This window comes from Leptodactylus fuscus, chromosome 7 (assembly GCF_031893055.1).
Source record: "Leptodactylus fuscus isolate aLepFus1 chromosome 7, aLepFus1.hap2, whole genome shotgun sequence".
Classification (NCBI taxonomy): Eukaryota; Metazoa; Chordata; class Amphibia; order Anura; family Leptodactylidae; genus Leptodactylus; species Leptodactylus fuscus.
The window spans coordinates 24,657,423-24,729,511 of NC_134271.1; the positions used below are offsets into that span (position 1 = coordinate 24,657,423).

Here is a 72,089-nt window from a genome sequence, read left to right on the forward strand (position 1 = left end):
AACGCCCCTCTGACAGTACAGGGCTATGGACAAGTACTGTCAAGGGGGACGGTCTTCATAGCCCAGCTAGACTGTCAGGAACGCCCTTCTGACAATGGGCAGAGATCAATAACGACACCAATATCTCCATCCCGCGGCACATCACGGGAAAGACGATAGTGCGCTGAATTCAGCGGCTTTCTAGCGGTATAAAAGACCGCAAGTGCCCAAGGACATGAAAGTACCTCTTTAAAAGGGGCTCAATAATTGAATCCCCCCTTCACCGTTCCCCCTTATAGCAGTATTAGCTCATTACTTACCTGTCTGCTACCCAGTCCTGCTCTGTTTCTCTACTTCACTGTTGTGACGTCACGTGCGCCCGAACCAGAAGGGAGCGGCAGGAGCCAGAGAGCAGACAGGTAACCAATACTTACCCCAGTGTCTTGTTTTGGCGCAAGTCCTCCCTACACGTGACTGTATGGACGTACGGTGGGTTGCATGCTGTGAATTTTCCAGTGTTACTGTATGCCCTGAATCTGTAAAAGTTCTAGTGATTTCCTGAAATCACTTCTCAGATACATCTCTAGAAATTCCTGAAATGTATGCATGCATCTCATTAATTGCCTCAGTTATGACGTCAGCGCCCCACATCCAATCACAGACTTCAGCGGTGACCCCATAGCCCAGAAATGGCCAGGAGAGGTGAATATTAATGTTTATTATTTATACTCACCTTCCCTAGGCAGGCCTCTATTGGAAAGGGGCCCGATGGCACATGACACATGACAATGGGCCTCTTTCTGTTAGCGATGTGCGGTCTTCCGCTCCGGTGGGCCAGCCTGACAATGGGCCCTGTTTACTGTATAGTGATGGGTCCAGGTAAGTGCAGCACCCCTTTTATTACTTGAATAGGAGATTGCATGTGCTCCCTGTCCACCGCTATAGCTTCTGGTGCAGACACTGCCGGACATAAAATGAATGACAAAACTTATATATTGGTGGATTATACTGCATGAGCAGAAGTGGAGACTGACAGGGAAACTATTGAAGTATATGACACATTAGTGACACCTAGTGGCTAAACTGTGCAATTGCTGCCGATATCCTGAATCTTAGGCTGGTCTTACACGACCGTAGTGGTTTTTGCGGTCTGCAATACAAATTTCACTCAAAAAACTCATTCCGCAGACGTCTGGTGTCCAACCACAAAGTGCATCCGCAAGGCTCCGTGTGCACCCGTTTTTTTGCACATCCGCAAAAAAACAACACACACCCCCAATTGTAATGCTGACATCCGCAAATGTGGATATAAACTGATGTATGTTCAGTGTATATCCGAAAAACTGCATGCGCCCGTAGACTTGTATGGGAAAGTCCGTGCCGTAAAAACACGGCCATTACGGACATGCGGTGGTCCAGCAGGTTTTTGCCACATTTCCATCGGAAAAATTGCAGACTTTTCTCTCTTTTTTCAAGTGGAGTGGGGAACGGAACCCCCAAATGCCAATGTGAACCCAGCCTTAGTTCACTACCCTGTTTTTTCTATGGACTTCCAGAACAATGTAACTCAGTGAGCCCATTTTTTGGGGGGGACTGTCAGAAGGGAGGGGGAAGGTGTCAGGATGGTGTTTGGGGGATCAGGTTTAGAGATAGGCGAAGGTCTCAGTGGTATGTCACAAAGTATATTTATCCTTATCCTCTCTCCCCTATGCTGAATTTCCCCATAGGGGGGACTATTAAAGAATTATCTTATCTTATAGTTGATGGATGGGCGTCTGACCACTGAGAACCCACCAATTTTGAGAACCAAGGTGTTTTACACAAGTTGTGAATTCATCCTGATAGTAGTCGGATGGGACAATCCTACTGGATGGGCCTGGAAATCAGAGCAAGTGGAGAGTATCCATGTGCTGTACTATGGATAAAGGATACATGTGCTTTGTGGCTTATCCCCATTAAGTTCCCTTTTATGGACCAAATTTACATTTAGTTTTTTCTTAAAAATCAGGTGTCAGCAGGGGCGTAGCTACCGGGGAAGCGGCTGCCATAGGGCCCAAGGCATTAGTGAGAGTAGCTCCAGCAGGTAACATCCCCTACTTACTTACCGATTCTAGCTACTGCTCATGGCCGCCGGCACTTCCACGTCAGTGGAGGCAGCTGTGAGCAGGACCGGAGGATCGGTAAATAAGACCAAGGGCCCGCGAACCCCACAAACACTGCTATCATTAAGTCCAGGGGTCTTTTCAGACCCCCAAGTATAATGATCAGAGGGCTAGGAGAGGTGAGGAATAGAGATGAGCGAACACTGTTCAGATCAGCCATTCCGAACAGCACGCTCCCATAGAAATGAATGGAAGCACCTGGCACGTACAATTTGCCGGCAGCCGGTCGCCGTGCCAGGTGCTTCCATTCATTTCTATGGGAGCGTGCTGTTCGGAACGGCTGATCTGAACAGTGTTCGCTCATCTCTAGTGAGGAACATAAAAAACAGTATTACTTACCTCTCCTGGGCTCCCGAAGTTTCTGGGCCTCTTTGGTCCCAAACATCACGTTGGCCAGGCATGGGTCCTTATAAGGCCCGGCTCACATGACGTCTGGTCCATCATTGAAGATCGCCAGGGCCCAGGAGAGGTAAGTAACATTGTTTTTCATGCTTGTATCTTCCGCTGGGTCTCCGACCGTTATACTCTGGGGTCTGAAAAGTCAAATGTTTATCTTGAGACCTCGCCATGCCTATAAAGAGCCGTGGCTATAAATTGTGATGCGATGATCTAAAAAAAAACACTCTAAGTTTGCTAAAAAGAAATCATTTATTGTAATTCATAGATCAATACGCATGTGTACTATATCACTTCGAGTTGCATAATACTGGTATATGAGTAATACACCCATAAGGGTGGTCTGCAGCATAACATTACCCTTCTCAGCCCCCTCCCCTTTGTCACTTCATATAAAGGTTGTGTGTACAGATACAAAACACTCATGTCGCAGTATAATGGAGAGTTTACACCCCATAACAATGTGAATATACGTAACATCAAAATAAGGAGCTTGTGCTTTGTCACCGGTCACATTAACACCTTGTGGATTTGGGGGGGGCTACGATTTGTGCCAGCAAATAGCCCTTGTATGGAACGTCAGATGGCTAGAATCTGCAAACACTACAAGTACAAGGATACACAAAGACATGCACGATCCCATAACATAGAAGCGGGCGCCCTATAGCATTACAGCTGATGTGGTGCTCAAAGCCTGGACTAGGCATGCTGAGATCTGTAGTCCGACCACCGCTGAAGGCCATTAAAATAGCTGAGCTCCTAGTAACGTCTGTAAGCTGTCGCTGGCCTAGAAGCACCATGGATGAGTGAGGCCCTAACACCCTACAACTGGCTAAAGGAGCCCCAGGAAAGGGATGTCAAATTTTTAGGACAAGACACTTACTAAATGGCTTTTCTGAGTGCTAAAATACAGTATGTAGTGTATGGCATAGCCTAGGAGAATATATCACACGTATTACTAGTTATAGCCTTGGGCCTAAGGGGGCTGTTCTAGCTACAAGAAGACCCCAGTATTATAAATAGTCCATGGTATGTAAGGGGCCTTGTTACGGATTTGTACTTGAGCCCAAGCCACGGTTAAAGGGGTTCTCCCAAAATGTCCACAGGGTAAGTAACACATATTTGCTCACTGATCATGTGTCTACCATTTAATATGGTCATATACTGTTGATCCATTGAATTTCTATAGGATTGACAAGGGAAAAATTGTATTCGGCTATCTCCGTCATTCCTATAGGGCAGAGGTCAGCAACCTTCGGCCCTCCAGCTGCTGTCAAACTACAACTCCCATCATTCTCCATTCACTTCCATGGGAGTTCCAAGAACAGCAAAGCAAGTATGCATGCTGGGAGTTGTAGTCTTACAACAGTTGGAGCGCCGAAGGTTACCGACCCCTGTGATAGAGCTTTAATGTACCACCGTCACCCTATTCAAATAGGGGACATGGGATCCCCTTAAGGGAAGAAAACAGAGCTTGACGTACATGATCCAAATTCATCTTAATGGACATAATGTAATCCTACCCTGGAAATAACAGCAGACGACTAAGGGGTGTTCACGTGTTGGCCAGAGGTTTGCTGGTGGCAGCTTTATTTAGGGGAGACATTTTAATGGCTCTAGAATGGTCAAGCGATGGTACCAAACCACAGTCCTCTTTCTTGGAAGCAGAGGACTCCTTTAGAATAGGAGGTTTTGTTTTCAGTTTTTTGTCTGCTGTCCCATTCAAGTACCCAAATACTCGTCTATTAGTTGTGAGCGGCCACTACAGGAAATTGGAGGTATTACATGGTCGAGTATCCATGATCAAGTAGAGTCTTTTTGTATTTGCTCTCTTTCGGGGGCCCAGAGATGCACTAAAGTGATATTGGTAGTTTAATTGGGACAACCCCTTTAATTGCTAGGAATCTCAGTTATATCCTTTATGTATTACTAGATTTTGGTAAATCTTTGGATACTAAGAATCTTCCCTGCGTAGTCGGTGACTTTTTGACCTGCTATTATAGTTTAGTGTCGTCTTTAGGAACCTCACGTGTGAATTCTTCAGGACTTTGTCACCACAATAACATGTACTTGAGACATTTCATTCAATCCGACAATCTTAGTCCATTATGTACAATACCGAGTCCTAAATACACATTGTAAAAAAATAAAATAATACATTTAAAACCAACAAGATGGAGACTATGCTACGGCCCTGTGCTGGTTGAATGTCAGGAGAGGGGTGTTGGAGACTAGTACAAAAATAGTTTCCTTTAAGAAAGTCACAGTGAATAGCAGGAAGCTGGTGTATATAGATAGCGGGCTGTACAGAGGGCGAAATTGGGCTGTAGAGAGGACGACGGACTTGTGTGCGGAGGATCAATGTTATACGCCCATAGAAAGGGCATTATCAGAAAGTCTGGCAGCCATTGGCCAACTGTCTCAAAAACCTATTGCTCTCCCCCCTCCCCGTAGAAGAGGTCCTATGTAGTCCTATGAGAACAACCAAAATAAGTTGGAGGAACCGTCCTCCTAAAATGTTCACATGCTCATTCACGGGCCAAAAACGGAAGGACCAGAGTCGTAGGTAGGCCTTCTTTCAGGGGCAAAGGTTCGATTTACCCAGTTCCCAGGACGCATGCCCCTTCCAAAAACCATCATAGATGAATAATAAAGATATCCAACCAAGTTGGTCCATATTGTGCCAAGTATCTATCCAAGGAGCAATACTTCATGCAAAAAGTTCACCCGAAAATTGACTTGTCAGTTATTTAAGCAAATGTAATCTAACCTCTGACCTTAACATTGGGTATTGGACATGAAAAGAATCAAACGATGACAGTAAAGAGAGGTTTTATATGACTTACGCTAGGTTCACACCTGCATTCGAGTTTCCGTTCATGGGGTCAGCTTGGGGACGGATTTGGAAACCCTAAATGGAGACAGGGCGCAGGTGGGAACCAAGCCATAGCTGTTAAGGGAGTAGAATAAGCAAAATTTGCACCAATTTTGATGGCTTTCTATGGAGGCCTCCCAACTACCCCCACTAGCAGATGTCAGCGGACATAAAGATGGGGCAGATGAGACTGCCGAACCTTCTGTTCTCGAGGAGATGCACTACCAATGGAGGTTAAATCTACGGACGAGGCGGCTGTCTTAAGTCTATAGTCAGCTTTAGTCCTAGTGATGGTCTTCAGAGGGTGGTGCATGGCTCAGTGATTCACGGAAAGATTCCTGTCTTGTCCACCATCCCCACTAGCCCCTCACTAGACATAACATGGTCAATTTTTCCATGGAGTGCTCCCTTAAAGATTTTAGTACAGCTGTATATCATATAAGAGTCTATACGGTTTTTAGGTTGGAGAGCGGTGGGTTGTGGCTATATAACGACCTGGGAATGGCGCGGTTAATACACTAGTGCTATTTTCACAAAGCCAGAAGAAACAGCCCTAATGTCTAGCTTATAGCAAAGCACTGTGCGAAGTATACAGGGTCACCCACTGAGGACAACCCAAAGCAACCAGTCAGAACGTGCTCCGTCGTGTGCAAATTCCAATTTTAGAAGCGAATACGTGATTTGTTACAGCAGATCACGATTATCTGTAAATATCCTGTAAAGCGTCTGGAATTGTATACGCATTCCATGTATTATCGCCACAGTCGTTGTGTTCTGTACCATGTTGGAGGGGATAAGACACAGTCCACACGGATCCAGTTGGGTTTTCACAAGTCCTCTCATTTGGCTTGACCCGCAGCAGCAGTTCGGTGGTTTCGTTTGTGTTGTTCTGGTGGTCCAGGTTCTTATGGCTCATTGGGATAGAACCCAAGTTTGGCAGAAGACATCTCACGCCGGAGTCTCATGATCTCCCAGAATATCAGCTCCGCTGCACAAGAAGGAGAAGAGACTTAGAATCTGGTATTAAAACAGTAAAAAGTAACGCAACCAACAGGAATAAGAAAGCGCCATCTTATTATGGAGTGGGACTTTAGGATCAATGGGCGATTATTGGGCGATTATTGTACCATGTAAAAAGGTCTTAAAGAAGAACACCACCCCCTCATCAAAACTAACCCATTCAGAGAGGTGAAAGCTCCTTTTATTATCATCCAATTCACAAGTAGGGATCATTCTAGTAATAGGGTAGAGCAGGTGGGGGCAAACCAAATTCCACATGGTACTGCGCCCTATAAAATAGGGGTGCCCAGTTTTTGCTGAATTTAGAGGGACTGTCTGGTTGGATTCTGCTCATGTAGGATGTCAGCAGGGAATTCAATTTGTACAGACTGCGGTTTGGGCTTTTTTGGACAATATTAGGGTCTTATCAATAATGGGGTTTCCAATATGTAAGTAAAGAGGACAAGAGAATGACATGGCGGCTGCACAGCTGGCAACGGTCATTTTCTAGATTGGAATTTCATTACATTCTATGGACAAAGCCTCCATATTTACTACTAGCATCTGCCCGCGACTTCGTCTGCGGGTTGGTGTTGGCGCTGAGCCGCTTATATTTAGCCAACTGCTGTTGTGGATGATCAGCCTGCTCCCGCGCCTCGGCTCTGCTATGGGCAGCATACTCAGTTGTATGTACATCTCTGCATATGGAGAGCATACTCAACTGTGCTACAGCGCTGCCTAAACTCTGCTACATCTGGCCATTTGGATTAGAGGGGTGTTCTTATGTCAGTGTCTGAGCAGCTTGTGTGTTACAAAGGGCTGAATGGATGTTGCTGAAATGTGCCACAGTTCGAACAGCCTGCTCCCGCGTCTCGGCTCTGCTACATCGCTGCATATGCATAGGATATCCAGCTGTATGTACATGTTTGCATATGGAGAGCCTACTGAGCTGTGCTACAGCGCTGCCTAAACTCTGCTACATCGGGCAATTGTGATTACATGGGTTTGGTTATGTGGCTGTCTGAGCAGCTTCTGTGTTACAAAGGGCTGAACGGATGTTGCTGAAATGTGCCAAAGTTCTCCCCCCTCCCCCATCAGAGGCACAACAACACATTCCCTGTAGTACTTACTGAAACTCTACACCCGATATAGTCCTCTTGCCCACACACAGCCTGCATGTTCTGTAGTCTCCTGATCTTCTATGAGACTCCAATTTCTTCAGCTTTCACACTGTCCAGCTTCATCCTATATAGCTGCGCCCACAAAATAGTGTGTAGCTCCGCCCCTGCCTAGCATGATCCTATCTGAGAATGGCTCAAGGACCTGTGATGATGTCATCAAAGGTCCTTTAGTGTTGTGTGAACCTAAATTCCTTCACTGCGGTCATGTAGTGACGTCATTTACCGGGATAAAAAGTAGCCTATGTTTTAATCGGGGTTCCTGCCTATGTATGTGGCAAATTTCATGCAAATCCGTTCTGCCATTTTTGCGTGATTGAGGAAAAAACATCCAAACTCACAAACTTTGACATCCTATTAATATTATAAATGTGAAAGTTTGTGGGTTTGTGAGTTTGTGTGTGTTTGGATGTTCGGATGTTTGTTCCTCAATCACGCAAAAACCGCTCCACCGATTTGGCTGAAATTTTCCACAAACATAGTTAATACACCCGATTGCGCAATAGGCTACTTTTCGTCACAATAGCGCACATACGTTTGTGCCAGGAACCCCACAAACCCCAAACTCACACCACCATCTCTGCAATCTCACACACTTTGGACCATAGCAAGCCACAAAATTCATATTGCCCTCTACAGCAGAGGTCAGCAACCCCACACAATCACATATACATATACTTTACCACTCTGCCCCTCACCTTAATGATACTCCAGGAGGCGCTCTATAACGCTCCGGAGCAGCCATGTTTGCCGACCCCCACCGCTCTGACAATCCGCGACACCGCCCACCCATGTCAATACCCCTAGGTGGTCTAATAAATGCAAAAAAAAAAGTTTAAAAAAAAGTAAAAAAAAAATTAAAACAAATAAAAAGGATTAAAAATTCAAATCACCCCCCTTTCCCTAGAACACATATAAAAGTAGTTAAAAACTGTGAAACACATACATGTTAGGTATCCCCACGTCCGAAATCGTCCGCTCTACAAAGCTATACAAATATTTTTCCTGTTCGGTAAACGCCGTAGCGGGAAAAATGGTCAAAAGTGCCAAACCGCCGTTTTTTCACTGTTTTGATTCTGATAAAAATTTGAATAAAAAGTGATCAAAGCAATAACATTTCCCGAAAATGGTAGAACTACAAAGTACACCCGGTCCTGCAAAAAAAGACGCCCTATGCATCCCCGTACACAGACGTATAAAAATGTTACGCCTGTCAGAATATGGCGACTTTTCAAAAAAAGAATTTTTAACATAGTTTTGGATTTTTTAAAGGGGTCAAAATATAAATAAAACCATATAAATTTGGTATCTCCGGAATCGTAATGAAACACAGAATACAGGGGACATGTCAATTTGGTTGCACAGTGAACGCCGTAAAACCAAAGCCCGTAAGAAAGTCGCAGAAATGCATTTTTTCTTCAAATCCACCCCATTCTGAATTTTTTCCCTGCTTCCCAGTAAATTATATAGAATAAATAATGGTGTCATCATGAAGAAAAATTTGTCCCAGAAAAATTAAGACCTCGTATGGCTCTGGGAGCGGAGAAATAAAAAAGTTATGGGGTTTAGAAGGAGGGGAGTCAAAAACGAAAAATCAAAATCAAAAAATGCCATTGGCGGGAAAGGGTTAACTTCAAATACCTCTGTCCCAAAGTCACTATGTAAAGTTTCTCACAACACCGTATAGCAGCTCAAATACAAATTACATCCACACATTACATTACAACTCAAAAGTCTCACGTATTCTCTGAATTACAGCAAAAACAAGATACAAAGTTACATTTCATATCCCATACCTTATACACAGTACGAAAACCTTACCCGCGCCTGTATATACCCACTGCTACAATCACCGCAGACGAAGTCGCAGGTACCAGCTAGTTTATAATATTAGTAGGATGTACTAATACAAGTCCTATTATGTATATTTTCATATTTCTATTCATTTGCAGATAAAACAATCTGTATTAGGCTGAGGCCTCACGTTGTGGAAATGCAGCTTTTTTTGGTACAGATTTTGCTGCGTTTTTCTGAGCCAAAGCCAGGATTGGATTGAGCAGAAGGGAGAAGTATAAGAACTTCCTAGATATTTCCCATTCCTTTTGTAGACATTCTTGGCTTTGGCTCAACTCAGAAGAATCTGCAACAAAAAAGCTGTGTTTCTGTAACATGGGGTCTCAGCCTTAAAGGCTACTTACTGTCTTGGCGTACCAGACCTTGCTGTATGTAACGGATGTAAGTGAAGAAATTGCAGACTGCTGTTATCTGTAGGAGAAAGAGGGCAATGTGAGAAGTCGTACCGGGAGAAGACCCCATAGCGAAGATTAACATGGAACATACGAGTAGTGGTTAAAACCACTCCAAGCCTACCCACATTGGACAGGAGGTAATGGTACTTCTTTGCACTTGCCTATATTAACCCTTGAGTTGGATTTCCTTTCTTGTTTTCTTAAGTGGCTAACATAGGCTGGACCCTTATGTCTAGGGGCCCCCATAGCAGTTGCATGGGCTGCTTCTCATGTATACAGGGAATATGGCATACATAGGGAATATAGCTGTAAAGAACTGGGGAAGGTGCATAGAAGGTAAGCGTCAAATACGGAGGTAGAAGGGAAACAACAGGTAAAACTGCAAAACTGGAAAAGCAATCTCCTGTGTTAGAGTGACACATAACACGCTAGACTAAGGGCCCGTGCACACTGAGTTAACACGAGTGCATTTTAGCATAATACACGTGTATAGAATACACGTGTAAAAATAACGCTCCCATTGACTTCAATTCAATTTTTTACACATGTATTTTGACGCGTTTTTTACACGTGTAAAAAATTTCATTGAAGTCAATGTGAGTGTTATTTTTACACGTGTATTATGCTAAAATGCGCTCGCGTTAACTCCGTGTGCACGGGTCCTAAGGGTACAAATATTGGGGGGAGAGATTTACTAAATTACTAAACTAATAGGTGGTATAAATTTACTCTAGACAATGCACCAATTTGATAAATGGGCCATGTGTTAAAGGGGTTGCCCAACCCAGGGCTGTAACTTGAGGAGGGTGCAGAGGTTGCAGTCACTCCGGGGCCCAGGAGCCTTAGGGGGCCCATAAGCACTGGCATCAGTATTGAGATTGCAGCTTCCATCTGGCCCATAAACCAAGGAGACCCACAGATTACCCGAACCACACTAAGGGGGATTAAACTCCTTAGCACCCGTAACCATCACTATCAAGAATTTGCAGTAGGGATGAGGTAGAGGGCCCTGGACATAAGATTACACCGGGGCCAACAAGACTTTAGTTACGTCTCATTTTATTGATGACCTATCCAGTAATAAGAGATCAGTGGCATCTCACCCCCAGGACCCCCACCCAGTGATCACCTGTTTCGAGGAGCCATAGCACTAATGCAAGCAACGTGACCTCTTCACTGTTTACATTGCTCACTAATCCATCACATGCCATTTGTTTTATAGCGGTCATGTGATGTAACCACAGCCTTGTCCCATAGATGTGCTAGACTGTAAGTTCATTGCACAGCCGCTATGAAACAAATGGAATGCGATGTAAAGGGGTGAAGAGGTCACGGCACCCATGCTGATCGGTATGGTACCAAGGTGTGGGACCACCACTGTACTCCTATTGATGACCTATCCTGAACTAGGTGAGCTGGAAAACCCCTTTAAGACAGTCTAGTCTAAGTATTAGACAGGATAAGTAATTCTGCTTAGCTCTAGGTCCAGGAGGTATTTGTGTTACAGCAGCCATTTTCAATGGCTATGGAGCTATTATGTCACAGAGTCTTCCAAGCTTTACATGAGGGCACCTTACTCTCCTCTATCTAGGACCCATCATTCTCCACCGTCATTTTACTAATTAAACCAAATAGTGGAACATTTCCTTTTTTCTAATCTCTTTTTCTTTCCTGTTTGCAAATGTAACTCTATTTTCTGTATGTGGTCATGGGGACGGCCATCTTGCCTGAGATATACTTTACATCAGCCACATGAACCATAGATACAATAGTCTGCAAATGTCCATTGAGGTCTATGGGGGAGATTTCTATAGCTGTTCTGTGACCCATTTAGAGGTCATTGTGCAGGGACCATCACCAATTCTGAATAGTGACCTCCTACCTGCCTGTGCTGAAAGTGAGGTGACTTCTGAAAAGAAAAGAAAATTGCAGCCCAGTTTTAGGATTAGTGGTCAGAGTGAAACCTACAGGATTACAGAATTTTATTCTATTTTTTTATTTTATTTACATAGATGAACAGAATCCCATCTATGGCAGCCCCACTTACCCTGTACCGGCAGGATGGTGAGATGAAGTAATAGTTCCCAGAGTCTCCCAGCTTAATGCGGTGGCGACATGAACGTGACAGACCACTGAGTGCACATTTCCTAAAAGGAAATAGGTTATTAGAAAGGGAAGATTGAAGATATGATCCATCAACCAATCAGAACGCAGCGGACATAGGAGGATTTTATGCCGGCGTGTATGATCGGAGGCGATGATCGGAGACAAGTGATCATATAAAGTTGCCGTAACCAAGTGACAAACAGCAGCTTTGCAGAAGAAGATACAAGAACATGACTGTGAGACAAATATTGTGTAGCAATGTCTGGTGTCAGGTCACTGGATGATATGGTACTATGCATTGTCTGCTCTATAGACAGTATCGGTCAGAGTAGGCAAAGTGGCCATTCCAAGGGCCATGATGTAAGCGTGCAGCCTGGCAGCCATAAAGATAACATTAGCATAGGAAAGTACATTCAGCGGGTTATAAATAATCCTTAATATGGTTAGTCAAAGTTTCGGGAAAGTCATGAAGGTGGTGAGACTCCTCAGGCTGTCCGTGGTCCGTCCACACAGTGACTTGATAATACATGTGCATAAGATGGATTTATATATGGGCCATAGGTAGAAATATACATTTTATGGTGTATATAGTCAACTTTAACTTAAAGTTTACGGTTAACCTGAAGGTCCACCGTGTCATTTTTAGGGCTACAATTCTGTGGATTCTACATACTCAAAACATAAAGGGTACCCCTTTACATTAAAAGGTTAAAACATAACTTTTAATCTTAAATATTAAAATAGCACCCTATATCCCCACTCTATAAAAACATGTGCAATAGGTCACTATTGGATTCACTATTGGATATTGGATAACCTATTCGGATATTTGTTATTTAATGCCAAGGTGGAGGCCCCCCGATACAGATTGTACTATTGCCCAAAGATTATGTCACACGTCTCAAAATGTAGGCGCAACAAGTTCCATATCCCCCGTTTTAAACTCCTACATGACAGAGCAGTGTAGCTAACTAGCCCAATAGCCACTATAGGTGTTACCAGTGTAATAGGGCGTATTAGTTTCAGCTATTGAGAGTCGCAGCAATAATAGCCCCTATAAAAAAATTGTGGAAAAGGCAAGGTATAGAAACATGAAAAATGCAGCATTATAATGTTACGCGTAAAACACGTTTTCCCCGTACACTTATATGAGGAGAGGAAAAAATGCATCACATAGCAGAAACACCTAATATTAGTAAATCTGCCCTATTCTGACTGCCAGAAGCCACTTCTTGGCTTAACTCTTGTTTGGAACCAAAGGAGATATGAGGACGTTCTGGAATTTCTTGGACTTGTTTTCCCAGCAGATTACCATTATGGCGCCTGCACACATTGCTTGTAATGCCGGTAATGGAAGACGACATGGGGAATTTCATCGGCAATGACTATTGGTATCCAAACAATAACAATAATACAGATACAAATTCGCCAAACCAATTATTTGGATTTTAGGGCCCTTATATATGGCCTGATAACCGAGTGTCCATAAGAACGCTCATTCCAGTAAATTAACCTATGTAAGGCCGGGTTCACACAATGTCTTTTGGCACGCAGACTCCCACGGTGTCTACGTGCCACATTACGTGCCAAAAGACATCGTGTGAACCCGGCCTAAGGCCTACTTTTGATGGACCGTGAGTATGCTTGATGACCAGTTTAGCGATCGCCCCAGGTCTTAGCAGTCGGACTCTTACCAATCTAGCCATTGCGCCTACCCAATGGACAGGTCTTATTACTTATGACTGGAATACCCCTTTAACCATCAGTCAAAAAACTTTAGAGTTTGTTCTATGCAAGTCAGTATTAAAGGGACGGTAATAGGGGTAACTGCCTTGGGGACGCCATAATTTTGGTCTCCATCACCCAATTCCCGCAAACGCTTCTTAGCAGTAAAGCTTATTAGTTAAATAACCAAGGCATCCATTGTAAGAGAAGATTGCTTGAATGCCGGGCACATGCATGTTATCTGTGAGAGTGTATATAGAGGCGGAAAGATTAGTCTCAGCCAAAACTCCCACAACGTAACCATATTAGTTCTTCAGTAACTGGATTAGAAACAATCAGAAAAGCCATTTCCTTTCTGAACTTACATTAAAACCTCCACCCGACTCCCACTGAAAGGAAAAACAGAGAGAAAAAACATGGCAGTGGTCAGCGACAGACTACATGGTTCTCATATAATGGACCCCAACATGATATAGAGCCACGGGTGTAGCTATAGGGGGTGTCAAGGTGGCCATCACATCTGGGCCCTGGTGTAAAGATCCCAATGCCAGTTTACAAGCATTTACCTGGGTCCTCCACGTTCTACAGCTGATGCCTTCACAACGGGCAGCGTTGGCTGCGTCACAGGTTCTACCGATAAGGTGTTATCTTCTACCGCAATGAGAACTTGCTCTGACAACTGTAAAAATGTAAAACATATCTTCAGGACATAGTCACACTAATATGCTGCATTGGGCATCAAGTCAGAGGCAAAGGACCTAATAAAAATAACATCTGGTCCTTAGAAGGTCTTAAAATGTAGATACAACCTCAGATGAACAACGCACAAGAGATTCCACCCGGTCATTATTTACTTTACAAAAAGTAGGGCAAAATGGAAGTCAAGTTGGAAACACCAAGTGTTCCATGTGAATAAATACCTTGTAAAGTCACCTTTAGCATCGATCACTTGGCTTAATGGTTTTCTTATGACTCTCCTGGTAACCCTACCAACAGGGGCGTAACTTGAGGGGGTGCAGAGGGTGCAGTCACACCGGGGCCAAGGAGTCTTATGGGGCCCATATGCACTGGCATCAGTATTGAGATTGCAGCTTTCATCTGGCCCATAAGCCAAGGAGACCCACAGATTACCCGAACCACACTAAGGTGGACTAAACTCCTTAGCACCCATAACCATCACTATCAAGAATTCGCTGTAGGGATGAAGTAGGGGACCCGGACAAAAGATTGGCCCGGGGCCAACAAGACTTTGCTTACGCCACTGCCTACCAAACAGGTCCTACTTATTCAGTCTCTTTTTAATTGTACTGTCGTGAATTTGAAGTGTAACATGCTAACTGTAGAGTCTTCGAAGTAGCTCTTGGGCTGATTATAATTCCTATGAGCATTGCTTGACCTGACCTTAGGGTGAATTTGCTGAGATATTGTGATAATATTTCACATTGAAGAATGATGGACTTCATATTGGTTGGAAATTGACTTATAGCTCATCCCAGATTGATAAGCAGCAACAATTGCTTCTCTAAGATCATTGCTGATGTCTTTCCTCCATGGCATTGTGTTAGCACATGCCTGATTTTCCTGATAATCAATTGATGAAGAGTATCTGAGTAGCACCTATAAACTAGGTGTAATGTTTTAGTATTGGTGAGATACCCCTGGTCTCTTTGGATCACAATAATCAACAGTTACATGCAGGGACCCTTGCATGCTCTGGCCACCCGCACCTCAAAAACATCTCTAAAATTTGCCAGGGGACAGACTCATACAGCTATTGAAAGATGGCTGGACCATTGTGGCAAACAAAGCCTCTGACGTTGTTTTCCCCACCTATTATTGTTAGGAACCCAGATAGCTACATGACTCCAGAAGCAACTGGCCAAAGTAGCGCCACCTATAAATAGAGCTTTAGACCTATCTCGGGTTCGATGCAAGTATTACAAATTGTGTAGTATGATATTGGATTCAGAATTTCTACTCACCTCTTTTTTTGCAAAGTCCAAGCATGGTTTAATATCCTCTTGGTAGATACGGGACAGAAAGGGACAGGATTTGTTAAGCGTTGGGTTCTCCTTCCATTCTATAAATTCGGAGTACAGGATGGTATCCACCTAAAGCAGCAGGAGGGCCAAGATTTAGTCAGTTCTTCAATAAAATATAGTTGGGTGAGCTAGAGAACCACTGTCAATCCATCAGACACCTGAGTCTTTCTATCTCATCTGGACTTTCTATAAAGGTAAATTGTATAACAATGTCTGAAGTTGGCCATACACTTAAGATAACTATTGGAAGATCACTTGTTTGACCAACAGATATTCACTCTTGACTGCTCATACTGATACATATACATGCTCAGCCAACCAAGCATGTGTTCTTAGAAGGAAAAGCTGCCATCAGAAACCTCTAGTGATGACTTATCTATCTTAAAGGCAAGTGATCAGCCATATTGAAAGTGAAGATACCCAACCCTACATTCCCCGGATATCTCCAATAAGGGAGGCCACCATCACATTAGATGATCATCTGCCAAAATCAAGGGGTTCAACCAATTTTCATCTAATGTATAAGGGCGCCTTAAGCTTTTACTATCAGTCCCCACAGACAGTGAAAGTACCTGGCGGGAAGAAGTAGAAGAGGTGTCATCAGAGAGAGGCCATCCCGGCTCGTAGGTTATATGGACAACCTTCCCCGGGACAATACAAAGAAGCAATGAAAGAAGAGATGGTACTGCAGAAAACTGAGAGGTAGAGGAAGGAAAAGAAGAACATAGAAGATGGGTAAGACACACAACACCACAGCGACAGAGACACAAGTGAAGAAATACTGAAAGATGAAGATGGGAAAAGCATCCCACATTTCTATGTCCGTCTTATGCAGCCACGTACACCAAAATGTAAAAAGTTACGGATGACTCTACAAAAAAAAAAAAATTGTTTTCATTTTAAGGTATAAAGACGTTAAAATAAGATACAATTTTAGTATCACCAAAGTCTCGCCAAACCGCAAAATACAGGCAATAGGCCATTTTGGCTATACAGTGAATGCCACAAAAAACAAAGCCCGTAAGAAAGTCACGTAAATGCAGTTGAAAACTGATGACCAGTTTCTGAGACAAAAAAGTGTGGTATGTGCCACGGAAATGGACCCGTTTTTATTTAACATTGACACTGTTGATGGTGCGGGCCCCGGGCTGCCCTGCCACATAGTGCCCCATACTATAACCACTTCGGGTATTCCAGCATAGTGTATAGGCCGGTAAACCAGACATGGATTGAGTTTCACATCTGAAACTTGGCGATGGTTTAAGCCAAAAAATAATTCACATTCGCCTTATTGATCCCCACTGCTCCCATTCCGAAACTTTCCATGTTTTCTAGTTGTCTAGCCAGTCTCAGGTTGAGGCGTGCTATCATGGTGGTTAGATAAGTGTTATATCCTATGTATTAAAAGGAACCAAGAAGTAGAACATCGCAAGGGGAGCAATGGTGGAACATGATGCTAGGTTCACAGTAGTGTCCATTGGACTATAATGGAGCCCATTGTTTAACTGGTGGAGGAAGGAGTCCTCCATGCAGGTCTTTTTCGTCTGACGATTCAGGTGGACATTGCAATGGAGATGGGAGCTAAACCTGAGACTTATTTCATTATTTTAAGCTCAAAGTCAAGAACGAATAGCTGAAGGACAAGCGTAGATGAGTAGAAGAAACTGCTGGAGAGGGAGACATGACATATGACGGTGGTATTAATGGAGGTGACAAAAACATAATGGTCGACTTAACATAACACCAAATGGGGGGAAAGAGAAAGAATTAGAAGAATATGAGGACACTAGAGATACTTGGCTTTCTGTGCACACAATAGTCTGCAGCTTCCTCCCTATAGTGAGACCTTCTTCTTGCTTTGCGGCATACTATATCTGACTTACAGACCCGTCATAGTAGGTGGTTTTTGTTCTTATATAAAGCGAGAACCTGAGATATGCAAATGTGATGTCCATTATATCACTGGAGCAAATATCTATATAATAGCTACCACTTAATAATCACTATATCCCCTTAAAGGAAGTCTATCACCTTCGCAGCTGAACAGATTGATATATAGTTTTAATGGAAAACATAAAAGCGAACCTCAAATTTGAAATCAACCTTTGGAAAATGAATAATACAGGTGAATATAAGAAACTTTGTACTATATCTTATTAACGAAATATATTTCCTTCTCCACTTATCAGGTAGAGTTACCTTTTCCATAGTAATCTACAGAGAGGGTAGGGGGAGGAGGACCTGCTAGAAAAAACACACGAATAACTGCAGCGGATAAACTCTGCTGTACTGTGAGTGAAGACACTCTATTCACTTATCACCAAGGTAAGACTCTGTAGAGAATGAGGAAATATATCATTTAACTAGCCATAGAAGCCTCCTCCTCCTTCTAGCCTCCTCTCCATAGACTTCTGTGTGCAAGGTAAAAACAGAGAAAGATTGAGTCGAGAAGGAAATCCATTTCTTTAATCATATCTTCACCAAGATATATTACAAAGTTCCTTATATTCTTCCTTATATGAAAAGTTTTTATATGATTGGAGGTGTACTTTAAGTATAACTTCTACTTCATTCATTTAAAATTTCTACTCTTTCTGGGCTTAGGAGTCCAGGGGGCGGTCTGCCTACAGAGATAACTATGTAGTCTGATGAGAACCTCCCACTTGACTCATAAGCCGAGAATGAGCAGCAAATAAAACGAATGAATGACAAGTTATACTCAACCTGCTCAGCTCCTCCTGCTCACTGACCAGACAGCATGTTCAACATGGTAGGTTCCCTTAAAGGTAGACTCAATCCAGAGAAATATCTTAAAGTTCCTAAGGCTGGTGCCACACAATGTATCTGGCTATGGGCACATCCAGGGATATTGTGTGGTACCACCCAAAATCCTAAATAGACAATCTGCACATAAGCCCACCACCATATATAGAGACATCAAACTGCTGCACTCACCATATATATAGTAGAGTCTTGCTCTAACGTGGAGTTCACACTAAGACCAAAGTGAAACAGAGACCTCAGTCCCCCATATCTACTCCATTGCTGTATGCATAACAATTCGGCCCTGGCACACCGGTGGCATACTCCTTGCATGGCGCACTCTTTGGTTCTTTTACCCAATGCCTATTGGCTCACCTCTTTGGCCTCTGTGCTGACTGGCTGGGGTGGAGGAGCAAGTGGCATGACAGCTGCACAACCTGTACTCTTGTTCCGGGCATGACCCTTGCGTAGTGCAGTCTTGGAAGGGCTTTGAAGTTGGGGGTGCAGATCCCGGTTTGGAGAAGATGGAGTGGAAGTGATGACGAGAGTCTTCAAAGCTGTGACTTCGGCCTGCAACATGTCAATCTGACAAGACAAATTGAGTATAAAAGTAGCAGAAACAAGTAAAGGTGCTGTATGAATAATAGATGGTCAGGCAGCCCATCTGCCGTTACCTTCCCATGGGCCTCCCGAAGCTGTTTCTCAGAGGTAGCCTGTTTGATATTTGCATCGCGCACCATTTTATGAGCCTCCTGCAAAGAGAATAAATGGAAGTGACGGGATGTTGGATGATATGGACTCTCCATTAGATAACAAGTGGACAGCAGTTGTGTCCTTTACTCTCCAGTGGGATTGACTAGTTTTTTGGACGTTTCTTATGTCTATTTAACTGTATATACTGTATATATATTGTTTTTGGATGCTTTTGTTTTACAGGTTGCCCAGACATTGAGTTTTTTTGGACCCTATGGTTAATACAGCCCTGCCTTGTGCTTTTATGTTTGGAAGATTTTGGGTATTGGATCCTCAGCATCAAAGATGGATTCTTATAGTGTAGTGTAGTGAGGGTCTCCCTCGGCCATCCCGGATCAGTCTCCCATTTCGGGTTCTGTCTCGCTGTTCTGACCGGCATGTCCTGATTATAACCCTTAAAGGAATTCTACCATTAAAAACCTTTTTTTTCTCGTTGACACGACAGAATAGCCTTAAGAAAGGCTATTCTTCTCCTACCTTTAGATGTCTTCTCAGCGCCGTTTTTCTTCGGTATGCAAATGAGTTCTCTCGCAGCACTGGGGGCAGGCCCCAGTGCTCAAACAGCATCAGAGGTGTCCCCAATGCTGCGAGAGAACTCTCCAGCACCGCCTCCATCTTCTTCAGGAACGGCCTCTCTGCGCATCTTCTTCCGGGGGTTGGCGTCAAACTTCTAGGCTTCAGGCCTAGGGCAAAGCCGACTGCGCATGCCTGCCAGCCACAAGAAAATGGCCGCTTACAATATTGGGTAAGTGGCCATTTTCTTGTGGCTGGCGGGCATGCGCAGTTGGCTTTGTCCTAGGCCTAGAAGTTTGAAGCCAACTCCCGGAAGAAGACGCGTGACGACCCCATTTCTGAAGGAGATGGAGGCGGCGCCGTTTCAGTGCTGGGGCCCGCCCCCAGTGCTGAGAGAGAACTCATTTGCATACCGATGAAAATCGGATTATATACCAAACAGCGGCATGGAGAAGACATCTAAAGGTAGGACAAGAATATCCTTTCTTAAGGCTATTCCGTCGTGTCAACAAGAAAAAAAGTTTTTTAATGGTAGAATCCCTTTAAAACCAATGCTTCATGATGTATATACTCAGAAATCATATGGAGTTTAGATGTGAGTTTTTATTTTAGAATTCAGGCTCTATTTGTGTTTGCCTAACATAGGACAATTGTCCTAGCAGCAAATAGTTAAAGAAAAAATGAAATATTAATAATAATAATAATAATAATCCCAATAAATCTATCTTAAGAAGACGTGAGAAAAATGACTTTATATTTCTTCAAGTAAGAAAATAAGAATTTCAAGTGTCCAGCAGGATGTCTGTAAGTCATGTATGGAATGTACTGAAGGAGGATGGTAACGTTTAAGTCGTTTTCCAGAAATACAGGAAGGGGATAGACACAGCTGGGGCTTTCTTGGGCAAGATTTACTGCAATGATGATGAACGTCTTGTCTGCTATACACTGTCTACCAATAAGTATCTGGACACCCATGCAAATGAAGATATCTGCGGTCGTGATGTACGTGAGGCCATTCGCCATTAAATGGAAACAGCATTGGCATTATCACATGCAAGATGCCACGAAGTGCAGAGTTGTCCGATTTCGAGAAAGGGGTAATTGTGGGGTACCACAGAAATGGTAGATCCTTAAGGGACATAGCAAGCGAACTGAATTACCCAAAATCGACTGTGTCCTATGTGATTACCAAGTGGAAGGTAAACGTTGATTGACGGAATGTGCCCCGAGTCGGCAGATCCCCGAAACTGGGAGATAGAGACCGACGAGTGCTGGCCAGAGAAACCGCACCCAACCGAAGGCTCACATACACCAGGAGTGTCACCAGGCATGCGGGAGTATTGTGTCCATCAATTCCATCCGTAAGGAAGCATCTGCTGGGGTCTACCAACTATTGGATAGGAAGAAATGTTGTTTTTCTATTCTACCACAGGTGTCCCAATACTTATTGGTAGACAGTGTACAACCTGTAGCAGCCAATAGTTTACAATATGGCCAAAAGCTTGCATATAAAATAGTCAGGGATATTCCCACTACTATAGGTCTAGCAAGGATTCTCAGACTTCACAAGGAAAGCTTCACCCGCTCCTATAAAGCATGTAATATAACAGGCAGAGCCAATGGGTTGGGATGTATAATGGTGACTAAAGCTACCATATCTACTAGAGAAACAAGTTTGTTACGTATCGTATAAAATCCACAAAACGACCTCCGATTTACAGGGATTGTCTACTTTTTATATCCTCAATGACAATCTGACCATGGGTTGTCCCTGCTGGGACCACTATTGATCAGTCGTAATATGTGGGTGTAACTGGTGCCAGTCCTCTTACTGCTGGAGGAGGCAATGGCGCTCAAAGTCACCAGAGGTGGAGCCAACCGAGGATAGATCATGGATGTACATGGTAGTTGGCGTACAGAAAGTGAGGAAAACATTGAAGGAACTTCCAGAGAGGCAAATCAAAGGTGCTGAGCTCGGACAGCCATGCAACAAAGAGGCTGTAGAGTCTGCAGCAAGTACCGGACTTCACTATTATTTCATTACTTTATTTACTGTATTCTTCATACTCTACTAGTAAAGGAAACCTTTAAGAATTTCTTATCGTCCGTATCTGTGTCTAATTGTTCCGGCATGGGTAACTATAGATAAGTATTACATTCTCCTGCACTGCCTCCACAGGGGAAATGAAGTATTACACCATTACCACTTCAATCACTGGGCTGTCAGTGGAATACACGGATGAGCTCGACCACCAAAGAGTGCGACGCTTACTGGAGCCCCTCTGTGTGGCAACCTATAGGTGAAGGAGACAATCTGTATGAAATCTTATCAAGTTATCCAACTATACCTCGAACAGACTCGCCGTCAGCTCCTCCAGCTCCTGTTCAAGCTGTTCTCGAACTTTTGACAGTCTCTCACATTCCTCATCTCTCAGTTTTAGCTCCTGTAATGAGGACAGAAATGAGTCGGCATCACAGCATTGCCAAGGGAAAGGAGAGCGGTGCTACAATCTCTAGCATCCCACCGCAGACCAGTTTTGGAAGAGATCCATATCCATTCTTCACGGCTGTCTTGCACCCGAGGGCCATCTGTTTTCACAGATCCCCCATACGTTTTATTATTTGGAACGATGCACGAAATCAACCAAAAATAGGACATGACCTATATTTTGTCAAAATATCGGTCATGTGAATAGGCCCCATTCACAAACAGCGAAATTGATGCTGCCGTGTGACTTCCGAAATATACTTGGGCTAGCAGTTATCATTCTGATCCCCACCTCAGTCAAGCATGCATATTAATTTCTATGTAGGACTGAATACAATAGACCCAGTATTCAGCTGTCTGTCCCAGACTCAAAGGAGATTCCTTCTTCTATGTGAATAAAACTTAGTCAATGTATAAACAAAAAATCCTCAAGTATAAGCCCTAGTTCACATCAGCGTTTGGGTATCTGTTCGAGAAGTCCTCTTGGGGAACCCCTGAACGGAAACCTATACGCATTAAAAAGCGGTTACCTAAGAAACCACACGGACCCCATAGACTATAATGAGGTCCGTGTGGTGTCTGCACAAAATATGCAGAGAAAAGTTCTGCAAGCATTTTTCCCTTGAAAACCCGGTGGACCTCATTATAGTCTATGGGGTCCGCGGGCTTCCATGAGTAACCCCACGATTGGCAACCGGAACGCGGGTGTGAACCTATCGTGAGTAACCGATGAGGATAGCTATGTACTGAACTCGCTGACAGCTGGTGAATCTCCATTCAGCTCCCCCAAACTATGGGGAACATTCCCAACAAGTGCTAGATCCCCAACATATCTGGCAACTGCTGGCGGGTCTGGTCGCTGGGACAATAGCTGTTGTTTAATACATTTCTCATAAATAATGGAAAACCTCAAACGTTGCGGAAAAGCAGCTTTTTTTGTTGCAGATTTTCCTACAGTTTTTTGATCCAAAGCCAAGAGTGGCCACCAAAGGAATGGGAAATATATAGGAAGCTTGTATACCTCTTCCTTCTGCTCAATCCACTCCTGGCTTTGGCTGAAAAAAATGCAGCAAAATCTGCATAAAAAGCTCAGCTTTTCTGCAAAGTGGGGCCGTAGACTTATGCTAAGGCTGAAGCCCCTCGTTGCGGAAAAGCAGCTTTTTTGTTGCAGACTTTGTTGCAGTTTTTTGAGCCAAAGCCAGGAGTGGATTGAGCAGAAGGAAGATGTATAAGAACTTCCTATATATTTCCCATTCCTTTTGTAGCCATTGTTGGCTCTGGCTCAAAAAACCGCAACAAAAATTGCTGCGTTTCTGCAACGTGGGGCCTCATGAGTTTAAACACACAAGGGTTTCCATATGAAACAAGCTCCATGCATATTGTCATTTATTATAAAATAATGATAGGTTACAGGAACATTTTACGGTTGTTTTCCTCATTACGACTAGTTCTGTTAGTTCACTGCAGTCAGTAGTTTTCTGCATGACTGGACACTGGGTAAAAAGTCACCACTATCCAATCAGCAATTGTCAACCTGCCGCCTGGTATACAGTATACACTGTGCTCATAGCTGCAGAATATTACACTATTATATGTATTGATACATATACTGTAGAGCCTACCCTATATATTTTAATAGGCGCCAAAGTTGTTCGTACTGGGACACAGAACTTGCACTCTAAGGGGGAGTTCACACGGAGTAACATGCCGCATGATGTGGCACGTATACGGCGTGTGAGACTTTGCGGGCCGTATACGCTCCCATTGATTTCAATGGGAGCCTGGATCGTATATGCCGCGTTATTTTGCGGCCGTGATTTTGCGTATACAATCCTGGCTCCCATTGAAATCAACGGGAGCGTATACAGCCCGCAAAGTCTCACACACCGTATACGTGCCACATCACGCAGCACGTTACTCCGTGTGAACGCACCCTTAGCCTAAAGAACAATTCTTATATTAACCTTTAGCACATTTACTGCTCTGTCGTAGAATTGGATTTTCATAAACATGTAGAATTTCTTCAAGGTTAGATGAAGGAGTTACAAGTTATCAGTACGCACACTCCCTGTGCCGACCAACACCCTGTCCAGAACACAAGGACTCTAATCTCATGGACACAGTAATATTATACCGTTAGCTTCTCATGATGTTCATCACTGTAAGGCTGGGTTCACACTACCATTGTTAATATCTGTTGCTGTCATCCTATGATGGAAGACAGCAAAAGATATTAATAATGGTAGTGTGAACCAAGCATAAGGCTCCATGCACAAGAACGTGTGCTAGTCATGTTTTTCACACAAGCACACGGACCCATTATTAGCACGGGTCCATGTATGTCGCCGTAAACCCAGTGCAAACCTGAATAGTTTTACCTTCTGGGCCTTCAAAAGTTCATCTCTTAAAATTTCCGAGCCCTTCTCTCTGATTTCCACAGAGGAGCTACGTAAGCGAGATAGGTCATAGGTAGGGGTATCTTTGGGTCGTTCGGTGATGGGTCTCGGAGATTCCGGTCTTGGAGAAGTCGTCCAGTCTTCAGATGAGGGGGAGCAGTGGAGCTGGGGACCCCCATCTACGAGAGAGGTCTGCCTGTGGTCATAATGCGAAAAAGATTAGTCTCAGGAGACCAGCGTAAGACGATAAACCATAAAGAAGGGAAGAGAACGGGATTCTCTCCAGGAAGCGGAGTCTGAATGAAATTTCCTGCCATTCACGGAGGAAAAGCTTTCTCTAGGAGTGAGAAATCTATATCCGAAATCAATGAACACCCATCACCGCCCCAGGAGCTACAACTACGTACAAGCACAGCGGTCTAAGTTTTCATCTCGCTGACTTCACTTTTATGTTGAGTCATCAACATAAGCTAAACTAGTGCAGAAGTAGCAGAGCCGAACGTGTTTTTAACTCTTTCCTTCTGCACCTGCGGTAATGCAAGACAACTAGGAACGAAACGCACAAAGCCATCTGTCCTATATTAGTGACTACTAAACGTTACACGGGGCTGACAGTCAACTTTACTATAAAGCGCTGCCGGCTGTCATGTGATGGTCGCCATCCGTATCACAATAACGGTGAAATCCATCTCCAAGGTTTTAACATCTACGTTGTTCTATGGCATTGGTCTAATCTATATCACATCGAGCGGACGCAGAATAAATTGGTCTTACCCTGATCTCCACATTTCACCAGCTGACACGCTCGCCTCCAGGCTGTCTCAGGGAGGGGGCATCCAGAAGGGACAACGAGTCCGAATAGGCGGGAGGTGAAAGTGCACGGAATGGCGAGCCTAAATACGGTAAATGGAAGATGGAGGGAATCCAGATGCTGGATGTTGCACGGTAGTTTCAGTGCATCCCGCACAAGTATGTCTCCTCTCTCCAGCCTGTGACTTCCTCCCTCCCCCCTTCTCTGCGGCACAGGGAGAGGAAACACTTCCAGCTGCAGGGAAAGCGAGAATGAGGAGAGGTCGGGAGGAAGAGGAGGTTACACATTAAAGTGTCAGGAAATAAAATCCGGACAGTCAGCGGACCTTTGCAAAAGCTACCAGAATAGCAGAATATAGCATTCTTCATTGGCTGATGTGCAACAATGCACACGGTGTCCTAGGCTGCATCCAGAGGCAAACATAGGCAGTAGCGTAGGTCCCTCTGAGACAACATCTCAATGTGCTGAGCCCTTCCCTTTCCTTAAGGCGCAGTTAACTGTATAGTTGCTCGTAGCCCCCTACACATGGATTTGGTCACATGACCTCCATCTGTTCCTCATTGCACCAGTATACACCCCCCACCCTCCCCGTCTAGATCACGTGGCTATCATGTGATGGACCCAGGAGAGGTCTTGGATTTAAGTGAATGTAAATTTTCAGTTCCCTTTATGAGAGGAAGTAGAAGAGACTTTCACATAAGAATACCGAGCTGCGTTCCTTAGTATTAGGACATACTTGAGATACCTGAGGCCATGGAAATGAATACTTATTAGTAAAGGGAATTCCTAGTACAATCTTATGGACCGCCATTCACTCCTGTGAGACCCAAACCTACTATAGATGACATTCTAGAGATGCAACGAGTGCCCCCCCCCCCCACAAACTGCATTCTTGCACACAATATTATGCCACATAGTGGCCCTTGCACACAGTATTATGTCCCATAGTGGCCCCTGCACACAGTATTATGCCCCATAGAGACCCTTGCACAGTATTATACCCCATAGTGGCCCCTGCACACAGTATTATGCCCCATAGTGGCCCTTGCATAGTATTATGCCCCATAGTGACCCCTGCACACAGTATTATGCCCCATAGTGGCCCCTGCACACAGTGTTATCCCCCATAGTGGCCCTTGCACAGTATTATGCCCCATAGTGGCCCCTGCACACAGTATTATGCCCCATAGTGGTCCCTGCACACAGTATTATGCCCCATAGTGGCCCCTGCACACAGTATTATCCCCCATAGTGGTCCCTGCACACAGTATTATCCCAAATAGTGGCCCCTGCACACAGTATTATGCCACATAGTGGCCCCTGCACACAGTATTATGTCCCATAGTGGCCCCTGCACACAGTATTATGCCCCATAGTGGCCCCTGCACACAGTATTATGCCCCATAGTGGCCCCTGCACAGTATTATGCCCCATAGAGACCCTTGCACAGTATTATACCCCATAGTGGCCCCTGCACACAGTATTATGCCCCATAGTGGCCCTTGCACAGTATTATGCCCCATAGTGACCCCTGCACACAGTATTATGCCCCATAGTGGCCCCTGCACACAGTATTATCCCCCATAGTGGCCCTTGCACAGTATTATGCCCCATAGTGGCCCCTGCACACAGTATTATGCCCCATAGTGGCCCCTGCACACAATATTATGCCCCATAGTGGTCCCTGCACACAGTATTATGCCCCATAGTGGCCCCTGCACACAATATTATGCCCCACAGTGGCCCCTGCACACAGTATTATCCCCCATAGTGGCCCTTGCACAGTATTATGCCCCATAGTGGCCCCTGCACACAGTATTATGTCCCATAGTGGCCCCTGCACACAGTATTATGCCCCATAGTGGCCCCTGCACACAGTATTATGCCCCATAGTGGCCCCTGCACAGTATTATGCCCCATAGAGACCCTTGCACAGTATTATACCCCATAGTGGCCCCTGCACACAGTATTTTGCCCCATAGTGGCCCTTGCACAGTATTATGCCCCATAGTGACCCCTGCACACAGTATTATGCCCCATAGTGGCCCCTGCACACAGTATTATCCCCCATAGTGGCCCTTGCACAGTATTATGCCCCATAGTGGCCCCTGCACACAGTATTATGCCCCATAGTGGCCCCTGCACACAATATTATGCCCCATAGTGGTCCCTGCACACAGTATTATGCCCCATAGTGGCCCCTGCACACAATATTATGCCCCATAGTGGCCCCTGCACACAGTATTATGCCCCATAGTGGCCCCTGCACACAATATTATGCCCCATAGTAGCCCCTGCACACAGTATTATGCCCCATAGTGGTCCCTGCACACAGTATTATGCCCCATAGTGGCCCCTGTACACAGTAATATGCCCCATAGTGGCCCCTGCACACAATATTATGCCCCATAGTGGCCCCTGCACACAGTATTATGCCCCTTAGTGGCCCCTGCACACAATATTATCCCCCATAGTGACCCCTGCACACAGTATTATGTCCCATAGTGGCCCCTGCACACAGTATTATGCCCCATAGTGGCCCTTGCACAGTATTATGCCCCATAGTGACCCCTGCACACAGTATTATGCCCCATAGTGGCCCCTGCACACAGTATTATCCCCCATAGTGGCCCTTGCACAGTATTATGCCCCATAGTGGCCCCTGCACACAGTATTATGCCCCATAGTGGCCCCTGCACACAGTATTATGCCCCATAGTGGCCCCTGCACACAGTATTATGTCCCATAGTGGCCCCTGCACACAGTATTATGCCCCATAGTGGCCCCTGCACACAGTATTATGCCCCATAGTGGCCCCTGCACAGTATTATGCCCCATAGAGACCCTTGCACAGTATTATACCCCATAGTGGCCCCTGCACACAGTATTATGCCCCATAGTGGCCCTTGCACAGTATTATGCCCCATAGTGACCCCTGCACACAGTATTATGCCCCATAGTGGCCCCTGCACACAGTATTATCCCCCATAGTGGCCCTTGCACAGTATTATGCCCCATAGTGGCCCCTGCACACAGTATTATGCCCCATAGTGGCCCCTGCACACAATATTATGCCCCATAGTGGTCCCTGCACACAGTATTATGCCCCATAGTGGCCCCTGCACACAATATTATGCCCCATAGTGGCCCCTGCACACAGTATTATCCCCCATAGTGGCCCTTGCACAGTATTATGCCCCATAGTGGCCCCTGCACACAGTATTATGTCCCATAGTGGCCCCTGCACACAGTATTATGCCCCATAGTGGCCCCTGCACACAGTATTATGCCCCATAGTGGCCCCTGCACAGTATTATGCCCCATAGAGACCCTTGCACAGTATTATACCCCATAGTGGCCCCTGCACACAGTATTTTGCCCCATAGTGGCCCTTGCACAGTATTATGCCCCATAGTGACCCCTGCACACAGTATTATGCCCCATAGTGGCCCCTGCACACAGTATTATCCCCCATAGTGGCCCTTGCACAGTATTATGCCCCATAGTGGCCCCTGCACACAGTATTATGCCCCATAGTGGCCCCTGCACACAATATTATGCCCCATAGTGGTCCCTGCACACAGTATTATGCCCCATAGTGGCCCCTGCACACAATATTATGCCCCATAGTGGCCCCTGCACACAGTATTATGCCCCATAGTGGCCCCTGCACACAATATTATGCCCCATAGTAGCCCCTGCACACAGTATTATGCCCCATAGTGGTCCCTGCACACAGTATTATGCCCCATAGTGGCCCCTGTACACAGTAATATGCCCCATAGTGGCCCCTGCACACAATATTATGCCCCATAGTGGCCCCTGCACACAGTATTATGCCCCTTAGTGGCCCCTGCACACAATATTATCCCCCATAGTGACCCCTGCACACAGTATTATGTCCCATAGTGGCCCCTGCACACAGTATTATGCGCCATAGTGGCCCCTGCACACAGTATTATCCCCATAGTGACCCCTGCACACAGTATTATGCCACATAGTGGCCCTTGCACACAGTATTATGCCACATAGTGGCCCCTGCACACAGTATTATGTCCCATAGTGGCCCCTGCACACAGTATTATGCCCCATAGTGGCCCCTGCACAGTATTATGCCCCATAGAGACCCTTGCACAGTATTATACCCCATAGTGGCCCCTGCATACAGTATTATGCCCCATAGTGGCCCTTGCACAGTATTATGCCCCATAGTGACCCCTGCACACAGTATTATGCCACATAGTGGCCCCTGCACACAGTATTATCCCCCATAGTGGCCCTTGCACAGTATTATGCCCCATAGTGGACCACCCCTGAACAATTATTATACTTTGGGGGGGTTTTCAGACTCCAGAGTATAATGATTGGAGATCCAGGGAGGGATACAAACATAAACAACACTGTTACTTACCCATCCTGGGCTCCGGCGCACTCCTCATTACTTCTCCCCTGGCCCTTCAAACGTTATACTCCGGGGTCAGTATGTGTTGGGGTATGTGAAACCGTCTCCCCGCGATCATTGTAAGATTAAAGGGATTCTATCCCTTAAAATCACAGTTTTTCTCAATCATACGTAGGAATAGCCTTAAGAGAGGCTATTCTTTTCCTACCTTTAGATGTCTTCTCCGCGCCGCCGTTCGGTAGAAATCCCGGTTTTCTTTTGTATGCAAATGAGTTCTCTCGCTGCACTGGGGGCGGGCCCAATACTGCGAGAGAAATCTCCAGCAATGCCTCCAACTTCTTCTGGAACGGCCTCTCTGCACGTCTTCTTCCAGAGCTGGGTTCAAACGTCTAGACCTCGGGCAGAGCAGACTGCATTCCACAAGAAAAATGGTCGCTTACAAAGTAAGCTGTGTAAGCGGCCATTTTCATGTGGGCTGTGGGTCACTGGACACAAAGTTGGACATGCAGGACTTTGTGTCCGGTTAAAAAAAACATCTTAGCTCTTCCCTCCCATCGTTCATGTCCGCATGGGAACCAGAAAGACTCACGCCCGACTGCTAAAAAACCAGCGGTTAACTGCTGACATCCCCGTTATAGTCTATGGGGTCCACCAGTATCTCTCAAGTTTATACTGAAACCATCGGAGACAGAAGTCCTCCTTGCAAGACTTTTCTCTCAGCTGATTTTAGACGGAATTTGCGGCGGACTCCAAGACAGATGTGAACCTCAGCTCGCAGAACATTATCGGGGTAGAGAGATTACTGGATCCCTTCCTATAGATGTTACTATGTGTATAAGATAGAAGTATACTGTATGTCTGATATCCCAGTATAGGATAGGTAAACTGACAAACTGCAGCGCTGTATACAACAGATTCAGTACAACATTCTACTGCCCTCAGGTGGCCTTTGTCTGAAATGCACCCCGTACTATTCATGTTTGCCTCCGTCACAATTACAGATTTTTTTCTAAAAAGAAGCGCTAGTGAGAGTTGTCAAGCTTTCCCCGATCATTGTCATGACTGTGATCATGGTGCCCCTGTATGCAGTCCCTGCTCCCTAGATTTTCTCCATTGATGTCTATGAGGAAAGTCTGCATTAAACCACAACATATTCCCCTTTATTATAAGGCATACCTCCCAACTTTTGAAGAACCGAAAGAGGGACAAAATGTGCGGTGTGCGTAGCAAATTTAGCCCCGCCCACGTTGTGTTGACTCCGCCCATTCTCATAAAAAAAAATTGTGCCCACACACAGTATAATCCTCCTACAGTCATCCGTAAATGATATGTCCCCCCTCTATCTCTCCCCCAGTTTCATATACATCCTTCATCTGCCCCCAGATTCATGTCCCTCCATCTCTGCCCCCAGTTTCATGTTCCCTCCATCTCTGCCCCCAGATTCATGTCCCCCATCTCTGCCCCCAGATTCATGTCCCCACATCTCTGTCCCCAGATTCATGTCCCCTCCATCTCTGCCCCCAGATTCATGTCCCCACATCTCTGCCCCCAGATTCATGTCCCCCATCTCTGCCCCCAGATTCATGTCCTCTCCATCTCTGCCCCCAGATTCCTGTCCCCTCCATCTCTGCCCCCAGATTCATGTCCTCTCCATCTCTGCCCCCAGATTCATGTCTCCACATCTCTGCCCCCAGATTCATGTCCCCACATCTCTGCCCCCAGTGTCATGCTATCCTCTCCTTCATCTGCCCCCAGTTTCATGTTCCACCTCAGTACACATTACACTTACCTTCTCCTCGCTCCCCCGCTGCTCTCTCCGCGCCTCTCTCTCACTCGCACACAGTTGTAGACGCGATGTGACGTCATCACATCGCGTCTACACAGCCAGTAGGCGGCGTGCAGCAGCGAAGCAAGGAGCTGAACTGTGTCAGCTCCTTGCTTTAGCCGCGTATGTGTTCCTCTGGACGCAGATCTGAGTTGAAATCGGGACATACCTCCCACCAACCGGGACCGCGGGACACGTCACCGGAATCGTGAATGTCCCGCAGAAATCAGGACGGTTGGGAAGTATGATAAGGGGATATAATTTATGTAAGGGGAACCTTAATGTGGGGGACAAGGAACATTCTAAGAGACAGAAGATAGTGTGGGGGATCCAAAAGGGGGCAATTTTGCGGTAAAGGGGTCATGGTCTGAAAATTTCCTCCTCCTCTCCACCTTAAAAATTTTGGTGTGCAGTGTCTCCTCCCTCACCCCAAAAGATTTGTTTTGCACCAAGGAATCCTACCTCTGCCCATATCCAAATATCCTAATCTTACAATACCAATGGTCAGAGGACACTCATCTGGGAACCGTTCCTTTACATCATATTGACCCTTAATGTTTAATCAGAAAACATGAATAAATGGCGAGGTGTTTACTTGGGATGAGAATTATACTGTTGGATGCAAAATTGTAAAATAACTCAAAATGTGCTGCCAGTTCCATGTTTGCTGTAGCAAAGTCCTTATTTTGGCCAAAATAGGCCAACATTTGAAAATCATGTCGAAGGATCTTCTGGCTGAAAAGATTTCTATTAGTACAAGTTTTGTGATATCCTCCCCCTCTTGATTTTTTGAGCATGCAACTGTCATTTTTAAAGAGAACCTTTCGCGATGTCCATCAATTCCAATTTCTTAGCCTCTGTTAATAGTTGCTACTCCATTGATTCCAGCACAGTTGGAATTTCTTCTCTAGCCCCCGCCATTCCCAAACAATATGTGTAGTTAGTTTTGGTGCCTGATACTATTTAAAAAGGGCGGAGCCAGGCAGGGGGTGTGATTCAGAGCTCCAATCAGAGGCAGCCAGAGCTCAGAATCTCACCCCTTGTCAGCTCCTGCCTGACACCGTCCTCCTGACAGTACAGATCTAAATAGTATATCAGGCACCAAAACTAACAGCAGTGATCGCTCAGGAATGGTGGGGGCTAGAGAGAAAATTCCAACTGCACCTTAAAAAAAACCTGTCAAGCTTAGATCTTAGTGGGGTCTGAAATTTAGTTTTAAACTGATATATTCCCTCTTCAGACAATGGTTGCATAGGGATAGATAGGCAGCATTCTAGATCATAGGGATAAGATGTTGCATATGCGCAACTTAAAGCTGATTTGCATAGTCATGGTCAAGTGGTTTGGGCAATGGGTCAAAAATCGCCATAGGAGTTCCACAACTGCAAACTACATTTTCCTTTGCCGATCTTCCTGAGCCATAAAAGGTCAAGTAAACACCCAAAATTTTGCCTTCAATTATTCTCTCCCTTGAAAAAAGTTTTCAGACCAGCAATGGAATATTTTACCTTACATAAAATTGCTCTGGACTATCCAATTTTACAAATTTACTGCAAAAACTTTGTTTGGTTTGGCGTGACCTATTATTCTCTGAAAGTACCTAAGTTTTTGGGAAGTACCTAAGTGTTTGGCATCAAACACGTAGATCTCTGACTGAGGTGAATTCACCCTTTAAGTAACCCTTTAAATAAAATCCACAAAAAGTAAATCTGCGTTATGTAACTTTATTTTTTTGTAGATCTTATGACCTGTAATAATATCACATGTCTGCTATAAAACAGATACTGTGTGATATAAATAGTGAAGTGAAGGGACCCCACACAGTCCAATCTGCCCCACTGTGGCCCCCACACAGTCCAATCTGCTCCATAGTGACCCCCACATAGTAAAATCTGCTTCAAAGGAATCCCCACACAGTCAAATGTGCTCCACAGCGCTCCCCACACAGTATAATCTGCTCCACAGTGGCCCCCACACAGTACAATGTGCTCCACAGTGGCCCCAACACAGTATAATCTGCTGCAAAGTGGCCCCCACACAGTACAATTTGCTACACAGTGGCCCCCACACAGTATACTCCACAGATGGGTGCCCACAGAGAGGGCTCTGAGTGCCACCTCTTGCATCCATGCCATAGGTTCCCCATCACAGTCCTAGTAGATGCAATGACTTTACGTAATGGCAAACCTGTTGTCATTGTTCCCTCATCTATGAACAGAATAGAGGGGAGCCACAAGAAACATTTATCAGTCTGGGGAGCCCGGCACCATCCTTCATTGTATGGACTGACTATTAGTTTCATTGGGCACTGCCGGGAAAGTGAACTCTTTCAGATTTCTCCATGCATTGCTCATTGCTTCCGATCACAGATGGTCCCAATGCTGATGGAGAACCTTCAATAGGCTTTTATCTACATTAAGAAGAACATCAGGTATTAGTAGATCCCATATCTCCATGGTAGACCCTCCATGGTTTGGACTTGCATTTCTAGCACATTTTACCGTTGTTCAATAATACTAAGATCTGGAGAATTTGAAGGCCAAGTCAACACCTTGAGCTGTTTGGTTCCTCAAACCATTTCTGAGCAAGTTTCAGTGTGGCAAGGTGGGTTATCCTGGATATCCTGATAAAAGAAGCCCCTTCCAATTGGGGATACCCTTCCACAATGTCAACACTTGGTATGCAACAAAGCTTTGGTAGGTGGTACATGTCTAAGTAACATCCACATGAACACCAGGACCCAAGGTTTCCTAGCAGAACATTATCCAGAGCATCACATGGACTTCTTATAGTACATCCCAAGCAAAGGACATACCTAGTCATCCACATATATATAAGAAAGTGTGAGTTATCAGGTTAGACCACCTTCTGCCATTGCTCCTTGGTCCAGTTGTGATCCACATACGAACATTGTAGATGTTTTTGGAGCTGGACATGGGTCAGAATAGGCACTCTGGTCAGCCTATGGTTTCACAGCCCCATTATCAGCATTTTCCAATGTTCCACTTGATATTCCCAACGCCTGTCCGTGGCTTTAATGTTATGGCTGATCGTTTCCCATAACTTTGCATTATCAGTACTTGACATGATATACTTAATTATTCACATTATGATTCTGTTCACTTCCGAATCACATCATTTGTCCTTTCAGGCGATCTTAGCCGGGAAAAGATGTCTTTATACTTCACCACTTAGGACGTCTTTATCCCCATTTTCCATATTATGGAGTCTTTTGATTCGGATGCTATTAATCTCCATGAAAATCCAAACAGGAAAAGATTTAAAGAGCAAACAGTTTACGTTGGACCAGAGAAAGCGGTGCCAGGATCTGCGCACACTAAGCCCACAACTGTGCGCCGGGGGTGGTTAGTTATAGGGACAACAAAGTGAACACTGTAAGGGGGGATTATGGGATCACACGATCACGGAACAGATTTGGTTATTTTTGCTATAGAGCTCAATGGGTGAAGACGGGAACAAGTAGGACATGAAGTCTGAGCGGAGGCTGGTAAGTAATAGGTAACTCACTACTTGACCTATGAGTATCCACCATTGACTATGAGATATGAAGATATTAATGGACCTTTGTCAAAAATTATGACACATCACGTCAGGTCATAAGTAATAGACTATCCCGGTTTTTCATGGAGATGGTGCCTATATGGTCAATGGTGGACCCAGTGATCTCCTGTTTGACTCTCTTTTCTTATCTCTCTGGATTGGATGATTGTAGGAAAATTTTGCCTTGGTTTCTAGAATTTTCAAATGATTTATGCATAGCCACATTTCAAGACCACGATTGATTTTTATTATTTTTATTGTTTTTTTTGAGGAAATGGGATAAACAGTAATTCTATGATTTTTTTTTTTTTAAAGGGGAATGTCTCAATTTAGTAAATTTAATTTTAATTACCGTATGTACTCGAGTATAAGCCGACCCGAATATAAGCCAAGGCCCCTAATTTTACCACAAAAAACTGGGAAAACTTATTGACTCGAGTATAAGCCGAGGGGGGGAAATGCAGCAGCTGCTGGAAAATTTCAAAAATTAAAATGGTCAGAGTTTTTGGGTGCAGTAGATGCTGGGGAAGGGGAGCGGGTGTTTTGGTTGTCTGTCTGCCCCTTCCCTGAGCTTGAGGACTGTTTTGTTTTTTGTTTTTTTTCAGCCTGGCTGTGTATAGGGTATTTAGGATTCAGTAATTTAGAACTTTTATTTACTTTATTTTTTTTATTATATTTTTTTTTTTTAAGCTTCTTCTTTTTTCACTATTTTATGGAAGATTCTATACATTACTATTGCAGGTGGTCGTAGACACCCCCTCCCAAAGAAAAAAAAATTATTATTTTTTTTTTGCTTGACTAGAGTATAAGCCGAGGGGGGCTTATTCAGCACAAAAACTGTGCTGAAAAATACGGCTTATACTCGAGTATATACGGGTATTTTTTTATTTTTTTTAATTTCTGCTACCATTGGTTTTCAAAGCCAAGTCCTGTTCTCCATTATGGATAGCCCTGGATAGCCGGTTGTTTTTAAGGCAGGCAGTGAGGAGTAGTGGAAAAACCCAGTTTTGTACTATTTACTTGGCTTCCTTCAGGATTTTTCCATTAGATGTTTGCTCAATTCTCAAGTATCTTAATTTAGTCTTCTCAAAAATAATATTACAATCTAGTAAACACAGCGAGACCAGGTTCCTTCTGTCTTTTTGCTTATTTTTAGGACATGCCATAGAGTCTCGAAAAGACACTAGGTATGCCTAGGTATGTCCTTTAAGAACAAGCGTCAGGTGTCTGTTCTTGTGTCATTCCTTAGTGAACTTGCAAGACGTTATGTTAAAACAAGAATAATTGTATGTATCAGACCATGTTATCTATGTTTTATGCTTTTTCTATCTATACAAGATGTAGCAACACCTATACACATGACGGTCACATACAGTAATCGTGTGGCGGATGCCAAACTGGGAACCTTCTCCAGGTTACTTCTCCGATGGCGAGGAAGCATCTACAAATTACTCTACCGAGAGTTCCTTATCTTCGTTGGCCTCTACTTCATGATCAGCGTCACCTACAGGTACTTGCCTACATATAACACGTGACGTATTGTGTAGATTGATTCCTTACGCGTAAGATTGTACTGACTGAAGTTTTTTGGAGGTTTTTGCTATGGTTTTAGTATACAGTAGCGCACAAAAGGAACTCGGCATGAAAGTGGTTCCCACCATCTTTGAGAACTAAGCACTGATCTTCTGTGGATCTAGGCTTGCTCCAATCCTTCTGTGTCTTCATGTCATCCCAGACAGATGGATGATGTTGAGATCAGGGCTCCGTGGGGGCCGGATCATCACTTCCAGGCTCCTCCTCCAAAGAGCAGTGGTCACACCAACTATTGATGGGATTTAGATTTCTCTTTTCTTCGTTTACATAACTTTCTTAACGGACAAAATAAGCGACTAACACTTCTACAAGGGGAGAATTTGTATGTATACTGAACATGCCAATTTCAGCACGTTGTAATGTATATGGGGCTTCCCAACTTGTCCCCCAATGGCAGATGTAAAGTGAAAGAAGAATTGGGCATGATGGATTTCAACATGTCAATGTTTTTGTCTTTGGGGAGATAGAATGCCAAAGATGTCTGACAGCGATTTTCTCTCCTTTCCCTATACAGGAAATATGCATGCTCAGCCAAGCCAAACATGCATGTATATTTTTCATAGTTGGATAAAAGATTCCACTTTTTTTATGAAAGATCTTTGATCCACGATGTGTATGATACTGTATATGATTTACAAGAAGGGCTTATGGTGTTACCCAGTACGAGGCTCTGTTTGAGTCCATACAGTCTAATATAGGGGGGTAATGCGGCTATATATACATTTGTTATTGTGAATGATTCACATCTGTTATTATGAGATATGAGCGTGATATGAGTTATGTTTGGATGACTCAATTGCCCAATATCAGATGATGGTTTCTGTTCCTTGTAACCTTTAATTCTTGGTAAATTATCAGCCATGTAATAATTAGGATTAGTGACACAGAGAACAACACATGAACAGTCTCAACCCCGCAATCTCTAATGTCCGGTCTATGATTCACATTTATTAGGTCACTACTACAATATTTACTCTTGTGTGGGAATGGAAGAGGATTTTCTGCGTTGGTTGAAGGGAAGTTCCATGTTATAGATTAAGGAGGACCTGGCAGCTCGATCTCCCCTGATATGTATGTCTACTACATACAGTACATGCAGTTCTTCTAATATATTCTGGGGCATAGGACATGGAGTATAGGACATTGGGTGTAGGACATGGGGCATAGGACATGGGGTGTAGGACATTGGGCATAGGACATCAGGCATAGAACATGTGGCATAAGACATGTGGCATAAGACATGTGGCATAGGACATTGGGTGTAGGACATGGGGTGTAGGACATTGGGCATAGGACATCGGGCATAGAACATGGGGCATAAGACATGGGGCATAGGACATAGGGTATAGGACATGGGGTGTTGGACATGGGGCATAGGACATGGGGTGTTGGACATGGGGCACAGGACATTGAGCATAGGGCATCGGGCTCTAGGACATGGGGCACAGGACATTGAGCATAGGGCATCAGGCTCTAGGACATGAGGCATAGGTTAGCCAAGTCAATCATCCGACCACTGACTGTTTCCAGTATTATCAGCTCCAGTTTGGGTCTTGACATCACGTGTCTCACAGTCTGACTACCTGACTCCTACAACATCTGATGGACAGGACAGAAGTAAAAGCCAATAAGACTTGATATAAGTCTTCCAGTCTACAAAGCAGAGGCTGTAGGAATTGGGTAGTAAGACTGCGCGCCATGTGCTGTAATGGTGAACCCGGACTGGAGCTCATAGAACTGCACAGATAATTTATTGTACTATCCTATATCTAATGTAGTATCCAAACTTAGGTAACAATAAGACAAAGCCCCAGAGTGATTCTATAAAAGTCAATTTGTTCCCAGCACTGAATAATGACCCATAAGTATACCATTGGTCACCATTCAGTTACTTCTCTCCATCTGTACTACAGGCTCCTTCTTAATGAACAGCAGAGGATTTACTTCGAGAAGTTGGCCTTGTACTGCAACAACTATGCAGAGCTGATCCCGGTATCATTTGTCCTAGGTAAGGATCCTGGGACCCCGGGATACTCAACAGACGGACTGCGGTCCGAACCTATACTGTGGCTGCCTGCCGTCCGGACCCCTGCCTCCCAGCTCTTTCATTATGGCAGTGGTTGTTTACATTAATGGATGGCCAATTTTTTGGGACAGACACAAAAAATATGATATACTACGTATTTGTGTCCTAAAAAAAAGGAGAACAACACATCAGTTTTTTTTTTACATTGATGTCTATTAGAGATGAGCGAACACTGTTCGGATCAGCCGTTCCGAACAGCACGCTCCCATAGAAATGAATGGAAGCACCTGGCACGTACACTTTGCCGGCGGCCGGTCGCCATGCCGGCTGCTTCCATTAATTTCTATGGGAGCGTGTTGTTCGGAACGGCTGATCCGAACAGTGTTCACTCATCTCTAATGTCTATGTAAACGGATGACCATCGGTTGCGTTCGTTTTTTACATAGAGTCTTATTCTGCTTCTGTAATGGAGCCAAACAATGGGAATAACACAAGGCTAGGTGGCGCAGGACATGGCGTGACTGCCGGCGAAATACTTTTCTGCTTATATCCTATAGATTAGATGAGAGCAGAAAAGGGGTATACACTATACGGACCTCACTCAATACATTTAGTTATGTAAGATTACACCTAATCCCTGTGTCCCTGTAATCAGATTATTGCTTTAGGTTAACCCCTGTTCTTTCCTTTCCATAGATTCTGATCTCCACTTTAACCCTATTATGGCTGGCATTATATTATCACACATGTCCTAGTCATTACAATCTTGCGTAAGCCATGGCTCACCGGTAAACACTGCGGCCTACACATGCATCAGAGCTTTAAACAAGTTTATAATCAGATTAAAAGTTCTTAGCTATGTTCAACAATGTGAAAGAATATTTACAGGTCAGGGCTGCGGGTTTTGTATGTTTATTGTCCTGGTTCCAATGAATGAATGTACTATTACACATACATACCTTGGGACAATAAAAAAACAACTAAAATCTGGTATATATTAAAGCGGCATTTTCACTATCACAATCCTTTCCTTTAATATATCCAGCAGATCAATGACCTTCAATGAATCAATGAAGGTCGTGTGTCTCTCGCTAGGGAAAGCCTTGACCTTGAAAGGTCCGTAGCGAGGGAAATGTAGAATAACATGGCAGCCATTCAGGAAAACGGCAGCTTGTGTAACACATGGGCATGCTGGGTCTGCCATAGGACTTAGGGTGCATTCACACGGAGTAACGTGCCGCGTAACCTGGCACGTATACGCCGTGTGAGATTTTGAGCGCCGTATACGCTCCCATTGATTTCAATGGGAGCCTGGATCGTATACGGCGCGTTATTTTGCAGTCGTGATTTTGCGGCTGCGTATACGGCGCTCAAAATCTCACACGGCGTATACGTGCCAGGTCACACGGCACGTTACTCCGTGTGAATGCACCCTTAAGAGGGGTGCCCCTGTATGTCATCCATATATCCATCCTATAAAAACTACAAAAGTGACATACACAGTATACAAAGGTGTGTTGTTCTTCACTGTAATGGTATTGATAGCTATAATGAGTCTAAGGCCTCATTCACGTCTGCGTCGGTAATCCGTTCGAAGGAGTTCACAAGGGGGCCCCCCTGAATGGACTACTGAACGCATTGGCAAGAAGTGTACAGTGAAAGCACACGGACCCCGTAGACTATAATGGGGTCCGTGTGCTTTCCGCATGGTGGACAGAAAGTAGTTCACAATCTACTTTCCTGTCCGCATGGCTCGTGAGGAGACAGTGTGGAAAGCACATGGACCCCATTATAGTCTGTAGTCTAGTCTTGCCAATGCCTTTGGTAGTCCGTTCAGGGGGTCCCCATGCGGACTTACCAATGCAGATGTGAACGAGACCTAAGGCCTGGTTCACATCTGCGTTTGGGTCATTCTGTTCCCCTTTTCACATGAAAAATGCAGGAAGAAAAGCGCTGTAAGCAGCATTTATCTCTCTGCATTTTTTGTGCGGAAACCACACGGACCCCATTATAGTCTATGTGGTCTGTGGGTTTCCTAAGGCAACCGTTTTTTATGTAGATTACGTTTCCAATTGGGGGGTCCCCATGCAGACTCCCTGAATGGAAACCCATGCGCAAATGTGAATTGGGCCTTACAATTAATATCGGATATGATTTCCATACTTTAGTAATATTTTGTACACATTATGAACGTCTAATATGCCATGATTAATATCATTTTTGTTAGGATTATGCCACTTTTAAGGTTTCCAACTGAATTCAGGTCTGTTCTTGCTTTGTCTTCAGGTTTTTATGTCACTTTGGTGGTTTCCCGATGGTGGGCCCAGTATGAGAGCGTGCCCTGGTTAGACCGCCTCATGTGCTTGGTGTCCAGTAATGTGCATGGTACAGATGAACGAGGGCGGATGATACGCCGGACACTTATGCGTTACGCCAGTCTTTCTGGAGTTCTTATACTACGTTCAATTAGTACTGCTGTTTATAAGAGATTTCCTACCCTGCAGCATGTAGTGAACGCTGGTAAGTATCTAGGTATGGTGCGAGATAGATACGGTAAACCGCAGACTGAATCTGGCGAATATGCAGTTTTATGGATTAGATCATAAGATGTCCATAGACATAACAGGGCCCAGTGGAAGATCTCACAATGGTCCATTTAATGTCACGCAAAGCTCCTTCCAATTCCATATGAAGCTTCTTTCCATATCCATCTGTCTGAATACAATGATCACATTGTAGACCATCATCTCTATGTTACGGCCACGTTCTAGCTTCCAAGATGGAAGGTGGAAGTTTCCATGCGTATAGAAGGGAAACAAAACCATGAAGAAGACGGAGTATGGAAGTTTTTTGCAACAAGAATTCTTCCTTAGCCAGTTATATGGACTGACTCCTTGGCTTGTAAACTTCTGGGCATAAAATAATCGTTTTGTTTCTTTTCCTTTTTGGTCACCAGGCTTCATGACACCGGCGGAACATATGAAATTTGAAGCTGTTTCTTCTCCTCATAACAAATTCTGGATTCCATGTGTTTGGTTTGCTAACCTAGCGGTAACAGCCAGGACTGAGGGGCGGATACGAGACAGCGTTGTGTTGACTCTCATCCTCAAAGTAAGAGGGCACATTATGTATTTCTCTTCAGAAAGTGTGACCAGAGGTCTTAATCACTGTCTTAATATATCAGCCCCAGGTTTCTGACCTATGTGTGGTTCAGGGCAGGTCTTGAGTAGGCCTCAGCCCAAATGTGGGTCCTGGGTTTGTTAATGGACCAAAAAAGGCTACAGAGCCTGCACTTCGGGGCAGATCCTGGGAGCGAGAGGAGGTGCCTGGGTCTGTCCTGAAACATTGTGAGTCTGGTGAGACTGTATTGCGCTATTTTTGTTTATTCGTGTGGTTGGTAGTAAGCCACGCGTACAGGTAGTACTTTATTGATTAGTTAGTGCTCGGACAAGCAGGGTTTTGTTTGACTTTCTTTTGCCTGAAGTTAAGGCTATATTTTATTTTGCTCATATTGTGCCTGAAGTGAAGATTTATTTATTTTGCTGTTTATTCTGAATAAACCTGTTTGCTACTGATTTTGTGTCCCTGTCTCTGACAATTTGGGTCCGCACCATTGCTGTTACCAAGCTACCTTCCCCACACAATGCAGAAACAAGTCCACAAAATCTAGTTTTGATGTTTTCTCTATAAATTCATGCAGATCAGTCCAGTTGTGAATATAGAATTTATAATCTGCTATTGATCAGTAAAATTCCTTAGATTATGGATGCCACCATTCTTGCTACAGGACCATCATAAAGACCATACTGGTTCTCCACACCATCAAGCTGCTTTTTATCACGTTAGGCTCTGGTCACATTTGCTTTGCATATTCCATCAAAAATCCCCTACAAAATAGGACAACCACCACGCCCCACCAGATCATCGATCCCAGTCCATCAGGTACCATTGGTATCTATCATGTCCGGAATCAGCAATTCTATTATTTTCATTGTTCTGCTTCTATGACAGATGTGAAGAGAACTTCATAATATCCCTAATACCTACCCATGATACTAACGCCCGCTGGCTGCACCAAATGCCCTACATATTTATTTAACGTTTTAATCTTTCACCCCCACTTTAGGTGGTCACTGTGGCTGTAGACGGCTTCTGTTAGGCGTTCATGGACCCTCAGAGGGTCTACTACAGTGGTGAACCTAGCCTTCCTGCTGCCTGAGGCGGACGATCAAAAGACGCCCCCCCCCCCCCCAACTGAATAGATAGGAGATAGATAGATAGGAGATAGATAGATAGATAGATAGATAGATAGGAGATAGATAGATAGATAGATAGGAGATAGATAGATAGATAGATAGATAGATAGATAGATAGATAGATAGATGGATGGATGGATAGATAGATAGATAGATAGGATATAGATAGATAGATAGATAGATAGATAGATAGGAGATAGATAGATTGAAGATAGATAGATAGATAGATAGATAGATAGAAGATAGATAGATAGATAGATAGATAGATAGATAGGAGATAGATAGATTGAAGATAGATAGATAGATAGATAGATAGATAGGAGATAGATAGATAGATAGATAGATAGGAGATAGAAGGATAGATAGATAGATAGATAGATAGATAGATAGATGGATAGATAGCTAGATAGATAGATAGATATGATATAGATAGATAGATAGATAGATAGATAGATAGATAGATAGGAGATAGATAGATAGATAGATAGATAGATAGGAGGGAGATAGATAGATAGATAGATAGGATATAGATAGATAGATAGATAGATAGATAGATAGATAGGAGATAGATAGATAGATAGATAGATAGATAGATAGATAGGAGATAGATAGATAGATAGATAGATAGGAGATAGATAGATAGATAGATAGATAGATAGATAGATAGATAGGAGATAGATAGATAGATAGATAGATAGATAGATAGATAGATAGATAGATAGGAGATAGATAGATTGAAGATAGATAGATAGATAGATAGATAGATAGATAGGAGATAGATAGATAGATAGATAGATAGATAGATAGGAGATAGATGGATAGATAGATAGATAGATAGATAGATAGATAGATAGATGGATAGATAGATAGCTAGATAGATAGGATATAGATAGATAGATAGATAGATAGATAGATAGATAGGAGGGAGATAGATAGATAGATAGATAGATAGATAGATAGATAGATAGGAGATAGATAGATAGATAGATAGATAGATAGATAGATAGATAGGAGATAGATAGATAGATAGATAGATAGATAGGAGATAGATAGATAGATAGATAGATAGATAGATAGATAGATAGATAGATATCTCACAGTACAGTGCTATAGACGCTACTGTAAGGAAGGGCGTTCCTGACTGACTGTCATAACGCACTTCTGACGATGAAGATCTACGGTACCGGCACAGAACGTGAAAGCCAATAGTGCGCTGAATTCAGGGCACTCTTGGCTTTCTAGCGGTGTATTAAAACTCATGTGCCCCAGATGGTGAAAGGTCTTCTTTAAGGATTAGGCACAACAGCGAGATGCAGCTAAAAAAACATTGTGGGAAAAAATTGCAGTGAATCTCAAAATATTTTTTTCCACAGTGTTTTCATTGAGCTTTTGTCCCCAGCACTCCGCTGTTCCCGCCTGTGTCTGTTAGATACAGGATTTCCAGAAATGAGACCTAATTGGTTTCAGTGGTCCCATGAGGTGCAGGACTCCCAGCATGGAGGCACCGGCGCGAGACTGAATGGACACTGGCAGCGGACAACGGAGCAACAGGAACAGGTGAAGGAGCTTTTTATTTTTTATTTTACACCTCCCTCCCAGCACATGGGTCGCTCCAATTCCTGGACAAATCTTTAAAAGGATTCTACCACTAAAACACTTTTTTTTCTAGTTACCACGTCGGAATAGCCTTTAAAAAGGCTATTCGTCTCTTACCTGTGGAAGTGCTCTCCGCCGCGCCGTTCGTTCAAAATACCGGTTTGTACCGGTATGCTAATTAGTTCTCTCGCAGCGATGGGGGCGTCCCCATCGCAGGAGCAGCGATGGGGGCGTCCCCATTGCAGCTCGAAAACCGACCGCAGCGCCGCCTCTCTGGTCTTCGGTGTCCTCCCCTTGCCTCTTCAGCGTCTGTCGGACGCCTGCGCAGTATGCTCTCTGTTCGGCGAAGCTTGTCGAACGTACTGCGCATGCGTGAAAGTGCGGTCCCAGCCATAGTGCGGGCGCCGCACTTTCGCGCATGCGCAGTACGTTCGGCAAGCTTCGCGGAACAGAGAGCATACTGCGCAGGCGTCCGACAGACGCTGAAGAGGCAAGGGGAGGACACCGAAGACCAGAGAGGCGGCGCTGCGGTCGGTTTTCGAGCTGCAATGGGGACGCCCCCATCGCTGCTCCTGCGATGGGGACGCCCCCATCGCTGTGAGAGAACTAATTAGCATACCGGTACAAACCGGTATTTTGAACGAACGGCGTGGCGGAGAGCACTTCCACAGGTAAGAGACGAATAGCCTTTTTAAAGGCTATTCCGACGTGGTAACTAGAAAAAAAAGTGTTTTAGTGGTAGAATCCCTTTAAAGGGTTTATCCATTTTTGTAATATTGATGGTCTGTCCTTGGGATAGACCATCAATATTACATCTGTGATGACACAACAGCCTGGACCTCTGCAGATCAGCTGTTCCAGGACAGCGCAGCTATAGGTAATGCTAACATTTCTAGGAGCCACGCTGTTCACTTTCCATACAATATGTGGCAATAAGTTTAGGTAGTGCAGTGTTGCACATCGTATGGCGGGAGAGCAGCATGGCTCCTGATATGTTATTACCTTCAACCGCCCTGTCTTGGTATTGCTGGTTTGCAGGGATCCTGATGGTGGGCCCCTAGAAATAATTCCACTGGTGGGCCCTAGACACCCCAGTCCGACACTGGATAGATAGATAGATAGATAGATAGATAGATAGATAGATAGATAGATAGGAGATAGATAGATAGATAGATAGATAGATAGATAGATAGGATATAGATAGATAGACAGGAGATAGATAGATAGATAGATAGATAGATAGATAGATAGATAGATAGGAGATAGATAGATAGATAGATAGGATATAGATAGATAGATAGATAGAGAGACATTGATATGCTGTACATACGCACACATATACACATCCATTCACACACATACATTCATATACCACATACACACACACACACACACTATATAAAACACATAACGTACACAAATATAAACATCTATACATATTTTACACAATAATATATACTCACATTTGGGTGACTTGCTGGGTGCCCAGGACATGGAAGAAGGCTCATCTGCAGCTCTGTCTGGCAGTGGTAAAGCAGCTAATCGCACAGGATGTCTCCCCTCACACTGCGATGCTGAGGGGGAGGGGCGGCACAGGAAGCTGCTCAGAGCTAAGCAACAAGCAGCGATCTGCAGCCCCTGCATGTACTAATGGTGTATCCGCTGCTGAGCTAGTCCTGAGTAGTATCACAGCACCAGAACTGGCCACATGCTGCAGTGTGATCCGGACACTTGCTTTCCTTGTCTGGATCACGCTGCAGCATGTGGCCAGTTCTATTGCTGTGATATGGTACAGGAGAAGCGGAGAGGTAACAGAACTGGAGCCTCTCATCAGAAACATACTGTGTGTTCATGATCTGCGGTTTCCTACTACACAATTTAACCATGTTGATGACATTTTCACCTCTTCATTATCTCAGGAGCTGAACTCTCTGCGTACACAGTGTGGGAGATTGTTCGGATATGACTGGATCAGTATTCCTCTAGTATACACTCAGGTGCGTTCACTATCACATCCATCTTTATTTTTCGGCCTTTCAGACCTGTAACCAACTCCAAGAAGTCCAGCTCTTTACCTCAGTTAATAGCGGTTGCTCCGCTGATTTTGGTGCAGTTAGAATTTTTTGTCTCATCCTCACCATTCCTGAGCAATCAATGATGTTAGTTTTGGTGCCTGATATTCTATTTGGGCTCAGGAGGGCAGTGTCAGACAAGGGGTGTGATTCTGAGCTCTGACCCTGGCTGCCTCTGATTGGAGCTCTGAATCACACCCCCTGCCTGACCCCACCCTTCTGACATTACAGAGCTGAAATAGCACCAAAACAATCAGCACTTGTTGCTCAGGAATGGTGGAGGCTAGAGAGAAAATTCCAACCGTGCTGGAATCAGTGGAGTGGTGCCCATTCACAGATGCTATAAACTAGCCTTTTTATCCTATGCTTAGGATTACAATAAATATTTGATCACTGGGGGGCCAAAACGCTTTCCCCACTCTGATCAGCTGTACAGGGGCCCCTTGCAATGCCTGTACTATATTCAACAAAGTGCTGAAGCAATTGGCTCTGGTTCTTGTATAGTGTTGGACACTAGTACTGTAGCTAAGCTGTCACTGAAGTCAATGGGAACTGACCTGTAGCACCAGTATTCGGCCATTATGTGGGAACTGGAGCCAACTACTTCAGGACCCATTTTGTGTATAGTATGGTTGTAGGAAGCAGCCCCATATAGCTGATCACCTTAGGGCCACAAAACCAAATTTCTTGACAACCCCTTTAATCTTAAGCCAAAGACATGTTGCTTACAGTATTGCTCATGTAATAGGCTTTCTTTCAAGCTACTTTAACCAAAGTATATTGCCTCTCAAAGAGCTTACTTCTAGCCTTGGTTCTTCATAAATTGGTTATTTTGCAGGAAAACACATGCGCCATAGTGCCACACCAGTCCATAGGTTGTGTGTGGTACTGCATCTCAGATTCATTCACTTTATTAGAGTTGAACTGTGATACCAGACACATCTCATGGACAGGTGTAGAGCTATTTTTGGAGGAAATCAGCCATTTCTATATAACCTACATATTCATTTCTCCCTCCACTTTAGGTGGTCACTGTGGCTGTATACAGCTTTTTTTTGGCTTGCCTCATTGGCCGTCAGTTCCTGGACCCTCAGAGGGGATATCCGGGACAAGATCTAGACCTCTATGTCCCAGTGTTTACCCTCTTGCAGTTCTTTTTCTATGCTGGCTGGTTGAAGGTAAGTCTGCGGTAGGCCGCAATATTTTCCGCGTAGACAAATGAAGATATGGCATGCCTACAAGTAGCCTTGTGTGTCTTCCAGGTGGCCGAGCAGCTAATTAACCCCTTCGGACAAGACGATGACGACTTTGAGGCTAATTGGTTAATTGACAGAAATTTTCAGGTAAAAATGATAACATGATAACAATGATAAAAGTTCCGTCCAAAAATATTGTAGTAGCTTTTCCAAAGTCTGCACATGACCGGCTGACCAATCTATGAGTCCGGCTGATATTTATGATGTGTATAGAACATCTATAGGATACAACATAAGTGTCTTATATGATATGAGTATATACAGGTTAGGATTTTATAGGCGCCTCCTAGTTCACTAATTCAGTTATGTGACTATATTTTGATTGATCATTCATTGATCTCCGCCATCAGGTGTCTCTTCTAGCAGTGGATGAAATGCACCAAAATCTTCCTCCGCTGGAAAAGGATATATACTGGAATGATTCCGATCCTCAACCCCCATATACTGCTTCTACAGTGGAGACTCGGAGACCATCATTCATGGGTTCTGCTTTTGATATAAGGTAAAGAGCAACAACTGCAAGGAAGGTAAAATCTAAAGATGAACTTTGTATATTACAAAGTTCTATGTACACCTGCAGATCTAGGCAAAGGACGGGTGCTGATGGAGGATAAACATAGAGTGGGTGCTGATGGACCCTCTCCTCTGTAACACCCCCTTCCTGTTTGCCTATCTAGCCGGCGGACTACTAGCCCTACCTAACTAACTCATCCAACCCACACCCTATCATACTTACCTGTCTTCCTGTCCGTAACTTCTGGGCATGGGAGATGACTTCTTTCTGTCGTTCTCCTCTTCGCGCAATAGAGTGGTACTCCGGCTCTATTGCGCAGGTGTGGGAGGCCGACTCCTTCTTTCCCATTTTTCACATCTGCCGGCACCTGCGCAATAGAGCCGTTGTGCCAGAATGCCGACACTCAGGCTCCATTGCGCAGGCGTTGGAGGCCAGCAGACATCAAGAAGAGGAGGAACCGGCCCCATTGAAGGAAGTGAAATTTCATGCGCAGAAGATTCGGACATGAAGACAGGTAAGTATGACCGGGGGCGGATAATTTTGGTGTCGGTCTGTTTCCAGAAATGGGTAATTAGAAAATGTGCCTGGGGCGGTCATATGACCACCCCAGTAATATGGGTAAGTGTGCATTTTTAATAAAGTGAGTAAGTTAGAAGTTAGGCCAGAGAGGGTGTTTAGTTTAATGTTAAAGTAGAATTTTATCCTGGATATCCCCTTTAAGCTAAGAAAGATCTTGGCAAAACTGAGAATCTAAATAAAGCTGAGCATACACTTTACACACAGTAGCTGCTGTCTGACCACTAGTCCCCCTGACCCCACGATATACATGCACACTCGGTTCAGATGAGCATGAAGGTATCCTCCACTTGAAGAGCATAGTAAAACCTTTGGTGGCCTCTTATCTTCTTGTGAATAAAAGGGTCAAGACTGTTGAAATAAGTCGAATAAGTCTTCTGTCCCTGAATATCTTCCAATGAGAGAGATTCAGAAATATCAGATGATGTCCAGCCCTGTCGAAATCAGCGGATTCAGCCAACATTAATCTAACATGTATGAGCAAATTTTGTATGCCCTCCATATCAGTGCTCCCCCCGCACCTTATCTGACATAAAAATATACACCAAAGTACCATATGCCACGACAATAATACCCTTGTCAGCCATTTTAACATATTTTTCACTGTAGCTACTATAAGGGGGTAGATTTTCCTTCTTATCCCCCAAGGACCGAACAGGAAGGCATTTAGCTTGTGGCGAGCTATCAGTTCTCAGTCCCCGTGGGCTCATAACATCTGCATTTGTCTCATGAATGGAAAGTTACATTGAATTCGCTTGTCATATGTCATTTTATTCCATTGTTAACCACAGTTTCCCGACAGAGCTATGCCTTGAAGCTCTAGGGCCCCGAACCAAAATCTGAAATAGGGGCCTTCTACCTACTTAGAGCCATGCTGAAATAATACCAGTATTCTATGCAACTATGCAAGCAGTGGGCCTTTGGACCCACTAAGGTACCAGGGCTAGTACAAGGTTATGAAATCTGGCACTGCGTTGCACTTGTGGCATATGAAAATCCATAGGATATCCCATAAAAGTCCATCAGATGTGGGTCTCACCTCTGGGAAGAGCGTTTGTATTACATCTGTCTTGTGGCCAATGTGGCTGGAGAGGTGAGCGCGTATTCATGTCTCCTTTGATCATGAGAGCTGCAAACATATGGCCATAAGCAGGGGCGTAACTACCGTAGAGGCATCTGCCATTGGGCCTGGGCCATTAGGGGGCCCGGTGACAGCCACTACCGCTGCGTTTTTTTTTTTTTTTTTAATAGGCCATTACGGGCCCTATTTACTTGCCGATCCTGGCTGGGCCGGGATTGGTAAGTGACGCCGCGGGCTCTACAAATATTATCATTATACTCAGGGGTCTTTGCAGACCCCCGAGTATAATGATCAGCGGACCGGGAGAGGTAAGGGAACGTAAAAAACATGCTACTTACCTCTCCACGATCCTGCCAGGCCTCCGTCCTACTTGTCTGACGTCTCTGACGTCACATGAACCCGGCCTGCTTCTCGGGTCATGTGACGTCCGACGTCATAGAAGAAGGATGGCAGCGGATAAGACAGCATAGAAGCCAGGGGACAGGTAAGAAACAGTAATTTTTTATGTTTTTATTCTCCCGGGTCTCCGATTATTATACTCTGGGGTCTGAAAAGACCCCAGAGTATAATAATTGTTTATGGGTGTCCACTGTGGGGTATAATGCTGTGTGCAGGGGACACTATTGGGGATAATAGTGTGTGCAGGGGCCACTAAGGGACATAATAGAGTGCGGAGGAGGGGGCCGGTCGAGGTCTTCGACGTCAGTGTCGGTTGGGGGGGGGCATGTCAAAAGTTCGCCACGGGGCCCCGCCATTCCTAGTTACGCCCCTGACCTAGACCAAAGGTTCTCAGCCTACGGTATGTTATCCCAGGGGGTACGCCTTGCAGTCTCAGGAGGTACATGGCATGGCTGGGAACGACAATTCTGGAAGTAGTAGATTTAGTGAGCGCTCAGGTTCTGAGGCTCCTGGGAAGCTAGGGGAACCCAAACCAGGATAGGACAGGTCCTATTCATATCCGTTTAGCAGCCCATGCTCACTGACCTCAACCAATAGAGCGGCAGAGACAGGGGTGGCACACGGATGTCATCTATGTATCGTTCACTCACGGCCTGGCGACACGACCACGCATCAGGTCAGGGATAGGGGGGCATGGTCTCCTCTACACAAGTGGGTACCCTGTGCTGGATACACAAATATCTTTTGATCTATGATATGATGAATACAAAGCTGTTTCGAACCTTATAGACCCATAGAAGTTTTAGTGTGTGCCTGCCTCAGGTGCCCCCATAAGAAAAAGAATTTGCTTGGCACATTACGTGTCTTGAGGTTGGAAAGTGGATCTGGTCACAGGGAACTAGAACTTTTTTTCACAGGGGGGGTACTTGGCTTGAAAATCTTGCGTAGTGCATTAGAACCAGAAGTTATAGACAACAGTATGCAAGAAAATCTCAAAACTATTAAAACTTATGATGAATTAGAACGTTATACTAAATATTTTACTGATCTACATTTATCTTACAGTTTACAAAAGGAGGATCTGGAGTTCCCTCCACTCGAACAAATAAATGAAAATGAAGAGGCCAACCACTCCACACCATTAATTGGGCCACTCGGCCGTCTACTGGGCGTTCACTCCCCAAGCCCACCACGGTCCAACTCACGACTGAGCTTGCTAATGAGAAGAAGGAGTGGGGTTCCTACAGGACTCCCACATTTTCCCCACCGAGATACGGCAAATAGGAGTGGTGAGGCCCTTCGAGATCTCAATGTTTTCATGTCTACCCCTTTCTATGAGAGGCCAGGATTTTATAGTGCTCCTCAAACACCACTTAATGGAGGTCCAGCATACTGTCCTCGATATCCCGTCCATGGAACTCCAAACCTCTGTCACACACAAAGGAGTAAGAAGATGGGAACATCTAATGAAAATGCAGATGAAACAACAAGCTTATCTCCGGATTCTAAAGAATGCTTTGTCTGGCCACTAGGAAGCATGGAGGAGCAAAAGGAAGCCATCATGGATGGTGCTGAAAGTACTCACTCACTGAAAACAACTGACCAACATGTGCAGAGTCCTCTACCGCTATCTAGAAGGTTACAACGAGGCCAGCGCTTCTCTGCATTACACCAAGGAAACCAATCTCTGGCATCACCCGATCCGTTGCATACCCCAATTCATAAGACATCACGACCAATCTTTTCATTCTCTCCTATGAACTCCCCAAATTTGCAAAGGGCCGCTTCCAGGCTCTCTCATGGGCAACCAGATGTAAACTATGAAGGAGGAACCAAAGAACAGAATGTATGTCAGGATTCTTCTCCAAAAGACTCGGGCATAAGTCTAACTGAGGGAGACTTTACACAGCTTATGGAAGTAATCATGGAGGCCGGGGAGCCATGTCAGCAAGAAGGAAAGAGCGGTTAATAAAGAGAGAAGGAAAACGCGTAGTATAAACATATGTGCCTTAGAAGAGACGTCTCAGTACTGTCATTTGGCAGAAGAGGACTCTAATCAGTCGTAAGCCACGTAGTCTGTTCATCGGCTTGTTACTGAACATCCAAAATGGAATTGCATGAACAATGACTTCCTATGAAAGTCTTTAATCCTTTTATACAACCCCGATCCCAAAAAAAGTTGAGTAAAATGTCAAGAAAATAAGAAGGCAAAGAATTGGAAACCTCATAGAACCAGATTTTATTCACAACAGAACATGTAAGAAGGTGAAAGTTAGAAAAATTTACACAAAAAAGTCAGCCATTGTGTGGCATCCTCTCTTCAGTCGGTAAATATCTAGAAGGCGAGGAGACTAATCAGTGAGGTTTTAGGAGAGGAATATGGTCGCGTTCTTGTCTGATGGGGAATTCTAGCTGCTCAATGGTCCTCGGTTGTATTTTTAGGATTTTGTTTCATAAGGTTTCCTTTTTGCACAAGATCTGCTTGTAGGCTTCTTTAGACTCTTTTCTGCAAAGCCGTACCATTCGTGATGGCTGCAGTATGCATCGTCTTGCAAGGTCTTCCATTAAAGGGATGTTGTCAGGGTGGGAGCTTATGTTCGAAAACCTCTATATACTGCTCAGCATGGATGGCAGCTTTTAAGATGTCAGGCCCGGTTCACATCTGCGTTCAGGGAGTCCGCTGGGGACTCCCTGACTGCATAAAGAAGCGGTTACCTAAGGAAACCCACGGACTCCAGAGTATAATGGGGTCCATGTGGTTTCTGCAAGAAAACCACGGAGAGAAAAGTGCTGTTTGCAGGACTTTTCCCTCCACATATTTCATGCAGATAGGGGAATGGAATGGGCCAAACGCAGATGTGAACTGGGTCTAAGCCAGGGGTGCTCACACTTTTTCAGCATGTGAGCTACTTTATAACATGACCAAGTCCAAAGATCTACTACCCACTTCTTGCAGGCGGGGCCTGTGGGCGGGGCGGAGCATGAGAGCAGGAGGCAGCGGCGTTCTGTGGTTTCCTAGTAACAGCCCTCGCTCAGCATGATGGGAAGCCACAGAATGCCCACAACACGGACGCAAGGTGGCTGCCCAGGGATCCCCGGTGTCTTGTTGTTCACAGCGCAGGCTGAGAGTTATCTGGAGATGACTCTCAGCCTGCTCTGTGAACAAGCACTCCAGACACTTGCAGGCCGGGCAGCAGCAGCTCCGGGGGATGACACGCTCCCCGCTTTTAGGGATGGAGGGAACAGCCGGGGTGCTGCTTGTTCACAGCGCAGGCTGAAAGTCATCTCCGGACACTGGCAGTCCGGGGCCGCCGCAGCCCTGACTGCAAATAAGTGCAAGGGCCTTGCACTCGTTCGCAGTCAGGGCTGTGGCGGCCCCGCCTGCAAGTGTCTGGAGATGACTTTTAGCCTGCGCTGTGAACAAGCAGGCACCGGGGATCCCTGGCTGCATCCCGCGATCGACGTATTGGGCACCCCTGGTCTAAGCCATCCATGCTGTAGCCCCATACCATCAGAAATGGAGGCTTTGGAACTGTGCACTGATACGCTGTCCGGTCCCTTTCCTTGAGTCCACAAGACATGACGTCTGGTTTCCATAACCTCAAATTTTGCATGGCAAATTGTTCACAGAACTTCTGGAAGAATACAGGAGCTCATGCAGTGATTCACATTACCAATTTAGGCCTGGTTTTAATGCCCTGCTATCTGATAGCCAGTAGATCACAAGCATCCAATACTGACCACCTTTGCCGTTTGTGCACGTGGATTTTCTCCAGATTCTCAGAACCTTATGATTGTATGTACTGTAGATGGGAAATTCTAAGTGCAATTTTACAGGAAAAATCATGAAATTCCACCAGTCTAACATGTCCTTTTTATAGTCCTAGACTTAGGTACCAATGGTAAAAAACAGCTTGAAGGTCAATTTTCACCTTATTTTTCCAGCCTGTCCCAACTTTAAGACAGGTCGCTGCCATTCATTCTGAAATAAGTTCTTTCAATTTATAATCTATGTTCTTTGTGAACACAATTCAGTTCTGAAACTTCAAACGTTGCATTCTCGCTCAAGTCACATTTTACTCAACACTGCAAATTCTCTGGAATTGGGGTTGTAACGTAAAGTGCAAACATTGTAGGAAATTAAATATTTTGTAGAATTTTTTTTAATAAAGGTATTATAGCATCAGAAATGGTCATGATGAGCAAGTATATACAAAATGTAATGTACAGAATAGCCAAAGAGCAACAGATGTGGAAAATGGAATCCATTGAAGTCAATGGGAGTCTATCAGCGCTGATTCTACCATGAGTTATTGTGGCAGAATCACCACTTTACCTTAGAGGACCTGTCACCACCTACATCTCCAGGTCATAGAATTTCGTAATAGGCGCAGCATCACAGATATCTGCACAGTTGGATTTTTTTTCTCTAGCCCCCACAGTTCTGAGCAATCAGTGCAGTTAGTTTTGGTGCCCAATATGCTGCTTAGGCTCCATACTGTCAGGAGATCAGTGTCAGGCAGGGTGCAATTCTACATTCTTGCCAGTAGGCGACATAAATTGCATGAGACAAACCTAACATCACTTATTGCAAGGGAACAGTAGGGGTGGAGGGGCTAGAGAAAAATAAAATCCAACACTGAGCCACCAACAATGCAAAGAGCTTGACTTTAGCCAAGTAGTGAAAGTCTTCATAGATCAGTTATCTAGAAGCTGTGCTTTGAGCCAGGAGTGAATTGAACAAAGGAGAAGTACAAGCACTTCCTATAAATTTCCAATTCCTGTTGAAGCCACTCTTAGTATGACAAAAATAAAGTCAGACCAACTGAGTGATCAGGTAGCCGTCCTGAAGCGGAATCAAAAGTAGTGTAGGGATGGCAAGGAGCATTGCTTTTATTATTGAAAGCCTCTGGTATAGAGTCAAGGGATGGAAAATCCCTTTAAATTGGGACCTGCGAGTGTGGAGAGTCAGGAGACAATATTAAAGGGACATACAAGCTTCATCCTCACTTACCTGCCATCTAAGGTCAGAGGTTTCAAGTACCATGACACTGATCAGCGAGTTACCTCCATTTTGCGGACCAGTACTGTTAACTTGAAATAACCAGGACAACCTTTTAAGTGTTGCAGTTGTGTCAAACTTGAAGTCTATACCTAGGAAAGTGTATTCTGCAAGATTTTCTGTACCGACTTGACCTTAAAGTGGGCCTCTAACCCGGACAGGACATCGGAGCAATGCATTTAGTGAAGAAACCTATAAGGCAGGCACACTAGAATAAAAATGGCTGAATTACATACAGTACAGACCAAAAGTTTGGACACCTTCTTCAAAGAGTTTTCTGTATTTTCATGACTATGACAATTGTAGATTCACACTGAAGGCATCAAAACTATGAAGTAACACATGTGGAATTATATACTTAAAGTGTGAAAACTGAAAATGTCATTCTAGGTTCTTCAAAGTAGCCACCTTTTGCTTTGATTCCTGCTTTGCACATTCTTGGCATTCTCTTGATGAGCTTCAAGAGGTAGTCACCGGAAATGGTCTTCCACTAGTCTTGAAAGAGTTCCCAGAGATGCTTAGCACTTGTTGGCCCTTTTGCCTTCACTCTGCGGTTCAGCTCATCCCAAACTGTCTCGATTGGGTTCAGGTCTGGTGACTGTGGAGGATAGGTCATCTGGCGTAGCACCCCATCACTCTCCTTCTTGGTCAAATAGCCCTTACACAGTCTGGAGGTGTTTGGGGTCATTGTCATGTTGAAAAATAAATGGTCCAACTAAACGCAAACCAGAAGGAATAGCATGCTGCTGCAAGATGCTGTGGTAGCCATGCTGGTTCAGTATACCTTCAATTTTGAATAAATCATCAACAATGTCACCAGCAAAGCACCCCCACACCTCTTCCTTCATGGTGGGAACCAGGCATGTAGAGTCCATCCAGTCACCTTTTCTGCATCGCACAGAGACATGGTGGTTGGAACCAAAGATCTCAAATTTGGACTCATCAGACCAAAGCACAGATTTCCACTGGTCTGATGTCCATTCCTTGTGTTCTTTAGCCCACACAAGTCTCTTCTGCTTGTTGCCTGTCCTTAGCAGTGGTTTTCTAGCAGCTATTTTACCATGAAGGCCGGCGGCTGCACAAAGTCTCCTCTTACCAGTTGTAGAGATGTGTCTGCTGCTAGAACTCTGTGTGGCATTACAGTCACAATGGAGTTCACAGCCATTACTCCCAATATTAGAATGCACGGGTAAAGTCTGCCGGGTGCAGATACACATGTATACAAAAAAAAAACAAACCAGCACATCTTATATTATTGATTAAAATTTAGCTTTTAATAGCAAATATAAATGTCCATAAAAACATATGAGTAAGGGGCGTTGCCCCGAAACACGTCATAGGTGTGTTGGTGTGGTATGTCCTTGTGAAACTTTTTTTGATTGAATATGCTCAGTCTCTTGAAGTTATGGACATTTATTTTTGCTATTAAAAGCTAAGTTTTAATAAATATAAGACATGCTGGGTATACCCTTATTTTCTTTTATATCTGTTATTGACCTGGTCTCTTATCTGAGCTGCTGTTAACCTGTGATTTCTGAGGCTGGTGACTCGGATGAACTTATCCTCCGCAGCAGAGGTGACTCTTGGTCTTCCTTTCCTGGGGCAGTCCTCATGCGAGTCAGTTTTTTTGTAGCGCTTGATGGTTTTGCAACTGCACTTGAGGACACTTTCAAAGTTTTCCCAATTTTTCAGACTGACCTTCATTTCTTAAAGTAATGATGGCCACTCATTTTTCTTTACTTACGCTAGGTTCACACCTGCGTTCAGCAGTCCGTTCTGTGGTTTCCGTCTTCTGCATCCGGACACAGTACTGCATGTCTGACTGTCCGGATTAAAAAAAAAAAAAAACAAAAAAAAAAAACCCGGTTTTGCGGTGGAGAGCATAAAACGCTCACCGCCGGACATCTTTCACACCCTTTCAAATAAATGGGTGAGAAAGTCCTGCAGGTTTCCGTATCCTGCCTCTGTTTTATGCAGAAAACGGAAACCTGCATAATGGAGTGCCAGGTGCAGTTGTGAACAAGCCCTTATCTGCTTTTTTCTTGCCATAATACAAATTCTAACAGTCTATTCAGTAGGACTATCAGCTGTGTATCCACCTGACTTCTGCACAACACAACTGATGCTCCCAACCCCATGTATAAGGCAAGAAATCCCACTTATTAAACCTGACAGGGCACACCTGTGAAGTGAAAACCATTTTAGGTGACTACCTCTTGAAGCTCAAGACAATGCCAAGAGTGTGCAAAGCAAGAATCAAAGCAAAAGGTGGCTACTTTGAAGAACCGAGAATATAAGACAGATTTTCAGTTGTTTCACACTTTTTTGGTAAGTTTATAATTCCACATGCTACTTCATAGTTTTGATGCCTTCAGTGTGAATCTACAATTGTCAGTCATGAAAATACAGAAAGCTTTGAATGAGAAGGTGTCCAAACTTTTGGTCTGTACTGTAGAAGTGATCAGGTCCGCACAGCCATACATACTAGTAGAAGAGCTTTATTGGTGGCAAAATATAGCAAGAAACAAATAAATTTTCACAAACGAACATTAAGAGGAAAGCGCATATCAAGCAGGACAGGAGAGATCTTAGTCGTGGCATTCTCCCAGTGTGTGTTTGTCAAAGAGGTATTCGGCCATGCCATTTTGTGGGGCTCCCATTCGCCGAAGGTTGGTCACATGGTCACCCAGCTCCTTCATGGATTTCACCTGCTCATCAAGGTAGTGTGTTTCCAAGAAGTCACAGAGCTGTGAAGATAAATACAAAGAATAAGTCATTTGTCTTAAAGACAACAGTGCTTGGTATGCTGGAGTCGGGGGGGGGGGGGGGGGGGGGAATGTCTCACTAGCGCCAGGCTCTTTGTTCAGGTCCATTGGGGACCCAAATGATGGAGAGCCAGACCACTACAACAGCAGTTGCACTGACTGGTGGACCCACTGATTATAATGGGTCTGCCGTTTCAAAATTGAAAGTTGAGGGAGGGGGGGGGAACCCTCCTTGCAGGACTTATCCCTATAGATTTTCAGATTCTCTGCAACAGGCTCTAAGGAGATGCTGCAGACAACATACATGCACATCAGAGGATGAGAATGCTGGGAGGGATAAGACGCTCAGTAACAGGACACCCCACAGTCACTTACATGAGGATCATTCCGATCTGTAGACAATTTGTGCAGTTCCAGAAGGGACTGGTTGACGTTCTTCTCCAGCTGCAAGGCACATTCTAGGGCCTCCAGCCCGCTGCCCCACTCATCACGGTCTGGCTTCTAAAAATCAAAAATTACAAAGATGTTATGATGTCATCCACATTCGAATCCTGCCACCAATATTGGGCTATTGATCTACAGTGATCCACAAAATATCAGATCTGTTCTGCAGATTAAATACATAACTATAACACTTATTACTAGTCACATGCCCTGTGATACATCTCAGCCTTCATGATTGTGCCCCCATTTATCTAGTACATACTGCCCAATACTTAAGCCACATTTTCTACAAGAGCCTACCTTGCAGTAGCTCAGAAAAATTTATCCCAAATATAAGATGTTCTGAAACACTCAGGACTTTGGCTATGCAGAAATTGAAAAACATAACTATTCTGAAAACAGTGCCACACCCAACAACAGGTTGTGACTAGTACTGCAGCATAGACATTTGTCTTAATAGAGCACAAGTCATGATGTTAAATGAGTATATACAGTATTGCTGGCATCAAGTCTGCACGGCTCATAAACTAAAGTATTACTGACAGGTCTGGAGACATCTATGGTGGTTCCTGTAGCAGCATGTGTATGGGAACACCCACACATCACATAATGAAGCCTAAAAACACTGCCTGGAGGGTAGACTGGTTCTCAGAAGTGAGGGAGTGTCACCAGGGATCAGCACATATATGTAAGCACATTGCTAGAATAGGTCACATGACTGGAAAGGCCTCTGTTATAGAGAACACTATAATTTGATTATGCCATAAGTAGTTGAGCTCGGAGGGCATACAAAGACCCAGAAGGCTCTGACATTCTGTGATAGAGGGCTGCCTTGTCATTGCTAAGCAAGAGGAGCCAGATATAGGGCCAGGTAAGACTGACATCTATTATTGCAGTGGCGCCATCACACATGTGCAATATATTCAGCTGGAAGTGTAACTATACACTCTGTGCAATGTAGTATGGAGTAGGAAGGGGGCTAAATAAGCATAAAACTAAAGGGATCTTTTTTTCTGACTAACACGTAGGAATAGCCTTAAGAAAGGCCATTCTTCTACCTTTAGATGTCTTTTCTGCGCCGCCGTTTTGTAGAAATCCCGGTTTTCTTCGTTATGCAAAAGAGTTCACAGCACTGGGGGCGTCCGCAATGCTGTGAGAAATCTCCAGTGAAGCCTCCATCTTCAAGAACACCCTTCTCCCTGTGTCTTCTTCCATCCTGGGTTTCACAGTAAGCTGGTGCAAGCGGCCATTTTCTTGTAGCCATAGACATGCACAGTCAGCTGCGGCCAATGGCAAAGCAAACTGCGCATGCCTAGAAGATTAAAACCCAGAACAGAAGAAGATGCAGGGAGAGACCATTCCAGGCAATGATGGAGGAGTCGCTGGAGATTTCTCACAGCATTGGGGGACTAGAGATGAGCGAGTACTGTTCGGATCAGCCGATCCGAACAGCACGCTCCATAGAAATGAATGGATGCACCTGGTACTTCCGCTTTGACGGCGGCCGGCCGCTTAACCCCCCTGCGTGCCGGCTACGTCCATTCATTTCTATGCAAGCGTGCTGTTCGGCTGACCCGAACAGTACTCGCTCATCTCTATTGAGGACGCCCCCAGTGCTGCGAGAGAACTAATTTGCACACAGAAGAAAACCTGGACTACTACTGAACTACGGCACAGAAGACATCTAAAGGTAGGAGAAGAATGGCCTCTCTTAGGGCTATTCCTACGTGTTAGAAGAAAAAAAAAAAAAAATCCATTGCTGTTGGTTTCTGTTTGTGACACCTATGAGGGGGGATAATTTATAGAGCGAGTTAAAGTAACAGCATTGATTTTCTACACCCTAAAATGGTTCTTGTCATGGACAGAAAACCTCCCTGCACTTTTGTATTAGTCCCCACAGTACTGGTACAAGCTTGTAAACATGGAAGGGTTTCAGCATACTAAGACTTCAGGGCACTTAGAGTTCTTCTGTAAGCAGCACTGACAAGCAGCCCAGAATGGTACTGCCCAATCGGGGGGGGGGGGGGGGGGAGCCATCTCTAGGGTATAGCCTCTTCCAATGAGCTGCTGACTCAGTTTGCAGGATATATAGAGTTACAAATCTGAAACATTGATGCCGATATACATAGAACGGGTAGAAGTCATTTAGGTCACGTTCACATTTCCCTAGAGTAGGATTCTGCTACAGAACAAGATTTTTTTGTATCAGTTTTTTCTTCTAACATTACATTGTTTCGATTCTCAAGGTTTCCAGTCCTGGACAGGCGTCCTACCTCCCAAGGGGTACAGTCATGGGCAAGAATAAGATATGTAAAAACTGGTAACTATTACACACTGCCAGGGTCACCTTTCCTTCAAGGATTTAGAGGGGTAGGAGGAACAGAAGTCATGAGAACTCCCTATAGGTGTTTGGAGACTGGTATTAAAGCAGGTGTGTCAGGAAATCTCATGTGATCACTGGAAGGTAAAGGGTCAAACTGAACAGAGGAGACATCTATACATAAGGGCTCGTTCACATTGGGGGGGGGGGGGCACGGATTTTGGCACAGAGTGATGCGGGGAGCCGTGTCACTCTCGGGTCAAAACCTGCCTGCCACAACAGTCGTGGTTGCAGCTTCTCCCTACAGAGTTGGCTCAAATGAATGGGCCGACTCCAGAGGTGTCAGCCACCAGGCGGAAGCTGCAGCTCAGCGACCCACGGAATCCACCTGAAGAAAGGGCAGCGTGCTAGCTGAAAAAAAAACAAAAAACGATAGTGATCTCTATAGACCACCATTGTATGGAGGCGGATTTTGAGGTGAAATCCATTGTCAAAAACCACCTCCATACCCCTGTGTGAACTAGCCCTTATACATGCAGACAGCCATACACGTCACACCATACAAGAGCTCCAGGTCCTGAGATCCATTTAACATGCTGGGGAGCCACCCCACTTCATACAAGTCCCTCACAACCCCATCACCTACTTTCTAACACTACCTAGTCCCATAACTGATAGTAAAGGTCAGGTTCTACCCTTTGTCATGCAGTGCAGTGTATACACAGCCAAGTCTATTGGTTACACAAGTCTGTATTTGATCTGGTTAATCATTTGATGCTACTACTAGATGTGACCTCAACAAAGTAAAGGCCTGGACTTAAACTTGGCCAAATGTACTCTGTGAACTTAGTCTTAAAGTGTGCCAAGTGTGGCTGACACTGACTAAAGCTGGCCATATACAGAACCCAGCAGAAAAAAGTGAAGGGCACAAAACCCATTGTAATGTGTTTGGGAAGGAATAGATGTTACTCCAAAAAAGGTCCCATTAAAACACTACAACTTCTGAAAAAAATAAAAATAAAATTTAAATGCTCATACAGTTACACTACCGTGTATTGAAGTACAGCACCCATCCCCCAGAATTCAGTGCCACAATTCTTACCCTCACATCCTGCAAGACAATTCTTCCTCCGCGTTGATTCTGCAGCTTCAGAAGTTTTTCGGCGTGCTCACGCTCTTCGTGGGATTGGTGTAGAAAGTATTTTGCAAAGTTCTTCAATGCCACGTCGTCACGATCAAAGTAATAAGACTGAAAGAGAAGAAGACATGACAGTATTAATAGCAGCCGGGGCTGTGGGTGACGGCATCCTGGTTTAGCCTTAGTATTGTGCAAGGAGTCAGTAATATTACAGCCCCAGAAAAGCTTATAAAATGTCAGTGTCTTCACGCCATGGTCAGGTCTATATATTAGACTAGTTCCTATGACCTGGCATTTATCACGCTAGGCCTTACGCATTACTTATGGACAGATTACAGAAGCTGAGCCTTACTCATAGGCAGACACCCAAGACTTTGTTCTGCATCGTGGCCAGCAGAGGGCACTGCAATGATTCTTTGCCATGAACCGCACATGGTACAAGACACCTCCCACCACACGCACACAAAACATTCTTAGAGGTCAGCGTGTCTTTGTATCGTTTTTTGCACACAAGACGCTTTGGCGATGTTTAACCCTCGCTGCAGCAATGGTGAAAGCTGTACATGAAGTCCTAGGAAGATGAAAGAAAAAGGAACGATACCCTTAAGGCTGCTCCAGACATCCGCCATTGCCGCCCAACGTGCATTTAGACAATGAGGTGTCACTTACACAACGAGCTTATATAACATGGGGCGCCTACAGCTGCAGCACATAGATAGGTCTATTGTACAGGACATTGATCTGCCTGAACAGGCCGCCATCTGCCGCACTCCGTCCACACCCTTCACCTTTGGTCTAGTCGAGAACATCTGCTGCGTCTTGATATCAAACTGGTCTCATTAACCCATAAGAGGCCAATAACACTGGAACTAAGGCCCGAGGATCAAGCGGCTATGGGAGGAACCTGCATAAATAATAGCACCTTAATATATATAGGGACCACAAATACAGTGTGCCATCATACTGTTTCCTTATGCTGTAGAGGCCTTGGTCCCCCCAAGGCTCCAGGGCCAAGACAAGATTACAACCTCTGCACCTGATACGTGGCCATTTTTACTTCAGCACCTGTATTACAGCACATCTACCTGTATTCATGCGCCACAACAGATTTTATTCTACAGATCGCCACATAGTCAAGCTACAAAGTGGGGCTCATAAGCCTCAGCCACTTTCAGCCCTATAGGGTTGTGACATTTCATAAAGTCACAGTAAAATTACTTGCCGATTCTGCCAGGATGACGCCCTGCTCAATCGTGCCACAATAGATTCAGCCGGCTTCGCTGACCAGGCCCATTGATCTGATCCCCAACATGGCAGAGCAACAGAAATGGAAGAGGAAATTATGATTATTACGAAAACATCATTGATTCTGACCATGTGAACAGCTCCATGAATGTGCTTGCCAAGCGACAACCATACTGGACACCACGGGATGGGCAGCAGCATCATGTAGTCAGTGCTATGACCGGGCCATGGGCACAAACCAGGCAACTTATCCATTACCCAGAACCGGGACCAATGACTAGGCAGATATCCATCTCCCAATATGGCAGACAACAGCACCCTGACAACCATCTACAATAACAGCAGTCAATAGGGAAGGTGTCAGATCACTGGCCACCATATCTATGGGCCTGAGCAACACATACAGCCCCATAGATAACCACTAGCAGCCTATGCCTATGGTCAGGGGGGCACCAGCAGTCCCCTCCCCTGTACAAATGGTGGGAAAATCCATTTAAGACCCAACACATCAGCCTGCGGAAACCCACAGTGTCAGAAGATGTAGAGGACACCACCTGGACCAAACCATTACCAAACACAGGGGGCTGGAGCAGACCATTCCAGGAATACTGACAATAGACACTAAAGTGGACTGCCCCTGTAAGAAATAACAGCCCACTGCCTGCTGAGCCTTGCAGTCCCACCCCATAGTATTATTATATAGGACAGGCTATATACGCACCATGGATAGGTAGACATAGGAGGCGTACAGCTCCAGGTTGACCTGGCGGTTAATGGCGGCCTCGCAGTCCTGGTGGTAGTTCTGACGGACTTGGGAGCTCATGTTGTCGGTGCAATGGGTTCCGTCCAATCACTGTTGAAGCGGGAACCCCGATTATTCTCGATATGTCACTGCGCTCAATCTGACGCAGGGCCGTCCTGCGGTGTATTATATAGGCAACGTGACGTCACCGATCCAAGCGCTGCCAAGGAAACAGCTCCGCCCCTTAACGCGTGACGCGTAGGCCGGTCGCCATATTTCTTTAGGGCATCGTCTCTTCTTGCCATATAAGTCTAGTCATGGAAATAACACTAGGAATTCATCCCTGATGATCGGGCATGAGAGCACATCACGAGTTTATCCTTGACATTTGTTTTCTGATGTTCTGGATCACAGGAGAAGCTCAGTTGCCCAAATCAAATATGGCCGCTGGAGGAATCGGTCACGTGGTCGTGACATTCAAAACAAACTTGTTTGTGTAACATGGGCCATGCTTTTCCGATGTTGCGTCATGTCATAGATAAGCTGCTTGTAATTAATGTTCTAGCAGTAATTACCTGACAGATAATCAGCAGCTCCATTATTACTGACGCATGTCTATACAGAGGGAGTTCTGCTCTTAAAGGGGATGTCCGCTTTCTGACAGAGCTACCCTTATTGTCCACGTAAACAGATAACCACATGTGCTAAGTTCATGTGCACACTACAAGGGGTGAAGGGGCCGCCATTACCCCCAGGATATACTGTATCCTCCATAGGCTTAAACCTGATAAGGCCTCATCCTGGGGCAGGGGCGTAACTACCAGGGTAGTGGCTACCACAGCACCCGGGGCATTAGTGGGCATAATAGTGTGGAAAGGTTGGGGTCGGTCGGGGGAGAAGGGGCCCATGTCAAATGTTCACCTTGAGGTCCCACCATTCCTAGCTACACCACTGTAACAGGGTTTTGCAAGACTAAAATATTGATTAAGATAGATCATCAATATCAAATCAGTTGGGATCACTCCAACGCCCTGGACACCGACCGATCAGCTGTATCAAGAGGATGTGGCGCAAGTGCTGCCGCTTCTTTCCTGTGCTGATGACATCCCCTTCATTGCAAAACTGCAATACCAAGCACTGCCTTCTGCACAATGTATGGCGCTATTGAAACAGCTGATCTGTGGGGTCCTGGATGTTGGACTCCACTGATCAGAAATTGATGACCTATGGTGAAGATAATCATCAATAATAATCATCAGTAATTAAATATACAGTAGTTCACATGGGTCAGGTGGTTGACCTGAAGAAAATGTAGTAAGTCTCGCAACGTCTCTCTATATCCAGTAGCTACCCCATTGCCTTTACATGACATCACCGTCAAACCCCCTTCTCCATTATACAACAGGCTGCTCGAGATTGCTGACTCATGGTAACTTGTTGTGTAAGTCACATTAATGTGAACAGGGGTGTGAAGTTAACTGCAGTAAAATATCTATGGTTAGAGGACATAAACCAGGTTAGTTCACAGGTTGGCATTCACGGTGTCAGGTGGATGAGCAGGTTTTTTTGTTTTATAAAGGTCACATGTTATACAAAGGACGTTTGGCATATTTTCAATATCGTAAGCCAAAAATTGCCATCCTGGACTATTAGTGTGGCATGAGAAGAAATACGGCCCCATAGACTTTGAGGATATACATAGTATACAGACAGTAATACACGGGGAGGGGGTTTCTCACTACCTTTGTTAATGTCCGTTGCTGTCTTCCGTCATAGGATGACAACAATGGATATTAAACTGTTGCAGACAGACACAAACCGATCCTGTGTCTGTCCCCGTTGATGTAAACAACACGATGGACACACAACATGATGGACACTATCTTCTTTCATGTTTGTTTACTTTGGTGACTGAAGATAAAGTCCTGCATGGAAGACTTTATCTTCTGTTACAAACATGACTCAAGATAACTTCCATCACGTTGTTTACATTAGTGTCAATGGGAACAGGCACAGGATCAGTCTGTGACCATTCTCTGCAACAGTTTAATGTCTGTTGCTGTCATCCTATGATGGAAGACAGCAACGGACATTACCAATGGTAGAACATCCCCTTATACAGTATTGTGCATGAGGCTTAGTAGAGGCAGCGTAAAATGGTGAACGTAACTCGTTACATATCAACTCCACCAACTTGACTTTTTTTGTATCCTTTAATAGTCTCCTTTCCACTGATTATGATGCAGTTTAATGTTTTCAGCCCCCGTCATTCCTGAGCAATCGATGCCTGATATGCTATCCAGTGGAGCAGTCCCTATTAAAGGTTATATTCTAGCATTTTTTGGAAGGGAAGTGATGTAATTGTTCCCCTACAGATGGGCACTTTGTTGTACATATATTGTGGGTTGTGCTGCAGTTGGGTTCTGAATGATTCCTTTGGTCCAGCCTACACACACTACTGCGCATGTTTTTGCACTTTTTTGGGCATTTGAATTGTAGAAATAGCATAGCGGAAACTAAAGCTGTGTCCAAGCTTAACCCTGGCTAGTGGTGTGACGCTTGGCAAAAGAAGCGTATTTGTGAGCCAGGAACGCAAACTTTGTGGGCTTTGCTACTCTGATGCTGTCATTGAGGGTCATCCATGAAAATGCTGTGAACTATTTGTAACTTCAACTGCTATTTTTGGCAATTTTTTCATCAAGAGACCCTTAAGGAAGACCTTTCCTGGTAGGTCCTTTATTGCTGTACTGTCAGAAGGCGGTCTACACAGCGCAATGTCAGTAAGCAATGGAGGATGTCCCATTCACAGGCCAACCCAAAACAATACAAGTGGACTGTCAGTGTGCTCCACTGCCCGGTGATGCTACTGGACTGTAAAGCCTGTGCCCCTAAAAGCACAGTAATATTGGTAGCGGAAACTAACTTGAATGATATCTCAGCAATAGGGGAAGATATAAAAAAAAAACATAAGGTGCGTTAAATTCAACACATGGACGGCTTTCTCATGGTATCTAACAGTCACTGTGCTAGAGAACATGGAAGATTCTTTTTAAGCCAGGCACTGACTGCACTGATCTAACCTCCCAACCATCCAAGATTCTGTGACCCGTACCACTGTGTGTGACTCCCATTTAAGGAGTTGCTGTCACATTCAAGCAGGGAGTGACTGGAGATTTAGTTGTGCATATGATCATCTGTCTCCATGTCTCCATTCACTGCTATATAGTGGGTCCGCAGGATGAATTCTAATTTACCCCTCCCTGGCTCCGGTGCACTCCCCGCTGATGTCAGCTACCTTCAATGCAGGACCAGACATCGCTTGAGCCGGGGCTTGCGTCGTGATGCATAAGGAGCATCTGGGATGTCACACAAGTAGGCCTGAAGCCTTCTTGAACCAGGAGAGGTAAGTAACAGTGCTTTGTTTGTTAACCTCCCCTCCCCTGGGCCTCCGATCATTATGCTCGGGGGTCTGAAAAGACCGCTGAGTGTATTGACAATGCTTGCGGGGATTGCGGGCCTGCGGCCATACTTACCGATCCTGGCTCCTGCTCACAGTCGCCTCCGCAGAAGGGGAATCGCCAACGGCCATGATCAGTAGCCAGGATCGGTAAGTAAATAGGGCCCGTTTAACTCCAGCAGGTAATAGCCTATTTAAATAAGAAAAAATCATCCGCAGCGGTAGCGGCTACTGGCAGGCCACCGGATGTCCTGGGCCCTGTGGCAGCTGTAGTTACACCCCTGGATTGCCTATAGGTCATCAGTATATGATCTTTCAAGGCCCAACACCTGGACCCCACACAGATCAGCTGTTCTAGCAGCGTCTGGGAGCCCAAAGCTGCTAGTGGACACAAAGTGCATGCAGCACCGCTCCTATTCAATAATAGACCTGGAGTCTTTTGTTATGCCGTGGATGCCTAGGTATCCCATCAGCACTCAATCCTGTATTGGTGGGACATATGTGTAATAGACTGACAGAAGAATCCCCTTTCCTGTATCAAATACATTAGATAGTGTGGGGACTCTTGGATGTGCACACACTTTTTTGAGAATTATAGTCAACTAAGCTTTTTAATATAGTTGCGGCAAAAGTATACTAACTTGTAGGTGGTCCAGGAGGTGAAGGGGGGGGGTGTCTTATTTTCGGGGAAACAGGGTCCAGAAGGACCTTCTTTTGGCATCCATTTGGCTAATGGACGTCTAGCTTATATAGTTTCTCTTTAATTCACATGGAACAGGTGGTTGACCTGAGGAAAACGTAGTAAGTCTCGCAACGTCTTCCCTATATCAAGTATCTACCCCATTGCCTTTACATATCATCACCGTCAAACCCGACTGTACATTATACAACAGGCTGCTCGAGATTGCTGACTCATGAGAACCTGTTGTGTAAGTCACATTAAATTAGCTGAAGTATAGATGTATGGTTAGAGGACATAAACCAGGTTAGTCCATAGGTTGGCATTCACGGTATTAGACAGGCGGATGAGCAGGTTTTTTTTTTTATAAAGGTTACATGTTATACAAAGGATGTTTAGCATATTTTCAATATCGTAAACCAAAAATGTCACTCTGTATTATTAGTGCGGCATGAGAAGAAATAAGGCCCCATAGACTTTGTGGATATACATAATAATACAGACAGTAATACCTTTATTATTGTGCAAAAAGTTTAAAGGGGTTGTCCAGGATAGAAAAAATAAAATAAAATTAGGCCAGGGAAAGTGAATTTTTTTTTTTTTTTTTAAAGAACCAGATAGTCCCCAGTGCTCCGGTGCCTCCCAGCATGCTGCGATTTTTTCTTCCATTAGAAGTCCCCAATGCACTGGGGGCAGATGAATATGTTTTGTTTTGTTTTTTTCATGTTCCCAGGTCTAATATGAATATACTGTATATATATATATATATATATATATATATATATGTATATATATATATTTTTTTTCATTTAAGTATGTCTTTGTAGAATGGGAGGAAATCCACACAAACACGGGAGAACATACAAACTCCTGTCAGATGTTGTTCCTGGCAGGATTTGAACCCAGGACTCCAGCGCTGCAGTGGTAACCGATGAGCCACCGTGTTGCCCCAGTTTTTTGTTTGTTTTTTTTAAATCCTGGACAGCCTCTTTAATAGAGGCAGCATAAGGAAGTGAAATCCATCCTTTACATATCACCTCCACCATCTTGGCCTTTAATAGTCTCCCTTCCACTGACTCTGATGCATTTTGAATGTTCTCTCTAACCCCCACCATCCCTGAGCAATCAGTGCAGTTAGTTTTGGTGCCTGATCAGCGCTTTACCGACATTGTCAATCATGGTCTCATATAGGGCTCACAATCTTACTGTAAATACCCTACCAGTATGTCTTTGGAGTGTGGAAGGAAATTGGAGTACCTGGAAGAAACCATGGGGAGAAGATACAAACTCTTTGCATATGTTGTCCTAGGCTGCATTCAAACCCAGGACTCCAGAGCTGCAAGGTTACAGTGTGAGCCATGGTGCTGTCTATACTGATGGAAAATACTGACCAAAATACTGCTGTGTGTGAAAGTGGCTTAAGGAGAATTTCCACTTCTAATGAAAACATTACCAGTAAGTATAGGTCTTTAACAGACACAGACCCTGGGGATTTCATCACCTTGGGGCCTCCACCAATCCACCTCTGTCTCTCCCAATCCGCAGCTGGGCTCTTGTAACCCAGATACAGTAAACCTAAAAATAAAGTGTTTGATCATGGAGTCAGTGATCGGCGTATTACACTCCTCGGTCTATGCCGTGATCTGTGAGCTATCCCTATGTGTTTTACTAGGATTTTACAAGGAAGACATAACTATCCCGGATCTAAATTAATTCTCTGACTTGATGGACCTGTTCCTTGGCGTTGTTACTTGTCAGTTACAGTTATATTTGCATAAGTGTATCACCAGTCATCAGGTCACATTCTCGGCCAATGCAAATAGCAGAAGGAAGTATCATCTAATATACTGGATACCAAGTCTATGTTGGATTAAATAGGCCTGGAGTGAGAAACCATGGGCACGGCTGGTAGGACTACATACTAACCATTAGTCACAAAACGGTCAGTCCTGGACCGTGGGGACATGATTCTGGGTCAGACACATTTTCAGGGATATATAGAACATGACTAGGCCCATAAATTAGGTGCGAGAAATAATTATTGGGTACGTGAGTAAGTAAATACGGTTATCTCCTTGACAACAAAAACTACACTTACTTATTATGGGTCTCAGAAGACATCAGCTCTAACCTTGTAGGTATTTAAAGGGACGCTATCACGTTTAACATGCCGTCTAATCAGTGGCGTAACTACCGCCATAGCAGCAGAAGCAGCTGCCACAGGGCCCGGGACATTAGGGGCCCGGTGACAGCTACTACCGCTGTTATCATTATACTCGGGGGTCTTTTCGGACCCCCAAGTATAATGGGGATAATACTGTGTGCAGTATATTGGGGATAATACTGTGTGCAGGGGCCACTATGGGGGATAATACTGTGTGCAGGGGCCACTATGGGGGATAATACTGTGTGCAGGGGCCACTATGGGGGATAATACTGTGTGCAGGGGCCACTAGGGGGGATAATACTGTGTGCAGGGGCCACTATGGGACATAATACTGTGTGCAGGGGCCACTATGGGAGATAATACTGTGTGCAGGGGCCACTATGGGGGATAATACTGTGTGCAGGGGCCACTAAGGGACATAATACTGTGTGCAGGGGCCACTATTGGGGATAATACTGTGTGCAGGGGCCACTAAGGGACATAATACTGTGTGCAGGGGCCACTATGGGGGATACTACTGTGTGCAGGGGCCACTATGGGGGATAATACTGTGTGCAGGGGCCACTATGCGGCATAATAGAGCACGCAGGAATGTGTAGGAGGGGGTCGGTCGAGGTCTTTGGTGTCGGTGTCGGTCGAGGGGGGGGGGCCCCATGTCAAAAGTTCGCCACAGGGCCCTGCCATTCCTAGTTACGCCACTGCGTCTAATCTTATGGTACAAAGGAGAAAGAATTGTGCAGATTGATATACTGTATACTGTTATAGGGACAGATTCAGTATCACTTGTATTATATTCACTTAAATTATCAGTAACTTTTCAACAAACAACATAAACCAATAGTAAATGTGAATCTAAAAAACGTTGTAATATATCTTATCGGTGAAAATGCATTTTATCAGGCTGTTTCCTTGAATCCTCTGCTAAACTGACTTTCACTCTGAAAATCTCTGCTATATCTGTCTCGAGAGAAGAACCAAAGTGCCGTCATTTATTACACAGTGGATCATTACGCCATTTGATTATATAGTGTTTATATAGCATGGATTAGTGTCTAGGTATAATGGCTTACGCATCCTTTTCATAGTGACAGGTTCCCTTTAAAGATAATACCATTCCTTTCCTTCTTGATCACATTGCTATGACTTCTGGCATGACTCAATGATATTGTGATCCTCTGCATTTCTCAAATATTGTTTGCCAGAACTTCGGTCCTCACTCGTGATGCTAGTCCTTTCTTGTATTACTGGTTGTATTCCGTCTTGATGTCTGTTTGGTTTCCTTGATAAGTCTTACGTCCGTTTATGGTCTATACTGCTGTCATACCCAGGCACCCACTATTGGTTGGAGTATATACTTGGAACCACCATGTGTGAATACCATTTGTACTCCATATCCCCATTTAGCTAATGTCAAACTGATGGTGGCACACATATTCACTTCTATGCCCATCAAATGATCACACTGAAGAATACTTAAA

The 72,089-nt window shown here is 44.5% G+C and overlaps 3 protein-coding genes across 6 annotated transcripts; 1 reads left to right on the plus strand and 2 right to left on the minus strand.

Annotated features, from left to right (window-relative positions):
- Positions 1–2,818: 2,818 nt before the first annotated feature.
- Positions 2,819–25,986, minus strand: RAB3IL1 (RAB3A interacting protein like 1). 4 transcript variants are annotated; one of them, XM_075281396.1, is made up of 12 exons: positions 25,399–25,986; positions 24,607–24,820; positions 22,089–22,184; positions 19,149–19,226; positions 18,850–19,059; positions 16,284–16,406; positions 15,652–15,780; positions 14,236–14,348; positions 14,035–14,058; positions 11,886–11,985; positions 9,788–9,854; positions 2,819–6,400 (listed from the first exon to the last, which is right to left on the minus strand). In XM_075281396.1, exons 1-12 carry the CDS (start codon positions 25,410–25,412, stop codon positions 6,318–6,320), a joined length of 1,251 nt encoding a protein of 416 aa, XP_075137497.1. In that variant the 5' UTR covers positions 25,413–25,986; the 3' UTR covers positions 2,819–6,317. The 4 variants fall into 4 exon arrangements, with proteins under 4 accessions (XP_075137497.1, XP_075137499.1, XP_075137498.1 ...); XM_075281398.1 differs by lacking the exon at positions 16,284–16,406; XM_075281397.1 differs by lacking the exon at positions 14,035–14,058.
- A 9,091-nt stretch (positions 25,987–35,077) lies between these two features.
- Positions 35,078–52,565, plus strand: BEST1 (bestrophin 1). Its single transcript, XM_075281350.1, has 10 exons — positions 35,078–35,170; positions 36,562–36,733; positions 38,730–38,824; positions 41,129–41,362; positions 41,799–41,953; positions 46,614–46,691; positions 47,792–47,944; positions 48,029–48,109; positions 48,373–48,524; positions 51,658–52,565. The coding sequence occupies exons 2-10, from the start codon at positions 36,582–36,584 to the stop codon at positions 52,559–52,561; spliced, it is 2,004 nt and encodes a 667-aa protein (XP_075137451.1). The 5' UTR covers positions 35,078–35,170; positions 36,562–36,581; the 3' UTR covers positions 52,562–52,565.
- A 5,571-nt stretch (positions 52,566–58,136) lies between these two features.
- FTH1 (ferritin heavy chain 1) lies at positions 58,137–64,507 on the minus strand. Its single transcript, XM_075281418.1, has 4 exons — positions 64,288–64,507; positions 62,286–62,432; positions 58,795–58,920; positions 58,137–58,401 (listed from the first exon to the last, which is right to left on the minus strand). Exons 1-4 carry the CDS (start codon positions 64,387–64,389, stop codon positions 58,243–58,245), a joined length of 534 nt encoding a protein of 177 aa, XP_075137519.1. The 5' UTR covers positions 64,390–64,507; the 3' UTR covers positions 58,137–58,242.
- Positions 64,508–72,089: the final 7,582 nt, after the last annotated feature.

Coding starts and splice junctions, on each gene's coding strand:
- BEST1 (XM_075281350.1), top strand. CDS start 36,582: ATGACGGTCACATACAGTAATCGTGTGGCGGATGCCAAACTGGGAACC. Junction 41,363..41,798: donor GCAGCATGTAGTGAACGCTG/GTAAGTATCTAG, acceptor TTTGGTCACCAG/GCTTCATGACACCGGCGGAA. Junction 48,110..48,372: donor TAATTGACAGAAATTTTCAG/GTAAAAATGATA, acceptor CTCCGCCATCAG/GTGTCTCTTCTAGCAGTGGA.
- FTH1 (XM_075281418.1), bottom strand. CDS start 64,389: ATGAGCTCCCAAGTCCGTCAGAACTACCACCAGGACTGCGAGGCCGCC. Junction 62,433..64,287: donor CCTATGTCTACCTATCCATG/GTGCGTATATAG, acceptor CTTCTCTTTCAG/TCTTATTACTTTGATCGTGA. Junction 58,402..58,794: donor CAGATCGGAATGATCCTCAT/GTAAGTGACTGT, acceptor TTATCTTCACAG/CTCTGTGACTTCTTGGAAAC.
- RAB3IL1 (XM_075281396.1), bottom strand. Junction 11,986..14,034: donor AGTCGGGTGGAGGTTTTAAT/GTAAGTTCAGAA, acceptor ATTTCCTTTTAG/GAAATGTGCACTCAGTGGTC. Junction 6,401..9,787: donor AGGTCTGGTACGCCAAGACA/GTAAGTAGCCTT, acceptor CTTCTTGTGCAG/CGGAGCTGATATTCTGGGAG.